Source organism: Hypomesus transpacificus, chromosome 14 (assembly GCF_021917145.1).
Source record: "Hypomesus transpacificus isolate Combined female chromosome 14, fHypTra1, whole genome shotgun sequence".
Lineage (NCBI taxonomy): Eukaryota > Metazoa > Chordata > Actinopteri > Osmeriformes > Osmeridae > Hypomesus > Hypomesus transpacificus.
The window spans coordinates 11,737,226-11,809,314 of record NC_061073.1 but is presented as its reverse complement, the minus strand read 5'-3'; the positions used below and the strand labels follow the sequence as shown (position 1 = coordinate 11,809,314).

General features: G+C 42.7%; 2 protein-coding genes across 8 annotated transcripts; both read left to right on the top strand.

Moving 5' to 3' along the window:
- The first annotated feature begins 16,119 nt into the window (after positions 1-16,119).
- On the top strand, positions 16,120-20,247 carry pim3 (Pim-3 proto-oncogene, serine/threonine kinase). Its single transcript, XM_047033245.1, has 6 exons — positions 16,120-16,493; positions 16,803-16,912; positions 17,023-17,073; positions 17,177-17,540; positions 18,455-18,631; positions 18,749-20,247. The coding sequence occupies exons 1-6, from the start codon at positions 16,409-16,411 to the stop codon at positions 18,937-18,939; spliced, it is 978 nt and encodes a 325-aa protein (XP_046889201.1). The 5' UTR covers positions 16,120-16,408; the 3' UTR covers positions 18,940-20,247.
- Positions 20,248-29,639: 9,392 nt separating this feature from the next.
- On the top strand, positions 29,640-39,752 carry LOC124476262 (bromodomain-containing protein 1-like). 7 transcript variants are annotated; one of them, XM_047033243.1, is made up of 13 exons: positions 29,640-29,959; positions 31,317-32,699; positions 32,865-33,021; positions 33,458-33,589; positions 33,806-33,934; positions 34,122-34,434; positions 34,560-34,841; positions 35,034-35,576; positions 35,707-35,833; positions 36,345-36,475; positions 37,538-37,647; positions 37,996-38,150; positions 38,355-39,752. In XM_047033243.1, the coding sequence occupies exons 2-13, from the start codon at positions 31,333-31,335 to the stop codon at positions 38,572-38,574; spliced, it is 3,666 nt and encodes a 1,221-aa protein (XP_046889199.1). In that variant the 5' UTR covers positions 29,640-29,959; positions 31,317-31,332; the 3' UTR covers positions 38,575-39,752. The 7 variants fall into 7 exon arrangements, with proteins under 7 accessions (XP_046889199.1, XP_046889195.1, XP_046889196.1 ...); XM_047033239.1 differs by having other exon boundaries at positions 35,034-35,647; positions 35,736-35,833; XM_047033240.1 differs by having other exon boundaries at positions 32,865-33,033.
- Positions 39,753-72,089: the final 32,337 nt, after the last annotated feature.

Below are 72,089 nucleotides of genomic sequence, written 5' to 3'. Positions count from 1 at the left end.
GGTTTTGACTGCGCGGCGCGCGCTCACGCAACACATCAAACAATAGTTGAAGTAAAGATACAGACAGACACACTTTTGTTTTGTGTTTGACAGGTTCCTCTGCCCTCCCTCTTCCTGAACCTCCCTCCCTCTCCACTTCTCCACCCTGCAGCAGTGTGTCTGCTCTGACTCGGAGAAATGCCTCTGTGGCATTTCGAAGCCAGCCAATCCATCGATCGGAGTGCAAAGCCTGCCGTGAAAAAGGGACATTACCCAGGATGGCGATGAGTAGGCTTCTGCCGGAGGCAACGTTGTGTGAGTGGCCGGAGGGGAGAAAGAAAGGAAGGAGATAGGGAGGGTGAGAAAGGAGGGAGGGAGGAGGGGGGCAGTGTGACCTAGATTCAGCGATGCACCCAGACATGATATGGCACCGTCACGTGACCAAGGGGCCCTCCTTCAACAGTCAAAACAATAACACTGTGGATGGATGGAGAGAGAGAAAGACAGAGAGAGAGAGGGAGCGGGAGGAGGGAGGGTGGGAGAGAGATAGAGAGGGAGAGAAAGAGAGAGACACAATAAGAGAGAGGCCACAGGAGGGGGCGAAATCGGGATTCTGCGGGATGCCTGAAGTCTTTGATCTGCTAACTGGTTGCAGGTGCTGCTGGGAAGGCCCACTCACCGGCAGAGGGAGAACCCCGCCATGGGCCCTCAACAGAACCCTTCCTCGACACAACTGGTTCTGATTGCGAAGACAAGGGGCAATGCGGCTAACCACAGGAATCCCAACTCTGTCCCGATAAGTCTGTATTTTCCCCTGATTCACCACATTGTTTTCCCCCTGTGTTCACCTCCCGTCGGCGCTGCAGAGTGAGCGCTTCTCCCACTCTGCAGAAAAAGAAGACAGATCTGGACCCCTCCGTCTCCGAGGCTGCTCCCAGACGCTCTCGGATGAGGGCGATGATAGGTTCGCTCATGGGAATGTGTGTTTCCCCGAGCGAAATGAAAACCCACAACAAGGGCGGAATGGATGTCATAACCTCTGTGAAAAGGGACGAGCTGCCACATCTGGGTGGAGGGAGGGTGGCCAAAATCATTTTTTCTCGGGGTTGGACCCAAACCACATCCCAGTTGTTGAATTATCAGATGGTTTTCACTAACCCTGCTCAAGGTTGCTAGGCCCCAGATACAGCAGACAATTTTAAGGATTTTTCAATATATATAGATCCAGAATAGGGCCATCGCCAGCCATGGCAAAAAGCTATTAAAGTTCACCTTGTGATTCACATTGGTTAGTTAAGGGAGATTGGATATGAATGAAAAGTTGGTTTGGGGCTGAAATGGAATAGAAATGTATATGGATATAAGGAATTCCATTGAAGGAAAATGGATTTCAACTTGGATTAATTCCAAAGGGATTATGCAAATACTGTCAGACACCCCTGTCCTATTGAAGGTATTTCAATAGAATTGAGCATTTGCATTTAAATATAGTTTCTTTTCCGACATTTAGAACTATTCTGAGAGCAGAGGTGGAATGTGATTTTCTCATGATGGTGATATGGAGATAAATCAATTAACCAAAATTTGACAGATCGAGAGTGAGAATCTGTACATCAGAATCAATTGACTTCACCACCTGATACAGTAACAAATACCCATGCTGAGATGCCTATATCGGTCAGCAGCACAACCCAAACAAATAAAATGTAATAAAAATAAAAATACGATTTTTGTAAGCATGTTTTATTACATTTTTATCAGAGTTCGTGCTGACAAAGGTGCTTCGGATGTTTGCTTGAGAAGTATGGACAAAAACAAAAGAGACATATCCCCCTACGCGATCTTTATATACAATAAAAATATTAAAGAAGAATCAAACCGGGAATCTATCATCTTTCCAAACGTCTTGTCAGATTCCAGGGCTAATAGCTGTGCTCCATCAAACTGTGATGTTGGGAGTCTTCCACCCCCCTCTTCTCCCAGGACTGTTCCTCCCAAAGCCTGCAGTGGGACTGGTTCTGACATGCACATGTTACATCAGACTCACACTTCACTGCAGGAGGGAATGTGACAACTCCCCATCCCCCCTCCCCCTTCATCTCCCCCTGCACAGCTTGGAATGATACGCACAATGAGGTTAATGACCAGAGGCGGATACTTGGAATGTGTGGGAGAAGGCGTGTTTCTATGTGGGTCTGCGTTCGTGTGTGTATTGTATGTTGATTAGGAGAAAGCCTGCATTTGCTTATGTCTTAGGATTTGTGGGAAGTGCCTATAGGCTATGCTTGTAAGCCTGTGCTGTCCCTGCATATTGGATGGGGTGTATATCATATTAATTGTGGGTCTGTCAGACTCCCTCTTTGTGTCCACACAACATACAAAAAAATAAAATAAACAAACACAAAAAGTTTCTCAGTATCTCACCTTCACTGCCAGTCTTACCAGTCTGTAGGGGTTGAACAGAGATCACATGATAATACCCCACTATAAACAAGTGGAGGAAGCTACTGTCTTTTCACTGTGTTTTCTTTTGACCAGAATAAGCCTGGGGTAAATGATCATTCAGATGCTACTGGATGTACTAATTAGACGGTTTCCTGTGTCTGGTCCTCCCTGCCACATCAGCAACCTCTTCATTGTGGGAAACAGAACAACAGAAAGAAGAGACCCAATGACAGCATGCAAGCACAATAGTAGGCCAAGGAAGGCACGGACACAGACGCAAATACCAGCAAGAGACAGTGAAAAAACAGAGAGCAAGGGAGAGAGAGAGAAATAAACAGTGCGTTGTCCTTCTTTCTCAGAATTTCTCTTAGACATGGTCTCCCTCAGTCCTCTCTCTCCCTCTATCTCACTTCCTCCTACACTCTCTCTCTCACACACACACACCACAATCCGTGAGAGGTTCAAAAAGCACACTGGTCGATAAAGCCGCACAGTCCTCTCCACCCCAGGGATAGACGTACATTGGAGGAGACAGTTAGGATGGGAACAAGGGATTAGAGAGATTATCACAGAGGTTAAAGAGGAGGAAGAGAGAAAGACAGGGAGAGTCAGCAAAATGGAGAGAGAGAGAGCAAGACAATAAACAACATGGAGAGAGGGAGAGAGAGAGAGAGAGAGAGAGAGAGAGAGAGAGAGAGAGAGAGAGAGAGAGAGAGAGAGCGAGAGCGAGAGCGAGAGCGAGAGAGATAGAGAGAGAGAGAGAGAGAGAGAGAGAGAGAGAGAGAGAGAGAGAGAGAGAGATGGACATGGAACAAAAAGAGGAAAGGCTGATTGACAGATCAGGGAACAGGCAGCCGACCTCCATCCTCCTGACATCCTCTGGGTCCTGTGCGCTGCCCTTCGAGTCTCCAGTCTTCCTCATCTGGCCCTTTCAACAGCTGGGCATCCTTTCCAAACATTCCACTTGGGACCTCACTGCAATGTGGACACACGAGCACATGCAAACACACACACACACACACCCATACACATGCACACACACACACACCCATACACACGCAAGCATGCACGCACACACGCACACACACACACACACACATGCCCACAAGCACTTAGCATCTCTGGAGTGTGTGTGCACGTGCGTTTGTTTATCTCACACCAGCTGCTTCGGGCGAAGGATAACTTTCTCATAAGACGGCGGATGAGGATGAGGGGAAGGAAATGGGAGGAGAGGGGAGAAGAAGGGAAGAGAAGGAAAAAGAGGGGATGAGAGGGGGAAGGGAGGAAATACAAACCAAATACACCACGGTGACCTTCCTCCCCTTCCGGCTCACCTCGCTGCCCTTGTTGTCATGGCCTCTCCCCAGCTTATCCCAACCTTATGTTCCGATGAGCACAGTGCATTATCTACACAGACGTCCTACCTTCACCATCCCCTCCAATCTGTCTGTTGGAAATTCTGCAGCAACCGTGGATTGTTCCGGTTACAAGCGATCATTGGGCCTTAACAGTGAACTCTTGAGTCCTTTAATGACGGAGGTTGGGTTCAGGTTAAGACCCAAATCCCCCATCCATGCTCTCGCTGAATGTTAAGAAGTGTAACACAAAAGAGGATTTTATACCCTATATACCGTTGGGTCACCATAAGCTGGGGATAAAGAGAGGGGCAACAGTAAGGGTCTTTGTTGTAATTCAGATTAGCACGACTGACCAAAATCTCTTTAATGCTCCCTACGGTATGATTACGTTATTCCCCGACATTGCACATGTCATGTGGAGGTCGAGGTGTCAGCGTACATGTCTCGCCTGATCCAGAGGATATGGCCCCTTCTGTAAAAGCTACATACATTATTTTTAAGAAACATATTGCAAAGTTTGACTGGTAAAAATGCATTTTCACTTAGTTGAATGAGTGCTGAGGTGTGCTGGAGATGAAATTGTGTCTCGCGGAGATATGCTGGGCAAAAGGGGGGAGGGGGGGGGTTGAGAATAATGATCATTATTCATTCATTTTCTAAGTGCTTATACATTCTTTTAGCCCCACAGTAATTACTGCCCCACTATAATTACTACAGTGAAATCAATAAGCAAATGTGTTTGAGAGACAGACATGTGTCAGACGGCTATACTTTGAGATGATTGTCTGAGATTTGTGTTCATCGTGTGATTGTAGACTGGCACTGGGAGGATGTTTAAAGATTAAGGCTATATAAGTCTACTGGGGCTATCTGGGGCTTTCTTGTAGCAAAACCACCAAAACGGAGCCCCTTGAAGGGATGGAAGAGGGGTACACTGGACAGCGTATTAACCATTCTTCACCTCGCTGGAATTTTGATAACTTGATTCAACGGGTTCAATTAGAGCAATAAATGTGATGTTAATTGAGAATTTTATTTCATAACATTGCTAATTAATCAAATTAAATTAAAAGGCAACCGTGCAAGAAAAAGAAGGCTTGACTCTTAACTCTTGACCAGTAGCAAGGCCGGATTGGTACCCCAAAGGGCCCCTGGGCACTGAAGCTCATGAAGCTCAAATCAATTCCACTGTTTTAATCTAAATTCTTTCTCAGAATCTCTATCTACAGTGCCTTGCGACCTGTTCCTAATCATTGCCTGTCCAGTTATCAAACTGACACATACAACAGACAATCATGATGCCCCTCTATACCCCAAGAGCCCCTGGGCACATACCCAGATTTCCCATATGGTAGATTCGGCCTTGACCAGTAGTACTGAAAATTAGAGAGAGAAAGAGAATGAGAGAGAAATAGAGAGAAGGGAAAGATAGAAAGTAGCCAATGAGGAGAGCCAGAAGAAAAAGAAGAGCAAAGAAGAAGAGCACTCAACCATCAGTTGTGAGAAACAACCAATCAGACCACACGTTGACCCTAGCCCATCAGCATCCATGCCTGACTGCCAGTTCAACAGTAGGTCACACAATGAGGTGTGAAGGAAAACATTTACATTTAGTCATTTTTTAGCAGACGCTCTTATCCAGAGCGACTTACAGTAAGTACAGGGACATTCCCCTTGAGGCAAGTAGGGTGAAGTGCCGGGAATCAAACCAACGACCTTCTGATTACTAGCCCGATTCCTTAACCGCTCAGCCACCTGACTCCTAAACATCCACTAATAACTCCAGTATAGGAAGACACTAAAGACACAATAAGGCGAGAGTGGGGTTTCTCCCAGCATGCAGACGGTGCCGAGAGTGAGTCCTGACGTGTCTATCTGTGAAGATACTCCAGCAAATAAGCAAACACAACCACTACTTTTACTTTCATGTCGAAGCATCGGGTGACACTATCACTCGCATCCTTTTTGTCCCTCTCTCTGGGTCTCTCTCATAATCTTCCTTCTTTCTCCCACTCTCTCTCTTCTTTTTTCACTTTCACTCTCTCCCTCTCTCTCTCTTTTCTTTCACTTAATACCACCTCTCTCTCTCACTCTCTCTCTCTCTCTCTCTCTCTCTCTCTCTCTCTCTCTCTCGCTCTCTCTCTCTCTCTCTCTCTCTCACTTACTCCCTCTTCTCTCTCACTCTCTCTCTCTCACTCACGCTCCCCCCTCTCATTCTCTTTCTCCCAACTTTCTTTCGCGTCTACAGATATCAGATCCCACACACTGTCTGACTGTTTTTTTCTTTCTGAAACAGCTGCGTTTTATTTTGAAAACTTCCCCACAGTTCCGTCATTGCTCTCTTTCATGCCCTGTCATGTGACACACACCAAAGGACCTTTTAAAATCCTTGTGATCACACAGGCACTTCAGCAGACGCCCTGCTAGGGAGTGTGCTGGGGAGTGCAAAGGGGTCCTCTGGGTGGACAGTAAATACTGGCCATATTTAGCAACTGGTCTTCAAGGGCTCTCTTTTTTCAAAGCATGGGCTAGACACATCAACGTGCCCACACACACACACACTCACACAAGAATGTACACACACACACACTAACACACAGAGCCCCTGTCTCTAAACTGATGTTTACTGTAAAGCCAAGCTGCATTGACGGTGACCCTAAGCCAACACATACAACATCATGGCTAACTGGTCTCACTCAGCCAGTGTTATACTTACCCCATTCTTGGTTGAATATGCTAAAGGTGTCAACCACACAATGTTTGTCCATTTATTCAATGTCTATTCTTTATACATTCATTGGTTCAACAAATGCTGACCCATGACTCTATGTGGCATACTCATGACAGCTAAAAGGGAATCAGTAAGGCCCAGACTGGCTTAGCATCCTGTTTATTACATCATTCAATACATACTTAATGTACTTATGTCCCTATGGGTGTACAAAAACCCTCCCCTTTAAACCATAACTTAAAAACAACATGAATATTTAAACTGCATTTTGTATTTCCTTTTAGTGTGCTTTTCGGTTTGGCTCAGTGTGCTCGTTATAGGGTTCAGATCTTCATTTGCATCTTCTGTTTGCTGAAACTAAAACAGGTTGCATTCCTGAGAATGCTTGCAGTGCTGCTCTGTGAGTCTGAGGTTTGTTTGAAGTCGGGAATAAGTGGTTCGGTGACCCTCTCCTTAAAAGTCGAAAGGCTTCTTTAAAACCTCACTGACGCCAAACACCAAAAACTTTGCTACTCTCTTTTTCATCCCCCACCACACACACGCACACATAAACCCAAACACACCCTTACTACAGTGTTGACACCCTGGCAGACAGCCCACTACAGTACGCCCATATTTGGCCCTGCTACTTTTATCCTCCTCTCACCCTTGCCAGTGCAAGTGTACTTGCGTGTCCCTTTCCCGTACACACCCTCAAACACACACAAGCACACACACGCACACTCTCCAGCGGAATGCTATGTTGCAGGAGTAGTATTTGTTTAAACTGCTAGTTGCTTATGTAAATGTCAGGCAGCAGCAGCCAGATGAGAGAGTGGTTCTTGTGTAAAAGGGTTGTCGAAGGAGATGCAAGATGAAGGACAGACTAAAACAACTGCTTGAAAACAGCAGTGTGCTTAGGTGTCTGTACCGTATTTTTGGCATGTGGAAGTAACCTAAACCAACCTGACCCAACACAATCTTACTCTAACCCTAATCCAACTCTAACTAAACCTAGCCCACTTAACCTCACTTTAACAAATCTGATGTAACCTCCCAGACCGTAACATATCATGAGACAACCACACTCAACCTAGACTAACCTAACCTAACCTATCCAATCCTATCCTAACACGAACATGGTATGGGTCTCTCTCTCTCTCTCTCTCTCTCTCTCTCTCTCTCTCTCTCTCTCTCTCTCTCTCTCTCTCTGTGTCTGGCTTTAATCAACACTTGGCCTACTTCCACTCCTCTGACCTGGAAAAGGGGTTTAATGTGCAGTTAATTATATCAAAAGAGATCTACCTGTGTAGAAGCTGCTGTGTATGTAGGTCACACACACACTCTCTCTCTCACACACACACACAAATACAATACAAATGGTCACATGAGGCATGCACATACACACACATAATAGGCTACATGCAGGCACACACAAACAATAATCATGCGTTAACACACACACACACACACACACACGGATCACAATAGGCCCTTAGTAGGGACAGTGGACTCGGTGCTCCCAGGAAGATAATCATATCTGAGCCATTCAACTCAGCAGAACAAAGATAACTAAGCTACCCTACTCAAGGTACCTCTTGTATTTGTATATATTTCAAAAAAGATGGCTGGAAGAAAGCCTTCAGGTCTAAGAACGAGAAGAAGAAAATCTGAAACTCTTCCTTCCTTGTCCTTATTTTGTACACTTCATATTTGCCCCTCCATCAGCTTCCCACGGTCAGTACATACATATCGGTATCAGAGCCTTTATCTCTGACTGTACAGTAACGCTGTCTTGCATAAGGGCAGCGTGCGGTTTGAGGTGAGTTTGGACATTAGAAACACTGTTTTGGAGGTACAATATTAAGAGAGTAAACAACCTTGCTGCCGAGACATCTCAGCTCTCTCCCCAACACACACAGAGACACACAAAACCTCCCCATTCCCCCCAGCGGAAAATATCATGCCATGCTCCTTCCAATGTGTTCAAACTACAGGAGAGAAAACAAACAGAAAGTCAGGTAACTCCCATCGTTCAGTGTTCACCCTAAGTAACCCCCTGGAGGCAGCTTAGGCCTACTCTGGCTCAAGATGCAAAGCAGACCTACACACACATTCTTTTCGCTCGAAATTCCTTCCCATAACATGCAAACACGGCGTCACATGAGCAGAATTAAGCTCTGCGGGTACAAATAGGTCGGCTGTAAATGCAGGTACCGTGGAGCTGCAGCTTGACAGAGCACATACTTTGTGGCGAATCAGGCCTGTTAAAAGAGGATCACGTATGAAGTTTAATATTCGACAGTGCTATGCACCTAGCTCTCAGTGAGGAACTTAATTCCTCCTTATGTTGTTCTCGTCGGCCTTGTCTTGTTGACACTGTTCAGTCATTTTCACTAGTGTGTTCATTCTCATTCAGCCTTCAATCCTTCAATGAGGTTAATTTCAAGGCCCTTATGTTCAGTTATTAGGTTTTAATGCCAGACATTATAAAACCATATGGTTTAAGTTGAGACAGTCCTGCTGGGATAAGACTATGTTGAGACTACACTACAACAAAATCACATGATAAATGCTTGCACTGAGATGGAGTGGGAAAATACATAGGATGGTCACCCCCCCCCCCCTCACCCACACTGTGATTCCAGTGATCACACATATAGTTCACACACAACCGACTTTGTAACAGCATAATATGCAAATATCTTCTCTGACATATAACATTGCTCTAGGGTGGATGGGGGGGATGGGAAGACTGACAAGCTTGGGAGCAATGGCAGGATGATGCATGTTAATGTCACTGGTTAATGTCACTGTTAGGAAAAACAATCCCACACACTTACACTCAAGAATTCTCAAGGAAAATGAGATCATCTCAGAAACTAAATTAAGGATTTCTTTGATCAAAAAGTGAAAAGACATGTTTTTGTGAAATATTGTTCAACGATTATAAAACATTTGCTTAGTCACTGACGTGTCATTGCTTGGTTTAACCTGTTGCATACATTCCTTCTGTGACATTGAGTATGCCAGATCCCTCAAGTCAAATTTGCAAGTTGCATGGAAGCATTTGAATGACTAATAGCATGAGAACAGGGTTGTTTCAAGGTTCACATACCATAGTGTCACTCAACATACTGAATCACTTTGGTGTGCAGAATAACATGAAGCCTTAGTGAGTGAATAATCAAAACATACAAGACAGTATACAAAGCACAGTTTTTGAAATATTCAAACACAATATTGTCTTTGGTAGGATTTTCTGCCTCCTCCAGAAATAGTCAATTATTCCATCTAGTTTCACCTTTACATTTAGTCATTTAACAGACGCCCTTATCCAGAGCGACTTACAATAAGTACAGGGACATTACCCCCAAGGCAAGTAAGGTGAAGTGCCTTGCCCAAGGACACAACGTCATTTAGCATGTCCATGAATCAAACCGGCAACCTTCTGATTGCTAGCCCGATTCCCTAACCGCTCAGCCACCTGACTCCCTCTCAGCTGGGTTTCCCTATACTTGAAAGGACGTATATTCCAACTCTATGTCCAACCACACATGACTAAACCATCTCTTTGTTCCTCCTTTGTCCATGTTTGTCTGTTCCCGCATATCCCCACGATGGTGAAAAAAGTGATAGATGCACACAACTTCACTTTGATATCTTGGACGTCAATCAAGACCACAAGTAGACCACCTCCATTAAAACTGCAAACTCACCTCCTCCACCAATACCATTTTACAGATGTAAAAAATACACATAGTCATGTTAAGACCAGGCTACACGGTCAACTAAACTTGACAACCCAGTTCATGCAAGAAATGTATGATTTGCAGGCATCAAATCATGGATTTGATGGGAACTGCTGATGGTTTGGATGGAGGAGTTACAGAAATAACTTTGCATGATATGCTAACACGTCTCCTACAAAAGGCACCAGTCTGAAGAATGCCCTGAAGAAAGAAGAGAACAAAGAGAAGCCAGAGGTGTCTTTGATGTAGACTTGAGTCAAATACAAGAACAGAAGAACTTCAGGCTCCAAACAAGAGCAGCTCAACTTTGCAGGTGGCAGGTGTCGCTTGACAGGCTGACGCTGTGTTTTTGTGGATTCGGAGAGGGTTGGCTTCGTGTGGAAACCAACCATCTTCGCCCCCTAAACTTTACCTGAATGTCTTTAACTAATGACATGCTGGAGACTTCAGCCGGTCCTTACCAAAACCATGACTGGAACGTGCATCAATAAAAACCCTGGGGGTGAAACGTTTGGGAAATTATTTCCCAAACATTTGGACGGAACAGTACTGTTGACTTGAAGAGGGGAGGAGGGACTGGAATCCTGGGTGGGTGGAGGGAGTGGTGGGCTTGGTGGCAGCAGGGGTCGACCGTGGTTGGAGGAGGTAGTGGGCGGGGCCTCATACCCACATGTTATGGCTCCCAGGGGATTTTGAGTAAAAGAGTAAAAAATAGAGCCGGCGCTAAAGGTCACGCTGATTGCGATAACCTTTTCCTGTATTCAGTGCGCAGGGGGTTATTGCAAACATAGCGCTATCCTATAATAAGTCTGACTGGAACAGTTGTTGAGACAGCGATAGGGAGGCACTGGGGCTGTCCTTTAGAGACGTACAATCATCTGATTAAGCCTGATGAGCTACAGCCACAAAATACGGCTCCCATCAATGTTTTCTTTGGATGCGTATGCAAGTCTCAGCGATGCCATCTTTTCAATATGCCAATCAGATAACTGAAATTATCTCCAGGGACCCTATGTGACAAAAGTGATGGAAATGGTTGCAAATGGCAATGCACATCAGTTTTTTTGTCTCTATAAAGGGTTTGTAGTTTAAAGGAAATATTTACTTTGAGATTTTTTGGGACATTTGTGTTTTACTGTGCAAAGTGTTTTACTTAAAAAACGTATACAGGTGATTGGCTCCATGTTTTCTGTTATTAATTCTTAGAAACGATGGTTGAGATAAAGTCATCGCATATTCTTTCTGCATACAGACCTAGTGACCTTCCAACTAGATCCTGTTCTAATTAATGTTGTATGAGAGGGGAGAAACCATGGGAAAGGATTCCTGGTCTGAGCTGGAAAGGACGACCAATGATCAAAAATGTTGCCAAGAGAGTATACAGTCCTAAATGTCAAGATGCTCTCTCCTTGCAGAAACATTAAACCGGAAATATCCAATTACACCAATCACTGTTCCTAAATCTGCCTTAAGAGGGACACAAAGAGTTCTAATGCAGGGTCTTGTGGCTGATTGTTTTTAAATAGTTGGACCAATGAGTACTGGGCTATGTTTAAATTGGGCCAATCACAACTCACAACAAAAAAAGGAAGTATGTGTAGTCCAGTAACAATGTGGTTCATGCTGGCAGCAGGTGGTAGGAAGGTTATTGACACAAAGAAAATGTAAGTTCCCAAAATGTGAAATTGGTTCCAAAACACTGAATTATATATTGTGGTGCTGTTTGCTCAGCGCAGCTTAACTTGAATATATCTGTCTGTCTAAGCAGTCATCTCCTGTCTAAGTAGGAGATTACTATTTGCTCTGCCTCGCTGTCCCAGGGACTTCCTGTGTGTGTGGCGGGCCGGTCATGACCCCTCCCCCACCTCACACACACACATCCAAACCTCCCAGAGAGGGGAGAGAATGGATGAATAGTAATGAGAGGGAATGAGAGAAAAAATAGGGACTGGGGAGTGAATGAGGGAGAGACAACACAAAAAAGGGATCGACACGTGAGAACGATGGACAGGAAGAGTGAAGTACACAATACTCATCCATCGTTAAGCACTCTTCCAATATTATGGTGAAGCCAGCCCACAACTGTTGTGTCCTTGGCACTTAGTATTAACTAAAAATAACCAACATTGGTATTTAAGTGAGGGGCTCCCACACCTTTTCGCATGTTATTCCATGACAAAAACAATCTTAGTTAGGGAAAAACTTTCCAAGAAGCAATTTCTTAGGACCCAAAAGTAATTGGCTCCAGAATTCGACTTGTGTTTAGGTGTTCAATAATGGTACAGACAGTGGCAGGATCTTTCATGCATTTACAAGCCATTTGGTGTACGCATTGAAAGTTTTCTTTTATGTACAAATTACTTCAGACATTGTCTTTGAGATACATTATTGTGAACAATTCACAACCTTCAAATGGATTAAATCTTTTATTTGATACAAACCAACTAACCTAACCGTAGGAGGAATCATCACTTTACAAAAGTTGCATATTCTTGGGTGCAAAAAAGACCAGCAGTCTAAATTACCTTAAAATACATCAAACCTGTTTCACATTTCAAAATCTCCCACTGTTTTGAGCGCCTTTCACATTGCAGCAGTTTAACAGTGCCAAGTCGGAGCGGGAGAGGGGCCCATTTCGCAACGTGGGCACCAGCAAAATTGTCTTGGGTGCGAATCTAATGCTATAAATCTCCCTTAACAACAGTGGATCAAACAAGGTTTAACTTTTACAAAGTTCTCTGCTTCAGGCCTCTGGGTGTTTCTGTGCCTTCCTGCCGCTCTTAATGGAAAGGACACCGCATTCAGAACAGCTTGTTACGTGTGAACAGTTGAAGCCTCAGAAACTTGATGGGGGAAATCAAGACTCTCTGGTATATATAAAATAATGACCGCTAAGAAGAAATGACCGGTTAGGCAATGTTCACCTCGCAGTTGGAGCCAATTCTGGGCTGGCTGCCAAACTTCCATGCATATTCAAAATGATTTACCAGGTAATGCATATCTAAAACACAGAGAAGTGAAGCGAGCACACTGTAACACTGATGCACTAGTGCTTTCTTAAATGTTATATTTTCATCTCAAGTCAGATGTGTCGCACCACCCTTCTGGATTTCAAACTTCAGACATTTCTCTGCAATTTGGCTCCTCATTGGAAGAAAATTTGGCATCTTGGCACTGTAAAGTAGAACAACGTTTGGTCATTACAGGCAGGGTAGGTATGTTTTGCAAACCTAACAATTTTAGATAAGAGTTTGAAAGGAATCATACCAAAATATCCCACCCCGCCCTTCAAAGCCACTTCAGTAGCCCATCCAATCATTGCATTTGGCCCAAATGCCATCCAATTGTTAGTGCCAGTCAGACCTTAATGTTTTACCTCTAATTAGATGTTGATTCAGTTAACACACCAAGACAGATAAATATGTATATATTTACAAGCAGTTCCAGTGACAAACATACAAAAACATATGCACTGAGAAAGTGCTGTGTTATGATGAACAGTTGTAAGTCTCAAGTGTTATGATAATGCTTGGGCTGATTATTTCATTATGTAACATTATTTCAGACATCCTGTTCCACAGAGGAAGCACCACAGGCACATGACATTCAGAAACCCCCCACTAACAACGCCTTTGGATATGTGTGTGTGTGTGTGTGCGTGTGTGTGTGTGTGACATAAAATCCCAAGCTGATCCTAATCAACTTAATATCAACCACAACTCTTATAAATTGACCAATGTCTCTAAAATACACAAATAACAATGGGTCATGGGTTTTACATAAAGTTACTAGTGTAATACAGTATAATGAACTACATCAAATGTAATGCCCTTGGGTTGATGAGTGTACATTGGGACTCAATAAAGTACACAAAGTAAAATTTGCACTGTGGAGGCGGCCAACAACTGTGGGTAGTTTACAAATCATTGTGTGTATTGTAGTGTATGAAAATTAATGTATAGTATACATGGTCTACTGTGGACATGTTTACAATTTCATTTCAAACAACCCATGGACAGCTAAGAGTGGGGGCTGGTCTCAAAGTTCAAACTCACATCATGAGACCAGCACCTTTTCACACCATAGGAAACAGAAATCAACGTCAAGCTTTTATGACACACGGAGTTGATAGCACACCGGAAACCTAAGGCAATGCGTTTGTGAGATATTAAGAGGGAGATCAAAGCGTGCTAATCTTTTAACAGCGTCCATATCAGTAAGGACTTTTATATAATAGAGATAAAGTTATAAAAGAGAGGTGTGTTGTTGTAGTTCTCTCTGATCTTATACTTTTACAATCATTTGCCCTTGGTAGCAATAATTGGTTATCTCAGTTTAGAGAAAGCAGGTACATGGTAAACACTGTGTTCAATGTCAGAACCTGGACAACAAAAGGACTTAAAACGTGTTATTTTTGAGGAACAATAGTGGTGTAACTATGTCAAATAATTTGGCCTCAACTCAAAATCCACTTTTGTCAAATTTAAGGCTCCCTTTAAAAATGTGTGAGGTTTGGCTCCCTCACACTTGAGCCTTAAACAGTAGCAATTTACTCTACGTGATGACTAAAACACACCGATTAATTAGTCCATAGAGGATAGACAGATAGAACATTTCCCTCACAATTATCCACTTTGGCGTTCATTGTGATGTGTAGAGGTTTTACCATTCATTAAGACAGAAACCTCCAAGCCCCTATCCCCCACCGCTTCCCTCCACACAGATACTCACATAGTTTCTAATGATGAATAATACATGGTGCTAAGCACCATAGACCTTGACTTATCTTTGACTCGTCCCCCAGGAACTAAACCATAGTAGAGCCTATAGAGAGATGATAAAAACAGGGAGAGTGGGCCAGAGAAAGCCACTATACATCGAGAACATTATCCATTGGTACTATCTTAAAGGCTCAGTCCCGCCTTCCATTCTGGAGGAAGTCTTTCATGAGAATTTCATAGAACATCAGAAGTAGCTATAGAACTTCAAAGGCATTGTGAGGTGTCTACTTTGATGTAAATCTCATTGCCCAGATTAACAATCTGAGTGAAACTGCTCCGGTTTTTTGGATATGTGTTATTGGACCATTATCCATTTACGTTGTACACTCTGTATTTTTAATTGTACATGGGGTCAGAAAATGCTATTACTGAGTTCATCACATGTGAAATTGCTAAAATGTCTAAAACACAACTGGACGATTTTTGGAACGGAGTAGGAGTACACAAACTTTAAGACATTTGTAACCTGTGTGGCCAAATGATAATGAGACTGCCCAATAATCATTATAGCACCCTCTATGGATAGAAATGAGTTTAGGCAGGTGCATTCAACGTTCATGTACTAAATATTTGGGAATGAAACAAGATACATTTGATGAAATAATCGCATCAATATTATTCAGTCTTGCACTTTTTTGAGAAATACAATCAACCTAGTCCATTGTTATATCTACATTGCAGTGGTTACATTAAAAGTGTAAAAAGGTAAAAAGGTCTCATCAATATTAATTGAATTGGTCAACAATATATTATACATTAAACGATAACACTGTAGAATAATATAGATTGGCTGGATACAAATTAGCCCTGATGAAAACGAAACACTACTCGGTGGGTGACTCAGTCAATATCCCTGGGCTTGTGGTACTACCTAAAAGTAGACCCTATCTTTAGGATAAATATCTCAGATACGTTTTGGACAACAATTATACCTTTCAAGATTTCTAAATTGGAGTTGACTAACAGCCATGTGTGGTTTTTAAAACCAAGTGAAAGGGGGGGAAATATGAAGAAGGGGCGGCGGAGGGATCTACACCCTTTACAAGGCATAACATTCGCTTTAAAGAGTAGCCTCGACCTCGTTATATCCAGAGATTACAGAGTTCGCGGGAGACGGCAGTGGATCAACTGGAAAGAGACTGACCGTGGTACTTTACGCCCATGTAACATGTGCGAAAAGGAACTAGATTTCTGGATTTTCATTTGAATTCATCAACAACCTATTAATAATATTTTTTATTACTGGACTATAACTTTTCAACGTCGATCTTGTGAAATTTGCGACGAATTTGTCTTTTAACCTTGATATTTCAAGGCGTCTTCGTGCGTAATTGGATAATTTTCTGAGCTTAGGGTCTCGTTTTGGACAAGAGACAAGCAAATATGTTGCTTTCCAAATTTGGGTCATTTTCTCATATTTGCAGCACGTCTAGCATGGATTTACCGGTGAAAATACAGCTTCAACAAGGTAAGGGATTTCCCCACAATTTTTCAATTAATATGGTCAGTTATGATTAACGTTTCCACGGTATATTGCTGTATAAATGAGCAATATACAACTTGTTAAAAATGCAATTAGAGATTTTTTTTTTTTACTGGTTTAAATGGCAGTGTGTTAGGTTACTTATTTCTCAAATCGTGCCATGCCAGTCAGCGGAGGGGCTACCGCTAGCAGCAAGGCTGACCTTAAAAAATCTGGAGCCATTTTGAAAGCCGCGTGCCGGTTATGCATTTAAAAGGCTCATATTCCAATGCTTGTTTTGTTCTCATTTTACAGTGAAAGCAGAGAAGGAACCATTCGATAAGGTTTACCATGTAGGATCTGTGCTTGGAAGCGGTGGATTTGGCACTGTATACGCCGGCAATCGAGTCTCCGATGGTTTGCCGGTATGAGAATACTACTCAATGCTTTGTTTTGGTCGTACCACATGGCCGCATTTCGCGCGGCACAGACTGATTCGCCAGCATTCTCACGATGCCCTCTTTTTATATCATAGGTTGCTGTAAAACACGTTGCCAAAGAAAGAGTCACGGAATGGGGCTCTCTGGTAAGTTTATGACACATGTGACCAGTTAAATGTGTAGAAAAGCTTAATTTTTGAAATGTGCAGGATTAACCCATTTATTTATGTACACTTGCTTCCATCACAGAACGGTGCGGTGGTACCTCTTGAGATCGTGTTATTGAAAAAAGTGGGCACGACATTCCGAGGTGTTATCAAGCTTATTGATTGGTATGAGCGACCCGATGGCTATTTAATAATCATGGAACGACCTGAGATGGTGAAGGATTTGTTCGATTATATCACCGAAAAGGGAGCCCTGGACGAAGACTCTGCGCGGGGATTTTTCCGTCAGGTCTTGGAGGCAGTGCGGCATTGCTATAATTGTGGAGTCGTACACAGAGACATTAAAGATGAAAACCTGCTCGTGGATCTACGAAGCGGAGATCTGAAGCTCATAGACTTTGGTTCCGGGGCAATTCTCAAGGACACCGTCTACACAGACTTTGACGGTAGGATTTTGTTTTATTGAACGAGATTGATGGTTTGAGCAAAATTGTCAACTGATACATTTCCACACTGATCGTATGATGCGTTCATCGAAGACGCCCTCAATGGCGCACGCAGTAGTTTGTCCGTCTTGGGGTATCCCCTCAACACCAAAGGGCTTTTAAATACATTTCGTGTCAAGCGCAGCAGCGAAACGGTAAAAAATAATGCGATTTAATTGGTTTGTTAGTATTTTATATTATTAGAATCACCAGTAGTGCTTAAGCTTGACGCATAACACTCGGTCGTGCTATCACGGGACTAGAGCAGTGAGACAGTGTTGCCTTTGATGTGATTGACTAGGTTACTATGTAACTGCTGTGCCACGTAACATTGTTAGCTACGTTTGTTGTGAAACCCGAGTCTTGGGACGCACGTGATGGCCCCCATCACGCATTCCTGTTTTTGTTTGGTATCCAAGTTACTCGTGTCCTTGGGAAGGGGAGGTGGCTGGGGTTAAGCTTTTATGCTAGGAAAACGCGCTTTGTTATGGGAAGGAAGTTTCAAGGCTATTTACAGAAATGTCGTCGTGGCCCATAATTATCAAGTAGATGCGCTCGGGTGCAGTATGGGTCAACCCTCCCTCTGTGTTTTGTTCTAGGATGTATTTTTGGTTTGCTGTCAGGCTGAGTGCAATGTAGCCATAGTGGAGGGAGGGGCGCCAGACTGGTGGGGTTTCTCTAGTCTAAGTGGTCACCTGACTTGAATAGCATACCTTGGGTGTCGCAGTCCACACCACTATTCGCGATTAGGCTACAGATTCCAAACTCGGTTATCCTATAGCCTACCCATTTCCATCATTTCTTTTTTGTTTAATTTAAATAATTCCATGATCCAAGGTCTTCATAGATTATTTTTTTTCTTTGGTTATTGACAGGCACCAGAGTGTACAGTCCCCCTGAGTGGATCCGGTTCCACAGGTACCACGGGCGTTCCGCGACTGTGTGGTCCCTCGGTGTGCTCCTGTACGACATGGTCTGTGGCGACATCCCCTTCGAGCAGGATGAGGAGATCCTCAGGGGCCGTCTGCTCTTCAGGAGGAAAATCTCCACTGGTGAGTCTCTCTTTCTCTCTCTGACAGCCTCCTCTGTTCTATAGGAAAAATGTCATGTACCTGTGTTATGTCTCATGCATAACCCCCCCCCCTCTCTCTCTTTCTCGCCCTGTACAGAGTGTCAGCAGTTGATCAAGTGGTGCCTTTGCCTGAGGCCCTCTGACAGACCTACACTGGAGCAGATCTTCGACCACCCGTGGATGCGAGTTACAGCTCAAGACTCCAAAACGGACGACGGCGAAATCACACTGCACACCATTGGGCCTGACTCCTCATCGAGCACAAACTCTAGCAAGGAGAGTCTCTGATTGGTTGACGGTGGTGAACACCGGCATGGTTATGGACATATGGACCCCCTCAGTGTCACTGTAGGTGTGGGTTGAAAATGACTTTTTTTGTTTGTTTTTTGGAGGGAAGGGAGAGACTATAATTTATGATTTTTTTTTTTTCTTCTCCTAACTCTATAGTAATTATTTTGAGGAGGTATTTTCTCATTGGGAACTTTATTTGGGTGGTCTGGCTGGTGTTTTTATTTTATTTTAAAGAATTTTTGGGCTGGTTCATGTTTTCTGTGACCCCCTTCTGTTCAATCCTCCTGGCAGCTCTTATAGAGCTCTAACACTTCTATTTCTGTCTTTATTCATTTGTTTGGAGTGCCTTGTTGAAAGCTGCTTTGGTGAGGCCCTAGTCCTATTAACCTATCCTGTTGTTAGATGCTTGACAAAGGGGCTAACCAATCAGGGGGAGCCCCCTTATCACAGAGCCAATCCCAAGGCAGCATCAGGATCATGTGACACAGGATCCCGCCCACTGATGTGGTGGAATACTTGAAACGCACATTCAGCTCACACTACATTCTCTCTCTGCTGCTCTCACTCGAAATGCCTGCACAACTGTGTGGAAAATGGGTCCCTCATTTGTTTCTCTGAATGTGTACTGAAAGCTTAGGAACCCTCTCCCTCTGAATGGCTTACAAAAGGGTTATGACATCCTTGCGTTTCTGAACTCAGAATTTTTTTTTTCTGCTGACATCAGAGCCCCAGTACACAAGCTGGGACTTGGGGGTGAAATGCACAATCAATGCAATACTCATGGTCTCATTTGTATTTTTACTATTCATTTTTGAATGTGTATATTTATGTACATTCTCCCATGTATATTTATTTGTACAAGACATTCCACACTCTGTGGCTATTTATTTATTTATTTTATATAAACCGAAAGGAAATCCCAAAATTAGGATTCTACCATGGTGTCCCCCCCCCCCCCCCCCCCCCCTCCCTCCCCTTTTTTTGTTGCATTCCTGCCATTCTCATTTGGAAAAAAAGTTAACACTAAACTGGTTCTTGTCAATATGAACAAATTAATGTGTGCTTTAATTTGAAATCAGACTTACTGTTGCTAGTGGTTCAACTTACAGGCTGAGTACAATAGATATGATGTAGAGAATTGTACATTCAAAAGCTGAACTTATCAATTCGTATCAGTTATTTATCTTCCTAATGTGGCTTAAATGTGAGTGCTTACCTTTCTTTTACAAATTTAAGTGTGAAATCATGATGGGGAGACTATTTTTCATACCAAAATTTCAAATAAACCTTTTTGTATATAAATGACCTCCCTTGTGATGTCTCTGTGATAGACACGGCTCCAGTTAACGTATCCAACCCTGACACACAATGTCAACAATAACCTGTAATCCAACTCGTGGACAACATTTAAACTCGACTCGTCCTTATGAAAAACACAAGCTAGTCACAACAGAACCCACTCTTTCCTGCTAATGCATGTAGCTACTGCAGTCATGGTCCTCAGTATCGTGACTTATGAGTAATTCCTTGCCAGGGAGCTCCGCCTGCAACGGTGACTAAAACATCTGAGTCACAAGATTCCAGGAATAGCGTGGATGGTAAGTTTTCCCGACCTTCCAGTGAGGTTGTGCTGCCCCCTATGGAAAAACAAATGGCATGCAGGTTCTATTTTCAGGATATGACTGCATCCGAGGATACTAAGGGGGTTTGTTTATTTACTGTGTTATGAGTTCAGAGAGAGTGTGCTGGAAATTGATGTTGCAGTTATCTGACAGACCATCTCTACTCTCTACAACACATGGCTTTAAGACATTCAAAACCACAACAAAATCAGATAAGCCATCATGTAGGATCATAAGATGAACATCAGTTTTACTAGTCTTGTTTCTTTTATTTTAATATTTTTTAAATAACAGTTGTCCACATGATGTTCATGTCAGTTATTCAGAGGAAAATCTAGAGAATCCTACAAGAATCCTTGGAGGGGAATACTGACATACATGCAATGGCTGACATTGTGACATCGCCCACTGAACTCAAGATGTCATATAACCTGCCTCACGTGATGTAATTACCCATTTGTCAGGTTTATGGTTTTGGCATCTGTCTTTGAAAAGCACGGGCATTGTCTATATTTGCCTTCAAGGCTTTGACGTTCTAAATGGCTGATTCAGCACCATCATCTGGCCCTTCTGTCTGTGTACTCCAGGCAAGCATCAACACACTCCTAACACAAAACCCCCATTTACCCTTGAGTCCCAAAACAATGCCCTACCTGTCTTTTTCAGCTTGTGGTCTATAAACAAAACACATAAAAAATGCAGGAGGCTTCCTCACTTTAGAATGGTTGGAGGAACCATAGACTATTGCCCCCCCCCCCCCCCCCCCCATTCCATGTCTCTGCTTCAGGACCTGTGAGATGTGATTAACACCTCATTAAACCATCTGCATTTAAAGCTTACTGTATTTCACGCCACAGTACGCTGGATGACAGATGTCAGCATCTGTTAAAACACAGAGCTCATTGATGCGCTCAATGACGGGAGTCAGTTGGGATTCAGTGAAGGAGAAACTATTTCATCCCTTCCCCTGTTCCTCTTGCTGCATGTGATGGTATTCGCCTCAGGATGTGATGAATCCCACCTAAGTTCAGGACTGAGAGAGCTATTCACAGCTAATCAAACATTAGTTCCCATTAGATGCCGATGGCTGCCCTGAGGGCAATTAACACAATTCATATCAATATATATATTTTTTTCAAATGGTACATAAACAGAATGCAAACACAAGGCCAAGATCAGATGATTAACCCACCAATGAAGGTCCATGTTCGGCTTGGCTGTCCTCAAACCGTCCAAAAGAGTTGGGACTGGGTGTGTAGCTGTGACTCAGAAGATGCTTGTAGGAACTGGGTGGAGAACAGCTAAGAGTTAGCATTAGCCTCATCTCTTCTGGTAATCATATTAAACTGAGGAAAATCTATTACATTAGGGAGAATTTTATGTTGAAGAACAGATCCAGTTACAAATGGCTGGTGAGGACATACTGTACATGAGTCATTTTTGTTGATTCAGATCGCCGACTGTGTCATCAATTAGAGATTTAAGCCAAGTGTTTTGAAAGAAGTGATGCCCGGGATGTAGCTGAAGTGCTACCCAAAGTGCATACATACTCTGTCTATATATACAATTATATACAACTATGAAGAACAAATGGCCTAACTAGCCAATAGACAATCCACAAAGACATGCAGCCATGTGTGAGTTCTGCAGTCCCTCTGTCAATAAATAGCACTGGGACTTGTGGTGTCAGTGATATGTTTGCTCCCTGTCTCTGGAAGTGTCTTGTTCAAAGCCTTCGAGTACTTACACCTTCAAGCTGCGTTGTCATTGGAGGGAAATGCAAACATTCAACATTCACAGGTGCTGTCTGGGTTTGTGGTGTGTGATAGGAAGGTACTGAAGTGCTGGATGTGTTGATTTATATTCTGGCTACATACAGATTAGCCAAGACGAACACAGACTGTGTCAGAGTCTGTGAGATTATTTTTTATGGATACTGTAGAACTGTATAAATATCCTACTTTTATACAATCTTTTGTTTGTGGGCAATTGACGTCATGCAAGAAAAGATGCAGGAAAAGCCTACTTTATAATGTATAAATTCATGTGTTTTGTTTCTAAGAACAGGGTACAGTTGTGTCAGTTCAATGTAACTGCTCCTATTAGACAACTGTTCTCCATGTAATTATTTAGTTTAGTCTCTTACTCAAGCAATGATATAGAATTTTGGAAGGCCAATCTCCCTTTTAGCTGGCTCTCTACTTTTTGACTTTCTGATCTGGAACTGTCAAGCAACTCAATGATGCACACAATGATGCACACAATGTTCCTGTCACTCTCCAGAATATATATCACCCCAAAGAAAATAACCTGAAATATGTATACAATGTTCTGACCAGTAATCTCTTAGACATTTTCTCAATTTGATCAAAATGTCTGATTTTCTTTTTGATTGGACCTTTTCTCAAAGTCCAAGTCCTTTTCTCAGAATTACATTATTGTTATGGCCTAAATCCCATTTCCATCTCACTATAAAAGGAAGGAACCTCTGTGTCTGTCTGTGGCTTGATTATCTCAAGAACCAGGCCCACTCAATTTCAATGAGGTTGAGATTCAGCAGGTGTATTGCTCGGGACCCAAAGAAGTGCAGAGTTGAGCGTGAACCCGAGAGTCGGTTTGGAAGAAATAAATATAAACAAATTTGCCGCCATATTGAACTGCACTGAGCGATGGAGCTGTGAATCCCTTTCTGCGTGTCAGGATACACTGAGACCCAGCCCGTTTGTCAGATCACAAAAGTATCACATATATGACTCTGCACAATTCCCTTTCATGTCAATCATCTCTCTCTCTCTCCCTCTTCTTTTAAGCGCTCAGTCTGATTTTCTGACGGATTTAAGTCTGGGCCGAAGGAGGCCATGGCATCAACTCCTTGTTGGTATAGAAACTGCTACATCTCCAGTGTTTGATGCTGCAATCTTCCCCAGGCCTCGTGTACTGAGCCTGCGCACTCCATAACACCTTGTGCAAGCTGTGTCACTGCTCAGCAGGTGCTGGTGTGCCAATAATGAGTCAGGCAGCCAGCTCAGTCAGCCATGCACAACAGTGTGTGTGGGGGGGTGTACAAGAGTATTTGGGACACGTCTGTGCACGTGTGTTTTACAGCATGCGAGTCTCAATTTAGGGTTTAAATGGCACAAACATCCATGACAGAAAATACATTTTATTATATGTTATTAATATATCTGAATGAGGCTACTAATGACTATATTTGTAAGTGCCTTTCTTTATATATGTAATTTTTACATATATAATTGTTTTAAGGATGCTGAAGTTACCATTTACACAAGGTACAGAAAGACAAATAGTGTCCCTATACTTCATCAAATGTAAGCACAGGTACATGCTTTTGTTTTGGGGATAAAGTAGGTCGGAAATAGTGAGTCACGATTGTCCTGTACTGCATTGATGCATCTCCTGCGAATCCCGGCTCTTGTTTCTGTTTCCAGGTTCAATAAATACTAGTCAGCAGGTTCATCATCCTCCCTTCAGTCTGTGTCATTTTAACCAAGCCTGTCATCTTGAAAGGAAAAGGCCTTGATTTATTCTCAGAAATTGCTCATTTTTGCAAACATACATCATATGCACTGAGGTAGAAATGAACATACTTATTTTACTTTAACTGAAACTCTATAACAGCCATGTTGTCAACGGATACAACTTAAACATATAAAACACATCTTTTGCAGTGTTTTCCTTACCTCAATAGACTTGCAGGTGAGCGCTTGTGTTCTCTTTGAATATATTCTTTAATTTAAATTCACTCGGCAGGGTTTCATCTCAGCTTGGGCAAAACGCTACTCTCTGTGACCCTGGCACGCACAATAACAGGATGTGCAAATGTGTGCTCCTCTGCCTCAGTGGCTCTATCCTTCCATCTTCACATCCTATTCCATGGCCAATCATACACATATTCAACTATATTTAGGCCAGAACAGCAGGGGAAAAAGAGGTGGGTCACATTGATGGGGATATTTGTTTTTCAAAAGTGGTTCCTCTATCCACAATTTATTTCAGTCAGCTTTGCCTATGTCTGTTGAAGGAGGGTAACAGGGAATAATAGCATTCAGTTCATTCTATTCACTAACTGGCAATGATTGAGGCAGTGATTCTTTTTAACAAAATTATGAAATAGTTTAACACATTTTTGTTTTACCAGGTCTATTGTTTTCATTTATGTATCTGTTGTTCTTATCCCGTATGTATATACAATTGTATCTTTTCATGTAAATCTTTGTAACTATGTTTTGAAAAGTACTGTGCAAATAGTTTATTCTTACAATTTTTTGTATCCTTCGAGGATGAAGTAACATCATTTGTTTAATTAAGAACAATCAGTTGTAATGTAATTTCAGAACAACTCTAATGCCCTCTGCTGCCTATACTACATTCCAATGACATTCAGTTATATGTGAATAGTTGCATAACATAAAAGAAGGCCACTTCCTTTCATTTCCTCCCTTTGGCTATTCGTTTCCTGTCAGTGAGAGTGTGTGTGTGTGTGGGGGCATAGAGAACAGTGTGTGGGCACAAGGTGCCAAATACTTCCGCTGATTGAGATATGAGTCAAGACACACACTGCCAAGAACAAGACATCGGAAAGTAAATATCTGCCACAATCATCTTCACAAATATGGACAAAACTGGAGGCCCTTCTGTCATGAATGACTACATGTAGTCATTTAGCAGACGCTCTTATCCAGAGCGACTTACAGTAAGTACAGGGACATTCCCCCTGAGGCAAGTAGGGTGAAGTGCCTTGCCCAAGGACACAACTTCATTTGGCACGGCGGGAAATTGATCCGGCAACCTTCTGATTACTAGCCCGACTCTCTCACCGCTCAGCCATCTGACTACACAAGACAGAATATGCTGTGTATGGCTTTAAATACTTTGTTGTCTATTAGCATCAGCAACAGGGGGTTAGGTCCATCAGTTGAATTATTGTTTGGTTTGCCAATGATGCTACAGATAAAGATGTGCAAAGCGTGGGTAATAAAAAAAGAAGCACAGTTTCCCCCCCAGGCTAAGCATAATGTGGGCAGGAGATACTGCAGCAACATGTCCTTAAAAAGAATCACCGGGAGGTGCTTGTGTGATTCAAGGCCAGGTGTGTTTGCATGGCTAACCTATCACAGATCTCTCTGAATCAATTCAGACATTCCACATTATGCAGTGGTGTCAACTACAGGGGTTTAAGCAATACATGTGATTGATATGGCTAAGCATACTACAACACCCCTCATTTTCCGCAAAATGTCAAAACTGACTCCACCTGTGAACATTATTCTTCAAAGTTTTACTAGGGTATATTTAACAATAGTTTTGATTAAAGAAACTCCCAAACACAAGAAAGAATATATTTTGATGGTAGCTCATTGTAAATTAATTCCTGTTCCAATGTACTCCCAATTTTAGGTATTGCCAGTTACTGAATCTGTTGCCAGTTACTGAAAAATATACTACTTTCTTTTGTGAGTTGCAGAATTAGAACTTTTAACGACCCAACCTGTGTATTTTTGGTTGCCATTCTCGCCGTTTAATCCTGATCTTATTGCAACAGCAGTGCTGACCAAGGGTAATACTTCTGCAATTTTAAGCAGAAGAAAAAGCCTACCACTGAATGGAAAGCAGGGTATTTCACTCCCTCACCGGTCTAAATAAAGACAAAAGTGGTTAGAATCTAAAAATGAAAACAGTAAAATCTTAGTGCTAAGCTGATCACCCACTCGGAGGTCATGTTGACGTGGGAGTGTGTGCCGAATTTTGCTGCTGAGCCCACTCGTATGTTCAGATGTGAAAAGATCTCAGATCTCACATCCAGATGAAACAAAGCCAGATGAATCAATATTAGCCCAGTAATTGAGTTGCTCAGATCCTATGGGGGTGGAGGGGAATGAGTGCTGTTGAAAGGAGTTCTGCTTTCCTGCAGCTTTTGTTTTTAAAGGAAATGCCATGAAGCTGTGCTTTTGTGGTTGTGTTTCTCTGTGTTGTGGGTACAAGGGTTTAATGTGACCAGATCCGGTTTCAAGCTTGTGGCACCTGACTACATTGATGAAGTTGAAGGACAATTTTTTAAAGCTGCTATATGTGACATTTTAAATAAATTCAAATATGAGAAACAGATCCCCCAATTCTTGTCTAAACACCCGTACTTTTCTCCAGTTCAAATTTGATTGACAGAGGTTTCATAAAACAAGCTAAGATGGAAAGCAGCCTCGCCGAAGACAATAGGCTGGAACAGGAATGCTGGAACATAGTTGGCTGGAAATTAGCGGGCCGCTCCCAAAATTTGACATTGACATTCCAGTGGCACAAAGTTGTATGTGTTGCTAAACAACTCTCGGAGGGCCTTTTTGGCCCCCACAACATGGGGGACAAAAAGAAAACATTTCGTTATTTTAAATAGGAGAATGAATGTATAGCCGAAATGTGTGTATTGGTCCTTTTTGATATTAGGCCAACAGTTTATTGACCATGAAGTCACTAAAACATAAATATTTTGCAATTTCATGGGATAAAAACTAGTAGCCTAATACCAACTCCCCCTCCGCCGTCCCTCCACACAAACACCGGCGGACACACCCGTGGATCAGGATTTGCTCTTCTAATTGCTCACTCATGGAATCAAAACAACATCGGTTCCCATTACACCCGTTGGTCAAAGATTTCAACATTTCAAAGAGAAGATGAAAGTCAACTGAGCAAACAACTTGTTAGATCTTACACCAATGCAAACATAAACTGGTTTCATGTTCTGCAAGATTTAGACGATTGAGTGTAGGAATTACCTGCAAAGACTAAAAGCAAACTCCGTTCAATGGATGTTTTCTTTCAACCTTTGGATGGCCTTGTACAGCAGCTGTCCAAAACATTTGACCAAAGTTATTTCATATTTCAGAAACTTCACAGACAAACAAACAAAGGTCTTACAAGTCAAGCTTGAATAAACCTTGTCTGTTCCTTGTTTTCCTTAACTGAAACTGATAGAGACCCATTTATTGGTAGCAGTGATTTTAATGGGATCCAAAAGGCAGGAGAAAGGGAGGAGGAAGAAAAATAAAGAATACAAAATCGTGACCACATCATAGGACTAGTAGACTAAGTGGAAGCACATGGAAAATGCTGTTCTCTTGGCTTCTGTCCCAGCAAATTCATGAAATCTCATGCTAGGGCTAAAATGAGGATTCGGGAAGTTCACCTCAGGTTGCCCCAGCCTTAACCCGTGCCTCCAAAATCTCTTCTATGGATGATGTTCATTCAGGTCAAGTTCTTATGAAACGCATTGAGGCTCTAATCACTCCCAGTTCCCGCCAAAGCCAGGAGGGAAAAAAGAAGCTTGGCATGACAGCCTCAACCCTACCCCCTTCCAACCATACACATAAATAGAACAATGGCGTGATTTTCTATTTAAAATGTTTGGTTCTGAGGATGTTTAGTTACATGAATGCAATTCTAATTAAAGCGACAATCTTGATTGATTAAAACCAATAAACACTTGAGTCTCCATAGCAATGAACATTCTTCGCTTTCAATGGTTTTTCTATTTAGAGATTAGTACACCATTGGAAAGGTTTCATTAAAGAGCTAGATTTATTGGAAGGGGAAGGAATGCCAGATTTATGTGTAACTGGCTATGTTGCTGGTACCGTTGTTTCCATGCCATTCCAGCCCAGAATGGTAAACTGAGCTGTTGCACCACACAAGAAGACATGGCAGAGGCATTCTACAACACAAACATACAACTCTGACGTCTGGCCTGACATCAGAACTCACAATCTGAGGCCTTATTTGCATGTCTTGTCTTGTTGGAAGCATAACTTAAATGTATTTTATGAAGCAGGTGGCGGTGAAACCGTATTGTTGTTGATTTTTTCCTCTCTGCAAAAGACTGCTTAATGGCTAATGATGTAATGAATTGAATTCCATGCCAGACTGTGCAGAGATTCTTGTTGTAACATGAGTGAATACCATCTCTGTTGATGATTCAGGCATGTTATTTACTTTTTGGCTTTTTCTTCAAAGATGTGTCATGGACCTGACTTCAGCATTCTATATTAAGTATAATATAACGTTCTGACAGGGAGTGAGTAATCCATGTTTTAAGAAGACTACCCATTTTTTTAATGTTCCTTAACTCAAATCCCTCCTCCATATGCTTGTTTATGTAAGCACCACATTCAACTTTTTTCGAAATACTGATTTTCCCCTATGATTATAGTGCCACTATGTGGCCAATCTTGGAAACTATGCAATTTTAGTAATTTAAATGAATTGCACGTGTTTTCAAACTCAGTTCCTTCCTTGAGAACTACATTCCTCTAGTTTCTACTCTAACCCTAGTCTAGTACACCCGATTCTAACAATTAGCTGATTTAGCCTATGTGTTGAATCAGGTTAGTTTAAATTGAAAAGCACCAACCCATAGCATTAAAGGAACAGGGCTGGAGACTACTGGGGTTTTCACCCTGAAATGTGCTTGTTTATGTATATATTATATAGAAAATGTATATATCATATAGAAAATATTAATCTAAATTGTATTCAATCTAGAAAGTAAACTTCCTGTATTTCAAGTATTTTAAACATACTGCGACGAAAGGCAAATGTGTGCCCCCTGGCTGCCAAGAAGGATGGATGTTCGGTAGCCTATTTTTCTAAACGACTGTGCAGGTTATGTTCAAAGCTCAATGCGTATAAAGGGGAGGAGATAAAAAAAATGTTTTGTGTAAAAATACGTATGACACATGCTTAAGAGACGCAGTAACGCTGAATATTAAACGAAGCAGAATTGATAGCCCTTTATTAGAAACATTGATACAAAGAAGCTCAATTACCCGTCGCAAAATAATTTCGAAGTTTACCACGACTCCAACCTGGTTTATTCTGCTCACTTGCTTGGACTGCTGAATTCAATACCCAGCCCGTCACACACAATAACTCACCGTTGCCGAGCACAGTTCCTTGGATCTTGCATATTTGAGCAAAGGCTTGGCTGTTCCATAACAGTTCCTTACGCTTTCACCAGTTCCTGGTTTTCACTTTGGACGTAATCACGTCATGCCGTAACTGGTAGAGTCGCACAACCGCATTGTTGTTGGGGGAAAGAAACCAGGCAGGGGCAGTCAATGATCATTATAGCAAATCTTTAAAGGACATTAGAACTTAGTAGTGTTTGCAAATTATTTATGCTTGAAACTGAATCGAATTTGGAATCCATAAAATATTTGTGGATACCACTTGGTATCGTTCAAATTGATGATATAAAGCTCGAGCGGCGCCCGTTGGATGAGAGGATTGTGTGTGGATTTAGCTGTAGCTTGTGCTCTGCAGGCCAGATCGCCATTGCATGCAAGCGCTGCCGTTTTCAAAAGCGGATTTCCTGAAAACATAAGGTAGCTATTACCCAATTCTTTACAGATATGCACGATCGTTCTTTTCGCAACCACCTACCGTATTTGGTTCAACAGAATATACATTAAGAGGGGAAAAAATATAACTTTTTTGAACCGACTCCGCTTCTTGTTTTGTCGGTCGCCATGTTTCTTCCTCCCCCTACAGTAGCTCGGCTGATCATGGACGGGCTGTCCTCAGCAAGCTAATAGTACAAGACGAGGCCGCTGTTGTTTTATGGTTTTCAGCCGCACCAGTTAAGAATTCCCAATCTACCTAGCTATCGTGTGGTTCTAATCATATCGTATTCTCCCAAATAACGACAAATTAGCGTTGGCTAGCTAGGTTGGTTGTAGCTAGCAAGCTAATTCATTTATAGCTTTCGTTACAGCAATTGAATAGGCTTAATGTTAGCTGGTAGGTGGCTAACAGTATAATACTGCATTAGCTTTCTAACTATTTAGTCTAGTGCATAATGCAAATGCTAATACATTCTTAGTAAATGACCCAGTAAAGAAGGGCAGGTCCGTTTCAGGTTTAGCAGGCATGTTGTCAGTATAAACGGTAGCAACAATGTTACAAGGGTGGAGGGACTGCGCGTTTGTTTCATTCATCATCCGTTGGTTACAATGTAGCTTTGTTGCCACGGCCAGATGGATAGCTACATTTGTTGTCATAGGGCAGTATGTGCGCGACTGTTTGCTATTGTTGTCATGTGCACTTGGTGTCACACATCAGCTACATTTGGCACTAGTGCTGACATTTTTAGCCTACACGCATGCCAAGCAGTTGATTAACGGAGTGTCTGTGTATTTGACGCTACGTGTAGGGCTGCTAACGAATTGATTCACTCACAATTTTTTTTTTTTTTTTTACTTGGACATAGGTTTACCTCCTATTTCATGTCTCATTCAAATGCTCATTTGTATTTTCATGTGTAGTGGCAGGGGCTTTCTCCTTCACGCACGCACAAACAAGTTACTCAGGGCTGTGAAGGTTGTTTATTATTAATGACTGTTTAAAGTGTTCATGTAAGCAACAAACCCAGATCATGTGGATATTGTGTATTCAACACAAGAAGCTTTACTTGCAAAAAAAGAGTGTTTAGTTTCTTTAACGTTCTCTACTCAGCCGTAAGCATTGAGGTCTGCTGATGTAATGACTCATTGATATTCCAGTCATGCTCTGAATTGTCAGTGGATTTGAAACGCTTCTGCCCTAGGCAGTTTTTTTGTCAAAAGCTAGCTTAACACACCAACCCAAGGTCAGCGCTAAGGAAAAGAGGTTGTGATCAGTGATGATCTGTCATGGTGATACCGATCTCTGCATCAGTTGGTTTGATTTATCATTGTCTTACAGGTAATTTAGCATCTTAATGATGAGAAAGAAAGCACGGCACCATCATCGTCGCATGGCGATGCCGCAGCGGGCTCCCTCGCCCATCAAACCCTCGCCCAACCGGGAGACCCTGACCTATGCCCAAGCCCAGCGCATAGTGGAGCTGGAGATTGACGGGCGCCTGCACCGCCTCAGCATCTACGACAAGCTGGACGTCATCGCCGACGACGACCCCACCGCACAGGAAATCATTGAGTGCAACAGCAACAAGGAGAACAACGAGAAGCCCCAGCAGGTCCTGGTGCGTTCAGTGCGCCTCAAAAACAATCAGCAGAAGAAGAATGCATCCCTGACAGGACCCATGCACGCCACTGGGCCCCAAGGAACCCCGCTCCTCGACCCCAAGTTCCGCACTGTAGAGTACAACCTCCCGGCCGTACCGAGGAGGCCCTCTTCCTACTACAAGTACTCTGAGAAAACCGCTGAGGAACTGGACGAGGAGGTGGAGTACGACATGGACGAGGAGGACTACGCCTGGCTGGATCTGATCAATGACAAGAGGAAGAGTGAAGGCGTCAGCCAGGTCTCCCACAACCTCTTTGAGTTCCTCATGGACCGCTTCGAGAAGGAGTCCTTCTTCGCCACGCGGGGTCGCGGCGACCTGCAGGCCATGGTGGACGAGGACGCCGTCTGCTGCATCTGCATGGACGGCGACGGCGCCGACAGCAACGTCATCCTCTTCTGCGACCTGTGCAACATCGCCGTCCACCAGGAGTGCTACGGGGTGCCCTACATCCCGGAGGGGCAGTGGCTGTGTCGCCACTGTCTGCAATGCCCCTCGCGGCCCTCCGAGTGCGTCTTCTGCCCCAACAAGGGAGGCGCCCTCAAGAAGACTGACGACGACCGCTGGGGCCACGTGGCGTGCGCCCTCTGGGTGCCCGAGGTCGGCTTCTCCGACACGATGTTCATCGAGCCCATCGACGGCGTCAGTAACATCCCACCAGCTCGCTGGAAGCTCACCTGCTACCTTTGCAAAGAGAAAGGGGCGGGGGCCTGCATCCAGTGCCACAAAATCAACTGCTACACGGCCTTCCACGTCAGCTGCGCCCAAAAGGCTGGTCTCTACATGAAGATGGAGCCCGTCAAGGAGGTCACGGAGGCGGGCTCTCCCACGTTTTCGGTAAAGAAGACCGCCTACTGCAGCGCTCACACCCCGAAAGGGTGTGTCCGGAGACCCCTTGCCATCTATGAGGAGACCCACCCGACAAACGGCCTGTGTGACAAGCGGGGGGATAAACGGGGGAGGACCAGGTTAAAAGGATGGCAGAAAAGGAGTAAGAGAGCAGAGCCAGAACCTGAAGAAGAAACACCCGCCACCTCAGGGCCCAGCATAACCTCCTCAAGGTAAGCAGCCGTTTCACTCTGCATTCGTGCTACAGACACCCCAGTCATCAAAAATCACTTTATTACATTGAATAGCCTTCCATAAGATAAAAAATGGCCTCTGTCATAAGGTTCCGCAGACAACACAGAAAATAACCACACCTCTCTCTCTCCCCCCTCTCTCAGTTTTGACACCATCCTCAACCAGGTGTCTGTCCAGAAGAAGAGGGTGTTTGTGGAGCGAGTCCTGAGCTACTGGGTGCTGAAGAGGCAGGCCAGGAATGGGGTCCCGCTGATCAGAAGGCTCCAGACCAACCCCCAGGCTCCGAAGATGGAGCGGCCGGTCAGTCCAGAGGTGAAACAGGAACAGCTTAGATCTACAAGGCTCTGTAGCGGCCATCAGAATCTCCATACAAAGAACTAGGCCTATCTACTGTGCCTCTGGTGAATTAATTATTTCCTCAGAGATATTATTTCTGAGGTACATCGGAATGTTGTATTCAACATTGGAATTGTGTTGAAGTTGGGGTTAGAGTTGGATTCCTACAGTTTATCACTGCATGTTTTGTGGGGGATCTTTCTGTTTGGAAACAACCATCCACATGTGTCTCTTAGAGTATTGCAGACTGTTTGGTAGAGTGTATGGAACAGAACTGTGTCATACAGAGGAAGCTCACAAGATCACTGTCAGACAAAACATGACCATCCATCGCAGTCGCGATTTCATTTCATCATGTCACATTTATACTGAAACGCTTGTTCAATCACTGATTTTACAGGACCGTCGATTGGAGGAAAACAGAGCACTAAAGGAGCAGCTGAAGGAATGGCATCGTCTACGCCATGACCTGGAGCGAGCTCGCTTACTGCTGGAGCTGATCAGGAAGAGGGAGAAGCTAAAGAGGGAGGAGGTTTGTGTGACTAGCCACAAATCACCGGTCTCTTCATAAACTGAATTTAAATCCACGAGACCATTCAAATTAATTGCTCTGTGACAACTTGACGGGTTTCATTGCTTGAATGATGAGTTTATGTTTTTGAGAAGTTGCAGAGGTCCACTTAAACGGATTTGGGGATTGGTAGGAAGCCAAAAACGATTGTGGCCGTGACTTTTGTTTGTCCCTCAGATGAAGCTCCAACAGTCTGTTCTGGAGGTTCAGCTTACACCATTCAACATTCTACTAAGAGCCGTTCTGGACCAGCTGCAGGAGAAGGACCAAGCCAGGGTCTTCGCCCACCCTGTCAGCGTCAAAGAGGTAAGCACATATAAAAAATTTTTTTACAGGATGACAAATTTCTGCAGTTGGATATATATCTCATCTCAATATTCAAGCTTATGTATCTTAATCTGTGATATTTAAAAAAATAAACAATTAAACAGATAAGGACATCTTACACTAGCTCAGCAGGATACTCTGTTACTGTTTTCTTTCCATTCCTCAGGTGCCTGATTACCTGGACCACATCAAGAACCCCATGGACTTCTCAACCATGAGGAAGCGCATCGATGCCCATTGCTACAAGGACCTGGACGAGTTTGAGGCCGACTTTAACCTCATCATCTTTAACTGTATGAAGTACAATGCCAAGGAGACGTTCTTCCACAAGGCTGCTCTGAGGCTGCAGGACCAGGGCGGGGCCATCCTCCGGAAAACCCGACGGGATGCGGAGAGGATCGGCTTTGACTTTGCCAGCGGACTGCACCTCCCGGAGCCGCCTAAACTAGAGGCTCCTCCTCCTTTCTCCTGGGATGACGGTAAGAAAAGCCACCTTAAGTGGGCCGTCTAGTCTGTGATGTGCAACGGCAAGGTAACATTGTGTACCTCATCATCTATTAAGTTCAGCAACTCATTATACCTGTATATGTGCATGTCTTAACAGTGGACCGGATACTGAACCCAGCCAACCGGGTTAACATGCCCTTAGCAGAGCAGCTGAGAGCGCTGCTGGAGAAGTTGGATCTTAGCACGGCCATGAAATCCAGCCCGTCACGCAGCAAGCGACTGAAGCTGCTCAAGAAAACCATCATGGAGGTGAGGAGCGAGATGAGCCTGAAGAAGCCCCGCCCAACGCCCTCTGAGCCCCCACAACCGGAGACGGAGGAGAAACCACTCCCTCCGCTGACTGGAGATAAAACGCACAAGGACGGTTTGTGTCAATCAGGTAAACTTGAGCTTGGTTGGTTCCTGACAGAAATGCACCGATATTTGTGGTCAATCGAGTCATGTATAGAATTGGTGAGGAACTTTCATCATGTTTACGAGGAACCTATACGATGGCAATCAAATGATTCTTGCTGCGTTAGACAATTTTTTCCTTTTATTTCCCTTAATATGATTTAATTTGACTTCTCAGGAGTCACAGAAGTGACAGGAGAAATGTTGTTGCCTCCACCGAAACTTGAGCCCTTGAACTGTCCTCTGCCCCAACCCGTGGACCCGGCCAGTCCACCAGATCCTCGACCTCACCCTCCCACCCTCAAACCCATCAAACCCATCAAACCCAACACGGACAAGAACCAGAAGAGCTCGAAAGGTGACAGCAACAGCACCGCTACCACTACCTCAGTACCCCATGAAACCCCAAACGGGCACATTTCCAACCCGCTGCTCCCTGACAAAAGCCTCAGTGTTGTGGCCACTTCAATGCTCGCCCGGCCGTCCGCCACGAGCAACCGGCGGACCAACATCCTGTTTCGCAAGTCCAAAAGCACGAGTCCTCAGAAGCCCTCGAAGACGGCGGAGACGCCGCCCGGTTCCCCGACACTGGGGGCCAAAACGTTTCTCTCTGTGGTGATCCCTCGCCTGGAGACCCTTCTGCTGCCCAGGAAGAGAACCCGAAGTGTCAGTGGTGACTGCGAGGAAGAGGACGAGTCTCCCATCAAGCGCCTTGACACGGGTAAAAGCCTGGGCCGTGCTTCAGAAGCTGAGCACATCAGTGGCGAGTTGCTTAGAAGAACCGAGCTAAATGTACGTTTTGAAATGTTTTGATAATGTTCATGAAATTACCTTTTTTTTGTCACCTCCAGGCTTAGTCAATGGTTTTGTTGTCGAGCAGGAGAGTGAGCCCAGCCCCAACAGGCCGCTGGAGCCCAGGCGACGTTGTGCCTCCGAGTCCAGTATCTCTTCCAGTGGCAGTGTGCTCTGCAGCACCAGGTACTCCAATGTTAGCATTAGCATACACGCCTCTGTCCAAGAGAAGTGTGCCCTGAAGCACCAGCCACACTAATGTTAGCATTAGCATACACGCCTCTGTCCAATAGAAGTGTACCTTGCAGTACCAGCCACACTAATGTTAGCATTAGCATACACGCCTCTGTCCAAGAGAAGTGTACACTGCAGTATCAGCCACACTAATTTTAGCATTAGCATACACGCCCCTGTCCAAGAGAAGTGTGCTCTGCAGTACCAGGTACACTAATGTTAGCATTAGCATACACACACCTCCTTCCAAGATAAGTGTTCTTTGTAACATCAGAGACACTGACATTAGCCTGATCACAGCTGCTGCTAGCAGGTGTTAGCATGGCAGCTTGATTATTATGACAAAGGCCTACCGATGTGGCAAGATAGCACGTAGCATCTTCTCAGGCAGACAAATGGCATCATTCCACTGAAAGCTGAATTTCTTTTGCAGTTGTCTCATAGTTGCTCGCTTGTCTTGTAGCACCATCACCCTGCCCAAAAACGGGAAAGGGAAACCAGCCGCGGCACGTAGAAACACTGTGGACGACAAAAACACTCTCATCACCTGCATTGAGAACGGAGAGTTCACTAAAGCAGCCAAAATTGCAGCAGGTAAGAAGTTTTATCCCTGATTCTTTTTCCTCTTAACAATCTCACTCACACAACTCCAGTAGACCCAAGACAAGAAGTTAATCAATGGGAACATTTGGAAGCGTGCATTATAAAATGACAAATTATTACAACAGTAATTTAAAACCCTAATTAAAAACCCCTGCGTTTCTGCTAACCATAACCATCGATCATCAATATTATGCTCCCAAGTGCTTAAGTTTTAAAAATTGGTAAATTAGTCTGCTGGAAAAAGACAAGACAAGGTTTATTCCCAACTCATTAAACCTGCTTTGAAAATACTCTGCTGACCTGAATGCAAAGGGGCAGAACTTGATTCTCTAATTATACTTCACTGAGGACAGGAGGTTCATCTGTTCAAGGTCCATCTGTAGTCCATCATTAAATAGTCTAAAGGCCTCCTGAACCTAAGGCATTGCCTTAAGGTGGATGCTAGACATGTCAATGTGTTCATGGTGTGTTCACCAGCATGCGTGTTCCTCAGTATAATTGTGTCTTGAGGGCAGTGTGACAAGGGACCTTGACCTGTCCAACAAGTGATGTTAGAAACTGCATTCCATTGCCATGTGTACAGTTATCGGTCCTTATCTTGACAGTGCTGGTCTTTAAGGCCCGAGCTGACAAGCCCCAAAGACATCTGTTGTCACCCCGTCACGGTCTAGACTAATAAATTAAATTCCCTATACATAATTCATCATTATTCCTCCCACTCTGTTGCTGATATCAGAATAGTTACCCTTATAGGTTGACCCTAACACTTTTCATTTTTCATTGAGAAAATCTTTATACTTCAATTTGATAATACATATTTTGCGGATGCAGTCCTAAACACTCGTATAACAAAAATCCATATTAGTAGCACACTGCCATTTTGGTCTACTAAATGTTGTACATTCATGTTTTTGTGTGCTAAATGTTCCCCTGTATGTGAGTGCTGTTTTCCCCTTCCCCTGTGTGCGAGCATGGCTTTTAGACTAGTTTTACTCTGTCTGTTTGCAGTGTGACTCCCCCATAACTTGCTTGTCGTTATTCCTGCTTCCGTAGAAGTTGGCAACGGAAATATGTGGATGCCCACTAGTGCCTCAACATTTGTACTGGAACCTCTTAAACTAGTTTGGGCAAAATGTAGTGGATATCCCTCCTATCCTGCCTTGGTGAGTGAGAGTGAGTGCATGCGTGTTCCGAGACCTGCCATCTCCATGTCTCATTACCCATAAATTCCTCTCATCGTAAGTGGTGTAGCTCGTGTTTTGTCCACACCCATGCAGGTGCTCGATGTTACTAGCGAGTTGGTCGACTGCTTGAGAGCGCGAACGGTCATCAGGACGGCTTAGAGTCCTCCCGATGATTTGATTGTGAGTGTGTGTGTGTGAGAGTGTATTGAATGTCAGCTCCAAGTCACCAGAGCCAAGCTTTGTTGCACTGCCACCAGGACCTCCCTGCTACAACCTTAATAAAAAAATTATTAAAGCCCACCTCGAGCCAATCTCCTCTCCACACAGATCATAGATCCCAAGACGCCGAGGACGGGGTGTCACCACAGCGGGGCGTCCCTGCCCCTGCCCCCTCTGGACGTCCTCCGGGTCGGAGAGCAGATGCAGTACCGGTCCGACGAGAAGCTCTACCTCGTCCACTTCTTCGACAACAAGCGCAGCTGGTAAGAGATTTTTTCTTGTCGTTGTTGGTTGCCTGATGAGATACATTTTGAGAAACTGGCATTACAAGTGTATATATATATTTTTTTATTTTTTGCATTTACTAACGATCTTTCAATCCCTGGGTTAACGGAGTGATCATAATTTGAGAATTACAGTTGTGCTAATGCTAACACTCTCCCCGATGCGTTGCTCCCTCACAAAAGGCAATGGCTTCCTAAATCCAAGATGGTTCCTTTTGGTGTTCACAAGACTGTTGACAAGTTCAAGCTGGCGGAGGGGCGTTCCTCTGGCGTTCGAAAAGCCGTACAGACCGCCTTCAACCGCGCCATGAGCCACCTGATCCAGGCCCAGGACAGGCCCGGCGTGAACCACGGCCTCACGGACCCAACCCACCCAGTCATACCCTCCCTGCCCCACCCCTAGGAGGCACACTTCACTCCTTGTTTTACTTGATATTCCATAGAGAGGTCCTAGTATTTCTGCCTCAACCCCCCCCCCCCCCTCCCCCCCTCCCAAAAAAATTACCTGCCCTCTCTTCTTCTGTCGTTTTGTTTACTTTTATCCCCGCACATGTGGGGCTTCACTCACCAAGCTTTCAAGCTAGTAAAAGAGTCCGACCGATGATCTGTCTTGATCCAGGTTTTTTTTCATAGATTCCTACAATCTATCCATCTGAGCTGCTCGTCGATAAAAGAAAGAACCTGTGTGTGACTGACTACCAGCATGCTTCAACCCCCCCCCCCCCATTCCTCCTTTCTGAATCGATGACCTTAGAAATATTGTAGCTTGCAACATGTCACCCATGTTTTCGTCAATGAGCTATGCAAATTAACTTGGGTGAGCGACCACGGTTGGCTGGGGGAGTGGGGCGGAGCACAAAACAAACATTCACATCCTTGGGATCTGAGTACGGACTTTGAAAGAAGAAGAAAAAAAAACGGAAAAAAATATGCTGGTTTAACCGGATGAATGTGCCAGAGCTGGATCTCAGTCCAGTAATGTGCTGCAAGACTGCTACAACTTCCACTGCCATCATGACCTCCTTCCCCTCACTCCCATCTCTTCACAGCAGCAGCCCTGTATTTTTACCCCCTGTAAATACCCTGTACAAGGCCTGACACTAATTTATTCAGTTTCTCTGTTATTATCGGTACTGCGTGTTCACTTTCTGAATATTTATACTATAGGAGTGATTCACGTCAGCGCTATGGTGCGTATTTTGCTGGTGCTATGACCTGTGCAAGTCTGCTACAATGGCGACTTAAAACAGGCAAAAAACATACTGTATTGAAACATGTTTTTTTTTCTTCTCTCTCTCTCATTTCAGCTACTTTTTTTATGGTTTCGTAAGTTATTGAATTATATTGGGAAGCTTCTGCTCTTTGCATTAACGTGATGTGTGTGTTGTTCTTCTTTTTTTTTTTACCAGAATGTTTTTACGGGACATTTCATGTTTTGTTTGTACATATTTATATCGAATCTATATAATTGTATACTTAAGATGCTCTCAATTGTTGAAAAAGCCGAAAGTGCATCATTCACACAAAACCAAAAATTTGCTGCCCAGAAGTTTCCAGTTTCTTTTTTTTTTTTTTTTTTTTTTTTACACAATAACACTTACGTTTTTGTTTGCCTTGTGTGGTGTGTGTGATTGGTGAATAGCCTGTAAATGTCTTCTGACACAATGATTTCAACTGTGTTACAGTGACCTATAATGAGATGACTGTAGAAGAATGTGCCTGTACTAATTTATTGTAAAGGAGAAATGTATATGCATTACTTTATATAGAGAGAGAATTGTAAGATGATACTATTGGCACACTAGGAGACAGATGTAGAGGACCCTTTTTTTGAATACTATCGTTGGTTTTTATTCAGAGGCATTAATCTTAACAGTTGGGATGATAGAATCTGACATTTTGTTCTGTTAGGAGAATCTGGGGTAGCAATGGGTAGATTTGTTTTCTTATGGATGTTATTGTAAATAGACTTGGTACTAGTCTTATTCTCTGGGAAAACACATTATAGCCAATGGGAGTGGATACTGGCTAAGACCAGTATTTTTTTATATATAAAAACACTGAAAATAAAAAAAAATCTATTGAATCACAGGTTCCCTGCCTGTCGTTTTCATGTTCTGATAAAATAAAGCCGCGCATATAGGTTAACACATGATGGCGCTGTGACCCTGTATTACCACCCGACCAATAGAAGAACTGAGCCCCAGTCAGTCACTCAGTGGCGTCCTATTTAAGATTGCATTGGATTTTTTCGTTTCTCTTTCTAATTCTGTTCAAACTCTATCAGAAGGCCCATACCTCTTGGCATGTTTGACTTTAGTCTGCATGTTGTGGACATACCCGACCGCTCGTTTTCTGGAAAGTTTACCATAACTACCTCTGTGGTAGCTTGTGTTTCCATGGGGCTCCAAGGTAAAACACCGATTACTTGTAGAAATTCAGTTAAGGTCCTGGTTCAACAATGACTTAATAGTCTGTAAAGTACCTGTATGGGCAGAATGGTTGACCAAGTCTAGAAAACAAAACCCCCAAAATGTTCTGTATTGTGTGTAAGTATATTGGCGTTCGGTAGGGTAGCCTATATTATGCCCACCTTTTATCTAAGTCAACAAACGTTGTGGTCCATCCAGAACACAGTGGGCTTCTTCTAACCACCTTCCTTTCTCCTCGATCAGATGGTAATTGTTTGGGGAGGAAGGTTGCGGCAGTAAGAGCTAGAGGGAGCCAACCAACCGTGAAGATCAATCTTTCAGTTTCGGTCTCATCAGAGAACTTTTTACTGAGCCCCGTTAGCTAATTATCCGTCAGTGCTGAGCGGCAGACCCTGGTCCCTTGTGCTCGCAGATGCACAGCAGGGGGTTGTGAAATTACCTGATAAAAACCCCAGCAGGTGAGTCTCTGAGTCTCGACTTTCTGTGACAACCAGGTCTTTGAGAAAACATCTTCGGCATCCTAACTTATAACCCCATTAGGAGAGGACTGCCACACCTGCTGAAGCAAACTCCGTATAGTCAAACTGACTGCTAAAGAAACAAGGTAATTTAATGTGTGGAACTACCCTGCTACCAACGGTCAAGTGCAAGACATTGAGGCCAAATGACATGTAGGCTTATATTTAACGATTTAAAGATGTTTAAATGACATTCATATGAACATGACCTTATGGTCTGTCAACACGAGGCTAGATCACCTACCGTTGCGTCTAAACGGCCTGCAGGCTATCACGTCTATTCAGGCAAAAGACAATCCCAGACGAGGTGGGTGTTAAAACGATTTTTAAGCAAGACACCGTGGTGAAGTGCCTAAGGCGAATAGAGGCTAGCTAGGAGGATATGATCCTGCTTAAACCACGGCAACTGTTAGGCTACATGTCTGAAATAAAACAATAGTACTATCCCCCACAATCGTCAATTTGCCCTGCTAGTAGGTTCAATATGGATATCTCTGTCACTGGTATATTTTCTAGGACGGGCCGAGTACTTGCTGGTATGTCCATGCGCGGCAACTAAATAAGGTAGCCGTTTAAGTGATCACATAAACGGGGATTAGGCTCCTGAAAGCGCCTGAGGAGATCCATCATTTTATGCTTGTGCGTATTCTTATAGTCACGCATAAACTGCAGCTGCAGAAACACGTTTTCAATTATGTTTAGCTTTCAAAGAAAACTTCTTGCTAGTTCAATGATGTCAATATGAATCTGTTATGCAATTCAGTGTGCTTTCTGGATAAATCCTGACTAGGCACGCCGATTACCAGAAAGATACACAGAGGTATAGTTATACTAAACAACACTTCTTACGGTAGGAACAAACCTTTTTCTAGTGGCACCGTCACCTCACTGAATGAAGGTACAATTCCTGCTTCGGAAAATGTTAGGTGCTCAGGTGGGCATTCTCTCAGGCCTTTCTGTGTGAAGTTTGTCTGTTCACCTTGGTTTAGGGAAGAGTTTTCCAACACTGAACTTCTTTTTCATTGCCTATGTTCCTGGCTAGGTAAGTGAGCACTTGGACTTGGCTCCTGGTCACCTTGATGGGGCTGGTCACTGTTCTGCCATCGAAGGATAGACAAATGGGAAAATGCAGACAACAAAGTTCTACAGTGGACACTCACTACAGTGTGTGTATGTGTGTTCTAAGCGTTGCCTCTCCCTGCACGTGTGTCATGCTCTTAGGAACGTTCTTCAAATTCAAGCTTTAGACAGCAGCCATATGATCAAGTCAAAACTTGCCAAAATATTAACAAAAAGACAAGAATTCTATGATTTTAAATCTATTGGATGACCTATAAACATTAAGCACAGTTACCAAATCGATCAGAGTTCATACACCTGAAGCATTATTCAAGACCCTCGGCTGGATAGAAGGTGTAGGTTTTATATTGACCACCAAGGGTCATTGTTACCCGCAAAAAGTTGGGTCTTTAGTGTTAGATGTCCATGAACTACACAAATCTTAACATTCATAAAAATAAACTCCGAAATACCCAAGAAGTATGATAAAAAAAAAAAACTTTCCTACCAAGTTAATATTGATCTAAAATGAAAGTTCCATGCTACACACAAAGTTACAAGCTGAAGTTATTTGATTATAAAGAAAATGCACATCTGCCTAATATCTGACTTTTAGAACTGAACAGCTGTTCAATTGCTAATTGCTAAGGCTAGTTGGTACGGAAAGTGTCTGTAATGTAGGTCCCAATGCATCCTTTTTCAATGTCCCTTGAGGGAGAGTAAATTCCTCAAAAGTAGTCTGACATTTACGACAACAAATTATTCTAGTATGTAAATATGCAACAGGATATTGATACTAAAGGGTTAAATACAAAGTTTGTCTTTGAAATTTGGAGGAGGACCCCCCAAATGTTTCACATCCAGGATCATGTAGGACCCAGTAGTCTTTGATGGTCAGTTAGTACCCTACCCCACAGTGTAGACAAAGTGTAAATGCAGAGTAATGGCTGAACTGGCACATCTATATAGAAACCACATGAATATGCAACTTTATATTTATCTGATCTTATTTTTTGTTGCAAACCCCTCCCAAACGGAGCCTCGTTATCTCCTAATTAGTCATAAATATCTTCAGAGTCATGAGTCAGTTCGCCTGAGCGACCGATACTGTCTCACTGGGGAAATGCCTTTGAAGTGAGAAATAATTAGTTATGCAATGTAGATAATTAGCAATGTCCAGCACATAAATAAACACTACTTTCATTGCACACAATTATGCCTGAGACAACTCTGGAATAGACTTATCCCCTGAGTGGCAAGGCCCTGCACAACTCATGAGCTCCTGGCAAAATACAGAGAACTCTTAATGCCATCCGATCGTATATTCCACATTCGTTTTTGCTGAGTGATTTTAATCCTTCAGATGTGTTTTAGGGTGTGTGTGTTTGGGGATGTGTGTGATAATACTGAGTACAGTCTATATAAACTGACAGTTTATCAATATTTGTGAATGTTGTCTACTCTAAACAGACCCATACGCAAGTGTATGCACACATGTGCTGTGAACTCCGGTTGTCAATTGTACACCAATTGTAACCTTGACTATGGATGACTTGTCTCTCTGTATTTACTAGCAGTACACATGAAGTCAACAATGTATTTTTGCACTGCTCTCAGCCTTGTGTGTGCTTTGCCACGAGCTGTGTGTCATTCATTTCCCAAAATGTGTTCCGTAAAACCAGTTAGCATAATTAGCCTGTTGTGGGAGAGGCGGTGGAGGAAAGAATGAAAGGGGGGGTAGCTATGGTGGTCCTGAGTGATTTGGTAGACAAGCCTTCATCCCTTGTCCTCGGAGACCCTTTGCTCTCATCACCATTCCTCTCCTTCAAGGGCAGCCAGAGTTGAGTGACAAGGCTTAATGCGTATCTCCCCTGAATTAGATTTGATCCTCCGGGCTCTATAACGTGGGCCCGCCTTGCTTGAGAAGAGTAGCTGGAATTACACTTTGTTTTTTTCCTCCTCCCCACCCCTCTGTCGCTCTCTCCTCTTATTCCCTTTCTCTGTCACAAATAAACAGGAGTCGCCTCGCAGAGTACCGCATTATTTGCTGCATTGTGAGGGGATATGAGTCACAAGGAAAGGTGACAAATGTCCATGGTGAAGATAAGGGATGTTTTTTGGGGAAGGGGATAAGGGTAGGTAGGGATTAAGGTGAGAGGACATTGGGGTGGTGGATTTAGGGGGTAAGATTAAGTCTGTAACACCCTCTGTCGTGAACAACTCATTTTGTAAGGATTATGGAGTAATAAGGCCCCAGCTTCAAATTGTTCTCGCTGTGACTTTTTCGCTCAGCCTCAACCACCCATGTTTTTTTGAGCAAAATCTGCGAGTAGATGGAGATAGGAGATTTCTGACAAGAAACCCTGGAGCTTAGCCGTAAGTGGAAAAGAATGAGAACAGAGACTCCTCCTCTCATTCTGTTTCACGTAGTTCAGTGCGCTATCCAAGACGCATGGATATCGAATCACATGGCTCAGCTATTTCAACACATTAGCCATTTTTCAATTGTCTACACGAGCTACAATCACACGTTCTGTCACAGGGGTTGAACTTGGAAATCGGGCTACCCTGCCGCGTAACAGAAACGGGTGATAGATGTAACCAAGTTTAATTGGTCAAGCTCACTCCTCCATAAGACTCCCACCCTTGCTATTGAAGCTTTTTGGTGCCGTACAGTTGTCAGAGGATAGAAGAAGCAATTTCGAACAAGCAATACAATGACCGCTGTGACAGTCGCCTGCCCTATGTGCTCAATGGGTTCAGCAAGGATGACATGCATCTACATGAACTTGGAAATTGCCAAAAGGCTCACAAAGATACTGACCGGCTCTTTGTTCAAACCATAAAACAGAAGGTGCAGTACAGTGGTCACCCATCCAGACAAATTGGTCTTCCGTGGGGGTCAGATACCTATTCAAAGCCTCAGATAACTCGAGACATCCGCTTATGATGATAGATCCCCCCAAAAAAGCACTATTTGATGTTTGTAAAGAAACCATTGAGGTAGAGCATCAGCAGCCATCTTGATGTGTAGTAAATACCTAACAACATACTTTAAGATTGTAATAAAAGGCAACAGGCACCAACAGGGCAGCCATATCTATTACAAAACCAACATGATCCAGGCTAGAATCACCTCCAGAGAGGAGTGCACCAATCTTTAGCTCCGGACCGATTTCCATGCAAGGTGGGATATTATTCTCATTGGCTGACTGAGCATTTTATCATGATGATATCACTTATCCGCAGCGGCGTGTTTTGAGTGCAAGTTTATTCAGGTGAATTCAGGCGCTTCTGCCTCTTCCTAATCTCTGCCACTCCATTGCTAATGGCAGGGACATGTACTGACAGTAGACTGTGTCACACCAGAGGACAAGTTTTTAAGGCATAAATCTGTCAAATTAGTTAAATATGGGAACTTTTTACATTTGGATTAGTGATGAGAGATTTGGAAATCACTGTGTGCCATTTGAAATGGCTGTCTACATGTGTCATAATTCATCTAAGTTTGACAGTTCTCTTACTATTCTAGAGGCAGTCAAATTATAGTTTTTCTCAATTGCTTTTGCTCATTTTTGGAAACAGTCTTACCGTTCTCTAAACTATAAGTGCAATTGTCACAACTGTTTAATGGGACATCACAGCTTTTTTGTATGTCTGCAAAAGGTAGTTTCTCACCCAAAACAATTAATTCATACATCAAAACCTACCTATTGCGTCATTGAACTAGCAAAAACGTCTTGTCATTGTGTGAGCCGTACTGGTCAAAATGGTTAGATGTTTTTTCACCATGACAGGAAATGTTTGTTGTATTCAAATTTCATTTTTGTGAAACATTTTTTGTTCAAACTGACTGCTCATTGTACTATTCAATAATGTCAGGTTTGTCTAGCTGAATGCTATTGTGTATCACAGTGAGCTTTTTAGATACCAATTTCAACTGTTGCTACAAGGTTACTGGGAAAAGTCCAATACTGTATAATACCGTAGGCTAGTACACAGAAAAATATATGTATACAGTACATTTGTTTTTGGAGCAATGTGTTACATACAAACAGAAAATTCACATTCGCATTTTTACACGTCTCACATTTTAAAGTCATATGCCTATACAGTAAACCGAAAACTGCCACAAAATTACATCCATGCAACAAGATAAAAAATACAAATGTTGTGATTGGTAAGATTGCGGTTGCTTTTCCACCTATGGCCACGTCTCAGCTTCCTGGCAGAGTCAACCAGGTTTTTGGCCTGGTTAAAATGTCCTGGTACTTGGTAGAATGTATTAAGCCGTTGATCAACAAGAGCCCTTGGCCCACTCCCAGCAAAACAGCCCCAAAGCCTCAATGATCCACCACCAGATTTGATGTTTGGTATGAGATGCTTTTCCTTGTATTCATCCCTCATTTTGACACCAAACACGCCAATGGTGCACACAGCCAACATTCAATTTTGTCTCATCTGACCATAGAACCCTGTTCCAGTCATAGTTCCAATTACGTTTGGCAAACTCTAGACGCTTGAATTTGATATTTGCTCTCAGTAAGGATGGCAATAATTTTGGGCCTGACTGTAATTCCACACGAACATGGAAAACTATTAGTATATTTTACGGATAATTATTTTGTTAATAGGTAAGAGCAAAGAGCTGAGGCAAAAGATGCTGTTTCACACGTTGATGGCTCCTGAATTAAGACATTTCACACTGAAAGGAAAATGTCACCAGGCTGCCATACATAACATGAACAGACAACCAGCTCTGGGTGGATGTCAGCTAAATGTAGCTTGAAATAGACTACTCTTTATAAAACATGTAATTTTCCTTTCTAAAAATGTTCCATTTCAAAACGACCTGACGTAGCTTGCTCAATTAAACTGCTTCAAACATGTTTTATTGAGTACTCACAAGGTAAATCAAGAAGAAAAAAAATCATCCTTTGATGTGCCATTTTACGGAAACTGCCTTTTTCTGAAATAAATGCATGAAATGACAGGCTAATGGTTTTAGTTTGTCTTCGTGATTTATCCATCATCATCTTTAAACGGCCTTCCTAGAGTGCAGGATGGACTACCATCAACTTCCCTAGTTCAGCTGCTACCTTTTACTCTGAACAACTGCGGAAAGATGCCTTTGGAATCCTTAGAGTCATGTTTATTAAAGAGCCTGAAGATGGCCTTCACAATTTCCTTGTAACATACAGAGACACTGTATAAGCAAAGTATATTTTTCTGGATATATTGACCCACTATCCTCTGCACAGGGGAAGATTAGTACGACATACATGAAGTAGCAATGGTAAAGCTTTGCTGGCTGGTAGGAAATCAACCATTGTTTTCCACAATATTCAAATTTTGCACTTCAGAGTCCAAGTTCAAGGTAAAATGTTGTGACTAAGTAATATGTTGAATTGTATGCATACTACATATGCAACCGTACATATTTTGTAAGTGCAACAGTAGTATGTACTGAAAGTAAAAAGCGATTTGGGGCGCAGCATGAATATCTAATTTAACTTTATCAAACAAAAGGAAAACATGCTCCTTCACACTGCTGTTACCAATCCAGTCATATCAAAGCAGGGATGTCATAAGTCATGGAATGAGTTTGTACGGTTGTTTCCGTATGTTAACGCCATTCCCCCGACGTTCTTCCTCCTTGTCTACTCTCCGCAACTCTGGGTGGTAGAAACGGACCGTAGCAGACCACCTGGCACACCACCCATTTCTTATTCTCCCCCGTTTCCGCCCTCCTTACCCAGGAGGCTGTGTAGCACTCCCTATCGGCTGCACACAGACTGGGGGCATCAATCACTGCTCCATCAACGCCTGGCGCTAGAGCAAGGCTCCTAACGGCCGATAAGCAGCCTCCGCACCGGAGAATGGAGAGAGAGAGACAACGTGGAAGGGAAGGAGGGAGGGAAGAGGGATGTAGCTGGGCATTTTCAGAGAGAACAGAAGGAGGGCATCAGTTCCCTTGGGTGGACGGGTGGGTGCATGGAGCAGGGTGGAAGGCGAGGGAGGGGATGGGGGGGTTCAAACTATTCTCTGCAGCCAAATCGTCTGGGTTGACAGGTGTGGATTGATTAGCAGGTGTTTGACTGAGTTAAATATGGAGGCGGATCCCCAAAACAAAGGAAATGTGCTACATCTGTCCAAGTTTTAGTCATAAAATAATTGTGCTGGTACCCGCTTAGGTGCATGAGGGTACCATTGCTGTTTCTTTATCTTGTGTTTCACCCTGATAACCTTCCCAGTTTCACATAGACCCAGGTACATGTGCATGGGTTCCTTCTAAAAAATAAATAAATCTGATGCTTGTTTTGCTACTTAAAGGTAGGAAAGGCCTTTGTAAGTTTAGCGAACATAGCCAATTTTGACAGAGTTTGACAGAATTCAAACTAAAATAGCCCACCCCCTCCATTCAAAGACACTCCTCCAAAACATGTGAAAGTGCTGCCTGACTGCCGGGAGGTAGGCAGACAAGTACCCCGTCCAATAATTGCATTCGGTCCAAATGCCGTCCAATCATTAGTGCCAGTCCAACCTTAATGATTGGTCATGTTTTTTACAGTCCTACAACGCCGACAAATACTTCATTTACTCACTTCATTTTATTGTCACACCTTTAGATTTATTGGTTGCTATCAGGATATGAAGTGTATTTCAGCAAATATGTCAAAAAGTGCATCTCCACATCATTACCTATCCAGCATTTAATTGTTCTGTGTTAACCTATAACTTCTGAGTTGTTTTCATGTGTTTTACATGGCTTCTGAGGAGAATTACTTGTCAATGAATGGAATGAATCAACATGAGTTTGCATGCATCATTTAAATTGCAACCAGCATCCATTAATGCTATGTTGATATAAATGTTTCAAGGTCATCATTGATTGCAGACAACTTAATTAAACTGAGTCACTCGGACACTAGAATTGATTACATTTGTCTGACATGCCGGAAATGAAAGAAGTGGAAATCAAAGCAACTTGTCTATGACAGGGATGTGTGCTTAGTATAATATTTGTATTATCTAGTTAGTATAATTTTCAAATGGATAGCATTAATCTGTACATTACACAGTACAAGGGGCAATTCTGATGCAAGGAACAAGGGGCAATTCTGATGCAAGAAACAAGGTATATTCCAGCATACATTCATTATAAATTTATGGTCTAGACTCTGGTACATCACAAAACACTTTTTAGCTTTCCACAAATCACAAAACACTTTTTTGCTATGTTGTACTGTATACATGCATTATTTGTATGTCACTTTGGATAAATCTTCTATATTAATAGAATAGAATAAACATATATATTTAGCTTATATGTGGACAAGCAAACTTACATTCACCACAACCCACACTTAATCTACCTTCCAACAATATTTTAACACAGTTAATCCAAGTTTTCAAAAGTTGTTTGGTTCGACAGGCAGGAAAATGGTACATAAACGCAAACACAAACGTGCTATGCCGGAGAGCATCTGTGTGAATAGGAAATTACTATTTTTATTGAAACCTTGCGATTTCTCATCAGTGGTATGTGAAGTGTTGAGGGCACGTCACCACAATTCCTCAGGTCTGATCACAGGGAATGTTTTGCGTTCTGGCTTGACATGTTCCTGTCATGTCAAATCTTCTCTGTCACAACACAACTTGTATGTTATTAATCATTTTTGGCATGGTGTGAAAAACATCTACACAACTTGTTTCAATGCAATGGAAAATCCTATAGGACTGTCTTCGATATAGGGAACCAAAAATAAATGAGTGTAATGATACCGTTTGTCCCAGGTTGGCTACGGTATTTAATGTAAAAACATAGAATTAAAAAGAAACATTCAGGTGTATGTGTATATCACAATTACGATAGAAGGGGTGTATAATCTTGAAACAGCCATTTCTACACACAGAATCCATGGAATCAGGATCCAATTTGCATAATGTTCCATCTCTTTTCTACTAACTAACACCACGACTAGTGAGCATGCTCCCAGCAGTGGTGTTCGTGCATGTCCTACACAGGATTCCAACAAGCCAGCCCTGGTCCGATTATTTCTTAATTTTGCAATGAGAAAGTTAATCTAATGAGCATTATCGGACTCTAATGAGAAATATAATTAGTCAGATGGGAAGATTATCTCTGTGTAATTACAGTAGCTGTTTCCGTCCGCTTCAATTAAAATGATGGGAGGGAGAAGCTTATGGGGCCTTGATAGACAAATGGAGGGATGAGAAAGAGTGTGGTAGGGGAGGGGGGAGGCATGGACCCAGCATGACAAGAAAATGTCATATTTTGAGTGTTTACACGTCAAGGCAGAACGTTGTGAATACACAAGAGAAAGCAGGGCTCACAGTGCACACAAGCTCAAGGATTTACAGCCAATGATATTTAATAATTGAATCCTCTTTTTTCTCACTGTGACAAATGGACAAATGGATTTCAAACCGTCTTCTTCAGTTCTGGTCAGTGTGTTTGTGTGATGATGACACACATGGCCCATCACACAGAAGTGACCAGACAACCCACCTCCACCATTCCCTTTCTCCAGCTCAAAGTGTTTACTTTTCTAGTTAACAACGGAAAGGGCCTTTGGTCAAAGAACAGTTGATTCACTTAAGCCTTTCTTTACACATGCTGTGAGAGGGCTCGGATCTCTACTGAAAAGACAGAAGTATGTGTAGTTCTTAAGCAATTTATTCTAATTGAATGGCTCTTTATTGCCACTTGAGTTGCAATTCTTTTGTCCTATTGAGTTGTTCACCCTTCATTTGTTTGACCAAGGGGTCAATTAAATTAACCATCAGCCTTTTCTAATTGTGTACTACAGGATTAGTAGGTACTCCTTGCTACATGGTTAACAAGCTTAGAAATGTGATTTGTTCGCCAGTAGGGGGTTGTGTGTGTCCATTGCATAACTGCTTGAGTCAAAAGTGTTTTTGATGAGCAAATTGAAAAGCTTGAGTCACTGAGAAGAGTCAAGACTTGCCATCACTAATCCGTCAGTTAAAGGGAAGGATGTGTGTAGCCTAAGGCAGCATCAGGTTGTCCTCAGACCAGTGCTAAAAGGTTCTGAAGGTCTTCCGCGTATTTAGGCTCCTCTAACGTGAGTCTCCAGGGTGATGATGATGCTGGTGGTGAAGATGATGACATGGATGTTAGGTGAAAGACACACACACGCACAAATTCCAGTGTTAGCAGGACTTGCTGATGTGCAGCATACAAAATATCCCTGGATCATTAGCATGCTGGTTTGGCTCGTGGATACAAACCTCTCACAAGAGGCGATATGAATATTAATACAACTCCCCATCTCCTCATCCTCGTTGTGGCTTTGAAGTTTAATGTTATTAGCGCCATCGCTGTTCGCAATGAAAGACCACAATGGCGGAGTAATTACACAGCAATTATCGGTTTGTAATGGAAACGAAAACATTGTTTTCAAGCTGAGCCCGCCTACTTAATTGGTTCTGAGTACAAAGGTAGAGCTGAAAAGCAGGTATACACGCTGACCGTCTCGGAGGACAACATGTTGCGGGGACACCGCTGTTTATTGTTGGTTTTTTGGTTTCGTAATATTGCCTCAAAGCGACATTTTGTGAATCCGTATGCGCGTTTTGAAGGTGGTGGCACAATGAGTGTTTTTTGATCAGCCATCTTTTTGGCATGATAGTTTACACGGCTCAGTTTGCAGAGACATCTCATGTAGGCTAGGATTTAGAAACAGCATAAACAATACTTTTTAAGTCCTATTGCTAATCTATTTTGAAAATGTACGCTTAATATAGTTAAACAACTTCCAAGAAGTAGACAAACTGTAACTGAAGGACAGAAACCAACCAGCTAGATAAGCAGCTAATCTTATGTGCGGATTTCGTTTTCTGATCTTTAAACCATTAGAGGACAAACGGTCAATATGCTGATTAATCATAATGGGAGAGGGTCTGTGATATAATCTCTTTATCTCAACACAATTGACTCAGGTAGAGGAGAGACACGGACTAGCCTTGAGCCATCAAAGGGTGAGTTTTGGATCCATAATAACATATTAACAGGGTTCACCCTAACCATTAGCTGATACACTCTCACACACGTGCAGGCACAATCCCACCTGTCAATAATGATGATGCTGTTAATTTAATGGGTTGGGGCTATTCTGGTGCCACTTACCTCTACTTACTAGCACTATGAAGACTGATGGACACATGAATGCGTGACAGATTCTCAAACGCATACACACACACCCACAGAATCAACCGCACTCATACATACTCAACAAAGCCAGCCTTCAATGAACTGCCCCCTCCCTTCTCCCCTCCACCACTACCATGCATGCACTCACACTCATTCTCCCATCAGCCTGTTCACCTCAGCGGCCTGTTAGCCCGGTTGACCCTGGCAGTCATCCACCTGTCATCTAGCACTTCCCTCATACACCCCAAACCTGTTTATTCCACTCATTAGGCCACACAAAGTGGCCCGGGCTCTGACTGATCCCTGGCTTGACGGCACAGCGATCGATGGAGCTCCAGGGTTACGGCCAGAATGGTAATGTTTGGACTAGCGCACTGACGGACGCATCCATCGGCCTGGACGGGGAGAGGGGGAGGAATCGATGGCAGCTTTGCTGAGCATAGATAAGAGGTCTGACTCCTCACCTACCCTCGGACCCCCCTCTGATCACTGTCCTCCCACCTCCCATTGACATGGATGTGCTCGTTGGAGTGTGAAGCTGGTTTGGGGCTGACCAAGTTTGTTGGTAACCGTGTTGGTTCTTGCTCATTTAAGCCACCTCTGCTTCTGAAGCACCAAACAAGTGGAATGTATAAAGAATAAACTGTTATTACATAATTTACATAACATGTCAGACATTTAGTAGCCGCTACATTTTAGCGGGGTGCTTTTATCTAAAGTGACAATCAAATGGCACATATAAATCAGATCCTCAAAGACCAGAAGTGCACACTAAGAGCATTTCAGTGATTTAATGCATAAAATCACTGAACAAGTGCAACATTGTCAAAGATTGCAAAAGTAGTCAGGTTATAGACAGTGCCACAACAGTATCTCAAATACAATATGCAGAAATAAAACGTTTTTTTTCAGGTACCACAGAAAGTAATGTAAGGCTAAATGTACCTTGCATCAAATTAAAGTTTGACAAATGCCTCAATACCACATTCCTAGAATAACCCTTGAAAGTTGAACATTTTAAACTGTTTTATTTAAACGGCAGTACAATCTGACCAGTCATGCAGAGTCAGTGGGCGAAAAAAAGTTTCAGGACTCATTAGTATCGTTCGGCCACCTTTTAACTACTTTTCATCTGCCTGGAAACACCGATGGGGGTTGATTGACAAAGCGTTAATTAGCCAATCAGGCAGTAAGGGGGACCTGGCACCTGTGTGGTCAGAGGCAGTGCAATTATCCTCCTCCTGGCTCCCAAGCTCCCCATTAGAACCAATCTGTTAGCGATGGAGAGCCTAATAGCCCAGTAATAGGACAAGCGCTCTAGAGTCTATCTTAATGAAAATCACTGGACCTTCCTCTGTGGGTGTCCCTCCTGTGGCTTGGCCATGGGCTGAGATGGCCTCTGTCTTTGCTGGTGTTTGGTTGTGTTGCTCAAGTTGGATGGATACAGTGCATGTGTGTGGCTTCTCTGATTGCAAAACTATTGTCAGATGCTACTGGAGACAGTTAGGTAGTCAGACAGTCCAAATGACCCCATTCCTTTTTTGGACGTTATGACAGGTTTGATTGACATTTAGTTTTGTTGCTTTGACTTCCTGGTAGTCCTGTTAGAGGAAATACATTAGCATGGATGCCTCATAGAACACCTCTCCCTGCCTCTTCTACTTAAACAGACTGCTACAGATGTTTTGACAGTGAGCACTGCCCTTTCCTCCTCAAACCCAGACCACACTCACACACACACACACACACACAAACAACTGATAAGCAGTCATTCTAAAGCTGTTGTGCTTGATTTGCTGAGAGGGGATTGAAATGACACCACCAAATCCTATGTCCCACCCCCCCACTCCCTTCTCCCCTCCTTCCCCTGCCTCGGCAGCTATGACATGCTCAATCCCATTCACTGTCGGCTGGAGTAGACGTGCAATGTCCAGTGAATATTTATACGAGTATGATAGCAGGGCACAATCAGTTCATGTCCTTGTCCCTCACAACCTTTCCCTTTCTGACGCGTCACGGCCTGCATTGGATGTTTGAAGCTACTTACGTTAACATCAACATGACAGCAAAATAAAACGTAATTGTCATCAATGTTCTGAATTATTTTATTACAGTTTCATTTATTGTATATGGACCATTTAGTCAACTTCAAATTGTTCAACTTGCAAATTTTAACAATTTCAAAAAGGCTGTTAACAAGCTTTACCAAAGAAATGTACTACAAAATGACTCAAGATTTGACAGCACTGTACATGCTGTTATTGTGGTATAAGCGTAGACCTCAGATTGGACTTTATAATTGCAAATTCTCCAGTGGCCATTTGACCTGTAAACTTTAGAGATGAGTTAATAATTTGATCAAGAAAACCAATTTCAATGACACACTTTCTGTTTTGTCTCCGACTTACAAATGACAAATTCTGTAATGGACATGTACAGTATGCTATTACATATGTTGCTTTGCTTGAGAACAATATTTAAAAAACAGTTTCAATGCGGAGCAAATGTTATGGATTTTTAATCATCTGTTCAGTGAGGAAAAACATGACAATTAGTATGCATATCCATCCAAATTAGTATAATTTACATTTTCTTTGTAATACTTGCCACGCGAGAATGCAACACATTTTTCGGTGCACGTGTTAGAATGTTAACATATGGGATGGGATTCGTAACACAACTCAAATAACTCAATAACATTACAGATAATATATAAAGAGAGGGGCTTATTGATGTGAAAAATCATGTTGACAGAGAAATTGTTTAATTATCTTTTGATTATCCACCTATCCTTCTTTGACTTATGTCTGTATTCAGTGCACAGCAGGTCAGGCAGTGCTCAAGGATCAGTCTTGTTTCCTCATAACATCATACAGTGGCAGTATCAAATGCTGAATGTTAATTTTCCATCTGTGTTTTTATGCAGCACACTATTTTGCTGTGGTAAAAACATCAAATTGACTTCAATTTTTCTTTATATTTCCATGCATAAGCTGTCTGTTTGGGGATACCGCACTCTAAGGAACGGGAATTACGGAAACAGTTGATGTTCATCTGAAATTGTCACCTTCAGTGACCAAATGGCAAAAGATCAGGTTGCCCTTGCTGTGTGCCATCATGTCTCCGGCTTCTTTCCCTGAGGAATTGGTTTTAGCCTGTCCCTGTGCTTCCGTATGCAGTGTTTCACTCGTGCACCAGCCCGCCAGATGGGCAGCACTCTTTAATTCATGAGGGAACAGAAACTTTGATCTTAGTAGAGTCCAAGCTTGTCAAGCGCTACAGTATATGGATACAATTCTCAAATGTGCATCTGTGGAGGGTTCCATGGGGCCATTTCCAGCTCCTCTTTAGAAACTAAATTAAATAACTTTTATTACTTGTTATTAATTCCCCCATTGTGTATAGATTGGATTTAGCATCTTTAGCAAGAAAGTGAGAAGCAGCATTTCTGAGTTGTTTTTCCGAGTTGTTTTCCAACTGCTTTGTCATTCACCTTAAAAGGGTCTCAAACTCTTTTGACAAGTTTAATTCTACAAGCTCCAGTCGGTCAAAAACTACTTTTGGTAACCTTCCCCCTCCACTGAAGAAACTAATATCCACAGTTCACACTCGGGGTTATTACAGTTGTCTTCTAAGACAGCCAAGGTCAGATGACCTCCTCGACCATTTCCTCAGTTGTGTTTATTAGGTGTTTTCTGGTTTTGTCGTCTAACCAACCGTCTCTCTCTTCACTTCCTGGGTGCTCTCGGTAAACCCAGGTGTCCGCAAGTCGAAAATGTTGACAGACAGGTTCCATTACTTTATCTGTGAGAGAATTCAGCCAGTGGAGGAGCAGTGGAGAACTAAAGGTGTGGTTGAGGGAATCATCAATCTCACTTGGGTTGTTAGCAGTTGACAGGAACAGGTGGCATTTCCCTGACACGTGGCACTCGCTCCTGATAATCCCTCATCTTTGCTGGGCTGACAGTGAGAAAATGAACATTCTCAAAAGAGCCTACATTGAAGGCCCTTCCCTGCCTACCAAAACAACGGCTTCTTGTATGTGCGGTTTGATGATGAGATGTTCTGTGTTTGTATGGGCCAACTGTACCGACTGTACTTTCACAAAGGGTTAGGATGACTTAAATTGTCCAACCAATCCAAGCACAGGGACCTATACCAAAAACAATGACTTGAGGAAATGTATTTTGGAAAAACAATGACTACTACGCCATCTGTGATTCTGGCACAATCTGCGTAGTACGAGCAAAGAATATCAAACGAGAAAAAATAATGAAATACTTGAGCATGTGTAGACATAAATTAATGGAGCGTGTTATTGTTTTTTTCCCCTTTATTTCTCATACGCCGGAAGAAAAGATGCTGAAGATGCCATGGAAAAGTGACAGATTGGAACGCCCAAGGGGTGCAGCAGTGCTGTTGTGATGCAATGACTTCTGGTGATTGTCTGACAAAGAACTCTTTCAAATTGTCATTGTTATGCTCCTATTTACTATTCATTTTGTATATATTTGAGCCTGATCAGTTTGGAGTGAATAGTTGAAGTCATTATTTAGGGGTTGGATGAACAGGCTTAACCATTTGAACCAAAGTTTACCATGCAACACGGAATCACTGATAGCAAAGGCAGGAAACTGGCTGAGTCTGAGGAAACAAATAATTATTTATTGTTTCAGTTTTCCAGACTCCCAGGCTGCATTACTGACCGTATCTTGGATTAACAATTATCTATAGGCCTATTTGCCATTTCTAAAAACACAGGCCATGACCTGCCATTACACAGGTTGCGGCTCTCTAAAACAAAATGGCTAATGGATTTGCTTTGTTTCTCTTCCTTTTTGATGAGGATCTCTGCTGATCTGCAGAATCTTTTCCAATGGATTAAAGTTTGAAACGTGAAATATGCTGAAACGCATTAACAGGACGGAATAATTTCATTGAATTTAAATCATTTCACCTACCACTGCATGTAGGATTTATGCTTTGTAGAGGCTTAGCCTCGCCAAAAGTAATGTTGGCTTATGTGGTAAGCGGATTCAGTCAGATGTCTGAAAACAAATGTTTGTAATACCTGGTGCTTCTCTGTAGCTCATTGAAAATGTGTTCTGTGTGCGTTTGTGTGTGTGTGTTTTTTATTTTACCTCCTTAAGAAGGAATCTGAAAGGACCGCACTGTGCTCACACAAAACCACAACATCCCTTTGAAGACTAAAACATCCCAAAAAAAAAATCATCACAATCGACAACAATCACAGTGACGAGGAGAGGCCCTTAAAAACGCTATCTCACTCTCTTGTTTCTCTGATACACTGAAGTACACACCCGACCCACTACCTCTCCCTCCCCTCTCTGCACCCTAGTCTTCCATCACCTCCCCTCCCTCTCTCCCTCCCTCACACCCATCTCCCACTCGTAATAGAATTTGATCCGTGGGGAGCGAACAGGGGCTGATGGTCCATACTGATGTCAGACTTTAGCCCTCTCCGCCAGATTGCTGTCTCCTCCTCTCACTCCTGGGTGGTGGTGGGATGGGGTGGGGGGGAGGGGGGCTGAAGGGATGAGGAGAGGAGGGAGGGTGATGAACTGTATCCCTCATCATCTAACCTCTCCTCCGGCGGCTAAATCACCAGGATTCCAGGCGCGGTGGAGAGGTGAGAGGGGGCGAGCCGTATGCAGGCTCGGGGTTACAAAAGCATTTATTTGTCTGCTCGCCCCAGCCGACTTGTGCCACTGCTGTCACCACGCCACCTAGCCTGTGCAAGAGGGAGTCCACTACATGTGACAGACTGTCTGCATGATCTTTTGGTTGAACTTCTTGATATAACAGAAGGTTAACACCATAACATTCAATACTAACACAACAATGACATACTTTTATTGTAACTTACAGGTAATGTACTGGACATGCAGACTTGTAATTCATTATTACAGTATTTCCAACAACGCTATAGTTTTTTCAACACCAAGTAAAATACCAGTAATAACATACACAATATTCAGGAATTAAATAGTCACATTTATTGATGATGAAATGTTATTTTCTTGTGTATTGGGGCAAGGACAGGAAATAAATGCAGCAGGTGTGCCATCAGTCATAGTGCATGTCTAGCACTGAAGGTGTCACATAAACTTAACAAATACAATAATGTATGCTGCATTAGCCCAATGGAAAGCTTGATGCTTGACATCCTGTGATAGAAGATAAAGGGTAGGTTATGTAAGGAGAAAGTGTGTGTGTGTGTGTGTGTGTGTGTGTGTGTGTGTGTGGAGTTCTGGGGGAGGGGGGGGGTTGAGAGGGATGTAATAGCAGATTGAGGTAGAAGTGAGAAAGAGAGAGAGAGGAGGACAGTTACACAAGGGATAATCAGCAAAGGTCAGTGGCACGCTAGCAGAGTGCTCCAACCTGACAGGGCCCTTTTAAATGATGAAAGAAATGAAAAATTGAAAATGAGCAATTTGATTAACGTATCGTCAGTGGCCTCGCTGATGCATGGAGGACACTGTTTTTTTTCTCTCTTTTTTTGCATGGCCACGCCTTTTTATTTCATTACAGCGGAGAGAAAATAAACGGAAAGATTCCAGCTGAGCTGGGTTGGTCACCACGGAGACATCACAGATGTGAAAGATGAGAGGGTTGCTGATGAAGTGTGAGATGAACCATGCCTTATAAAGCATGATAGCTTGGCCTCAAGGTGGGTTTGAGGATTGACCAGCCTTTGACACTCTATATTATTCAACAGAAACAAAACCTGGAACACACCGTACCCCAAATTTCCCAGAGATGAGATTGGAATAGATAAAGTTAGAAAAGACAAAAGGCAATAGGTGAAAAAACTAGTGGTGGTGGAATTGCTAAGACAGTGAAATACTAGTGGCTGTTTTAAATATTATTACCTGTAAGTTACAGTGTAAGCTACAATGTTAGTTTTCATGAATGTTCACCTGGTGAAACTTGATCCATGTAGTGTTAAAGGGAAAGAGAACTTGGAACATAATGTTCCCCAAAGATGTGAATAAAAGAGACCAAATGCAATTGGTCCACTCAAGACCAAAATGATCCAATTGTATTAAATGAAAAGGCTGAGTCATAATGTCTAGGCAGGAAATTGCTTAAAAACAGCATGTGGTTTAGGGAAGACAATGAAGCTGGTCCCTGACCAAAGTGGGTTTCAGCAGGGAAACATTAGTGAAGGACTGTACACCAAAGTACAGTCACAGGCAAACACAGAGATATTGCAAGGGAATTGACAAAGTTTACATACCATAGTGGGAAGAGTGAGGTAGTGTATATATGCGAGTGAATTATTGAGAGCGAGAGGGCCTTTTTGGACATGGCAGAGGGTTTGTTGGCAGTCAAAGTGGAGATCTCCAACACGCCAAACACCCTGGGAGCTGTGACAATGACAAACAAGCTGATTTAAATAAAAGCTCGCTAACTGTCCAATGTGCTGAAGGCTACCCAAGATCCATTCCCTGAAAATCCCTCAATGTGACACGACTTGAGAGGGAGCGGGAAGGAAAATGGCCGCTTCATCAAGCCTTGTCCTTTTGCACCCTGAGTAATCTTGCCCAAGTGCATGACTCTGAACTAATCCAGTGTTGAAATAGAACACCATATTGAAATATATATAAAGCCTGTATGATTATTCTTCTCGAAAATCCACCTGTTAATAATTGATAGTGATCATTAGCTAGCCAGACAATAGCATGATATTTAAAGCAATCCTCCCACCCAGAGAGATAGGTCAAATATCCTGCGGCATTGTCGAAGATTACAAATTACTTCCCCAACTTTTTCCCACCCATTAACTACCCTTTTCTGTGCCTTCCATACACACAAAAAGTCATTGGTTTCTTTCGGAGCCCAAACTTAATTTAAATGGGATAAATCGTAGATCTGATAAGGAGATTATTCCTAGAGATGAGAGCGAACGATTGAAATGGAAATGAACGCAGGAGATTGACGCTTGCCGCTCTGTCCATCAAAAAGTAGCGTTAACGTGGCGTTTAATAATTTACAACCCTAGGAGATGATGGGGTTCCTCTCGTTAAAAGAATGCTTTTCCATGTCACTAAGGTGTGTACTAATTGGGGTTTCAACAGCATAGCTGCTTGTCACTCTCCTAGGGGAGTCTATGCCTGTTAAGCTTAAAGTTAGCTATGATTTGACTGGTGGTTGGTGACTGACTTTCAACCACCTGTAAATGTATTTGAGCGCGGGTTCAAACCCCCTTTTGCAGCTCTTTGTAAATCTGAATTCACAAGAGGAATCACGGTGAAGTTACTGTTCAAATCAGAGACACGTTTTTATAACTTAAATTCTCTATGGTTCCCAAAATCTCCTCAAAAGGCACATCTCCAATAGCACATTGTCTAACCTGACTTTTTTTTAACCAACTGGCTTTCACTAAGCATTTCATGGGAGCCTAAAAATCATTAATTTTTTGCATCCCTGTTGGCAGTCTGTTGGAATTGTTTGTTTTGCTCTTCAAAGACACACAGCTGGTCCACACAACGGTGCTCCCTCCAAATCTGGTGCAAACCCAGCTGCTGACATGTCCTCTAATGACAAATGAAGTGTCGAGGCCCAAGGCTAGTGGTCTAGTGGTTGACCTGTAACCTCCGTTGTGGCCAGTGTAAAACATGGCTGACCAGATGTTGTCCCAGAGGGAAGTGCTGACCTCAACACCATGCCGTCATTGACTTGTACTCAAGTAGATGGTGCCCAGACTGTGCAATGACACACAAACAATTGGTTGAATGAGAATGTGTAATTACTGGGAGGGTCCCAACGCTATGCTTAACGATGTTCAACAATATATTGACAAACTAATCATTGTATATTAGAGATTGATTGAGCCATTGTCTGTCATGGCCAAAGGTCTGTGGAGACCATTAGTCATTTTATAAGACAGGTCTGAACAATTATGTTTTAATATATTCCCTTTACCATGAAAACACCAGAACATTTTGTACTCAAAATGCCTCCTGGCATTTACCAGTATGATACCATCTCGGCCTTGGGAAAACAGCCTTCGGATCCAACGTACCCTTCCCCGATGTACACATACAGAAACACGCCCCCACCTGTGTAATTTCAACAGCATTTGAGACACATTTTTGCCCAAGCTCAGCCAGCTAGCGCCCAGTGAAGATGCTATTGCAGCTCGTAGCAGCAATCTCCCGTACAGTCATATGTCACAAATGGGTGTCAGCTCGTATTACTGTGGAGGGACGAGGGAAAGGAAAACTCACTTATCAGACAGCTCATAGCCCAGACATCTCCCCTCTGTCGACAGCTCCATTTGTGGACACTGCAAGGTTTTTTTTTTTTTTTTAGATCCTTATATCATAAACTGTCGTCCATCACTGGGGGGAAATGGATGTAATATACCCGGGCCAGGTGTTGTGTAGATTTGTTGACGTGATGCAATGGTAAACACAATATGAGGTAAGATTTATGTAAATGGGTCATTGCCAGTGATGGCAGATTGGCTGATGCTTCATGATGATCCTAGACCGTAGGACATATTGTAAATGTCAAAAGGGTTGTAGACAATAGAAATAGAGATGAGAGAATGGAAATGATAGTTGTGGGAGAAGTATTATGTGTTATTATGGGATATTAAGGCTGTTTATATAAAAACACTGTTTTATACAAACAATGCCTGACTGTTCCACATTTTGTGAAAATCTGTTTTATCATGGACTGCTGTGTTCCATTATGGAAAAAAATTGCCCAAAGGTGAATGGGAGGGAGACTGTGTAGACAGTTTGGCTTTGGCCCATGTACTTTTTCAAACATTTGGTTGTTTTATCAGCAAGCATCAATCTAAAAATGATTCATGTAACACCGGTCATACAACCTTGATAAGGATGCAAAGTATAAACACTATTATTGTAAATCGTAGGCCTACTACACACAAAACCATCCATCGTAGCTCATCCACTAGTTTACTCGCTAACATGCATAAATGCTATTGTCACGCCTATTGCATAACTAAGTGGCATGCCCAGGGTGGCAAAATGAGCATTAGGAGCCTAGTCTTTGGAAGTTTGCCACAGCGCTATCAACCAATGTAGCATATGCCTCTCGTGGAAGACTGGTATCCTTATCCACAGTGGTAAATATCACTGGCCATCTGACACACCATGATCTGTGGGGAGGAACTGGACCGTGTGGAAATGTCAAGGCCCTTATTCCATTGTTCAATGATCTGGTGCCCCAGCTGTCTCTCCAGTAATGGGAAGCCATAGCTGAGGGCGAGCTAGCTAATGGTGGATAGTTAGCATGGCGCTAAAAACAGACGTTTTGAAAAGTCATGCGAGAACAGAAGTCAGCAGATTGTTGTAATTGATGAGATCTAAAAGAAAGAAAGGAAGAAGAAAAGAAAAAGTAAAATAAAGGAAGATAACTGGTAGAGTGAGATATGTACTTGTTTGATTTACAGAATCATTTACTATGATATTACATAGTCAAGACATCAACTTTTTCGCACTTCATATGGCAAAAAGCCCAGTGTGTCATTTAACCTAGTGAAAAGGTTCTTACATGTGAACTTTTATAAAGACCAGATTTACTACTTTGCATGTTGTCTGCTTAGTTTGCAGTTTAGACACACACCATATAACCTTGTGCAAAGATTTATTTTTGCAAACTAAGTAGCTAATCATGTCAAACCCAATTAAATGTGCAAGATATGCTAATTAGATTCTGTTGAGGCTGACAGGTATTCAATGTTCATTCCATCATGCAAATGTGTTATAGGTTAACATTTTCCCTGCTATGTATATGTTTAAACAAATCAATACTTATTAATAGAATGCATTTGATTCAATATCATTATACCAGGAGTATTTTAGTTAGTTTGGGATAAGATCACCATTCATTAAAATGTATAAGGCATGTTCTTCTCACACAGATGCCTGCAAAAACACCATACAGGTCATTTTTTTTAAATTTACATTAAAATCGCATTGGTTACCTACAAGGGAACCTACCAAAGTATAGTTATGTATTGTCCATCAAGCACATTTTGTCAGAAGTAACATTACAGATTCTGTCACGCGTGCGATTTAACAACATTAGAAATTATAATCGTAATGTGTAAAAAATGTCACATTCACACTTTCTCCGGCCCCATTTTGCATGCAATTCTCAGAAATCATTAGTTTTCTGGTGAAACTTCTCCACCTTCTGCATTAAATTTAAATTATATTTAACTCAAACCCAATCAGAATGTCACTCAGGTGGACAACAGCCAACAGGCAGCCAATCACAAGTGTGAACCATAAATAAATAATAATAAAATAATAAATAATAAAAACCAACACAAAGAAGAAAAAATAAATAAAACAGAAATAGGCCGACCTTTACTACCTTGGCACTGGAAGTTAATTAATGTTGGTGGAATGGAGACAGTTCACTCATGCTGTCTCTGTCAGGGAGATTGAAACTGGGGTGTATTAGGCCCATGTTGGGTGTCTGGGGATGACATTTAAACATCGAAAGCTTGAGTCAGTTCATTTTCAATTTTTTTGTACAAAAATTTAATAAAATGAGAACTGTGTGTAATGTAGCCATTTTGTACAATTATCCTATAATGTCCATGATTATCCAGACATAATTTCTCAATTAGATCCACGTTGTAGAACAAACGCGAACAAAAGGCAAACAACTACATTACTTCACATCTGTTCTGTTGTAAACGACTTTGTTTTTCCTCTCAGGTACTCCTGTTCTGGCCGACTGGTTGGGATTGGTACTTTGGCACAGTCACACGGGGATTCTGTTAGATAAAGTGTGTCAACAATCAATCTTCACCGGTACTCTGTCTTCCTACTGTGGTCCTGTAGTGTCAATATGACAATCCAGCTGGGATATCTGTAGGAAGGAAGTGATGACCATTACCTCTCAGCCAGAAAGTAGTATTGGTGACCACTAGACAGAGATAAAGCCCTTCATCAAACTGGCAACTGGGAGCATACTTTATAGTGCCATAGGTGCTGTTTGTGTCTTGCCATTGACTGGACTGGATGGTTTGGCATCGCTTATGCCACATCATATTAACCATTCAAGTCACAGGGTTGTGACACAACAGGTTCATGAGGCTACTACCAAAAATTAGGAGTTAAAAGATGCGGGGAAACACTCAACACAGAACAATACATAGCATCTGTATCATGGTTTAACTTCATGATACACAACTGATTACACAATGCTCCAGGTCAAATGGAGTTTGGTATGAATACATTTTCCCCATTTCCCCCTCCTCAGTTCAGTAACTACAATCTAACCTGCAGATGTTGCTACTGTATATTACTACAATCTAAGAATTGAATGACACAGAGGGTAGAACACTAGACAAACAAACAGCAGCCCAAGCTGACTGCGCTCAAAGGCTCTTAATCCACTCCTGGGAGAGAGGGGAAAGCAGGATTCAGGACAGGTGCATACACACATGGAACGCTTACATATCAGAACGTCTTCCTCTGGCGTTAGCAATCCTGGAGCCTGTTTGAAGCCTCGCACCACAAAGGCGTTTAGCAAAGATTATATGAAAGCAAATCGATTTTTCCATCTACAGAAGCTTTCTAATTAAGTTGAACACTAAGACTAATGACTCTTGAGGCCCAAAGAAACTGACTGAGATGGTAACAATTATCATAAAGCACATAGCCTGCAGGGTTTTCCTTATTTCAACACTGTATTGTAGGAACCAATGCATGTCTTTCACACCATTTGTCCTGGATATCCAGATTCAAACCACAAATGAACTGCATGTAACTGAAATGTGTGCTTAAGCATTCATTCATGTAATTACATCAACATGTATCTCCTTATCAGTGTTAATGCGTATGCATCTTTACCAGTTCAGTTGGTCTAGAGTCTAGACAACTAGTTGTTCTAGACATCATGGCCTGACCAGCAGCAAAAAAACACCCCAATTAAGTTTAACTTTACAATAAAAGTCAATAACATTCACTCATACTTTGTATTGTCTGTGAAAACAAATGTCCTCCAAGACAGTGCTTGTTTACATCGTTGGTTCTTCGCCTAACATCCTTATTTACTCCGTAGTGGTCGTCTGCAAATTTGTTGTGGTTGACCTTTCCAGCCAAGGTTTCCAAAGCTTAGCGAATGGAGAGGAAAATGACATTTAATTACTGTTGGGCAGTCATGCCGTACGCCTAATTATGATCCCCAGAGTTTAGTCATCATAGCTAATTAACTTTCACTTCCCACAAGGCTTTGTGGCTTTATGTAGGAGCTCTGTAAGTATGCACCGGGACAGAATATAGAATTATTGACAGCGTTTGGCCGGTAATCCTACGAAACCATCTGGTTGGAAATGTGTACTTATAGCAATGGCTGAAAAAGTGTGGTTTTGCCTGGGCAGTCAGATAATCAAGAGTTACAGTTTATGAGCACTGTAGAGTTACAGAGTTACAGCTATCATTTATCAGTTTAAACCGGAATGAACTCCTTTCTGTCACTCCTGGTAGGACTGGTAGTCATCTTTAAATGGAATCGATCAATCATTCCAGTGCTCTAAGATTCAGGGAGAAGTCAAATAAATGGGAGATGCACGGTGGTGTCCTGGCAGGACAATACAGCAGGGCCGGACAAGCTGAGAATACAAAAGGCTGCCTTGTACCTCAGATGCTGTGGTTGGCAGCTGGGAGGACGATCGATGCTCCTATCCCACAAGGCCTTGGGGGTTTGGGTGGAATAGACTGGGCTAATTGGTGATTGAAAAGCCCCTTCAGTGAGTGGACTGCTTAAAGGTCATTTTGTCACAAAATTGAGTGTGTGTTTAATGGATATAACAGTGTGCACTGAATGTGAAAAAGAAATGCACGCTCAAATTTGTATTGTTTCCATAAGTTTTATTATCTGTGGATATTTGTAATTCCTTGCTTTCAGTAAAATGTGTTTTGATTGTTTTTGCCCTCCGGGGTCTTCCTGAAGGTAGAGCGTGTTGCTTGCGCTTCAGCAATATTGTGTCCACTTAATTTATTGACATTTCTTCTAAACATCTGTGTAAAAATGTCATCTCGGTTTGTGAATTTAGTTAGCCTAAGAGAGAGTGGTGGCCTGGCTGCACCATGCTAGCTATCTTGGGTCGCGCAGACAGAGTTCACAGCTGATGCTGAATTGGTAGGGATGACGAGGGAGAGGGCAAAAGTTTAATTTATATGAACATACAAAGACAGTAGTTCTGTCTTTCAGCTGAAACATCATTGCTAAGTGTGCTGTTTGGTTGTATAAACACAACAACCAGTAGATTACTGTGATTAAGTATGTGTCACCAACGACTAACCCAGAAGTGCCCAATTTCAAGCGCCAGTCAAGCCTCTAGAGTCTAGACATTTACTTATTATTTTATAAACTGCTGTTTTAGATACAAGCCTCGAGAAAGTCACTATCCATTTTATGATCTGTTCTTATAAATACAAGTTCAAAGTTGCCTCTGTGTTTGTGTTTAGCAGTCAAAGTTAATTCACTGTCTGATATTATCCTCCAACCCTCTAACTCAAGGCCAGGCCTGGGCTGTTTTATCAATCTATTGACAGGTCACCTGCGTCAGGGCCAGGCACCAATCGTTGTCGCCACCGCAGGGGCATATTAATGCCCTATGGGTGGCTTTGTTTTGGCCACCTCAGCACCGATCGACCCCCAAGCACTGTCCAGGGAAAGATAGATGGGGTGTCAAAACTTCAGGAAGGACATTGGATCTATATTAAACTACACCAGGCAGTAACCCATATCATATGAGGCGTGACCGGTAAAACGGCATCGGTGGCATTCAGAATCACATTTACCATAACTAGGGGCCTGGTGAAACAGCTAAAATAACTGGAAAGAACACAAAAGTAACCCTGACGTCCCGTAACATAACATGCCTTTCAGACAGTTTTTTGATTGTTTGTGTTTTACAAAACATTTCATCACACTGTCATTAGAAATGTAATTACCAACCCTTGAGGGCTTCGGTTGGTTTTGGTGCAGTTCTATGGGCATATGGGAAACCCTCTGTGATGTTTCTTGTGAAAAGGGCGATACAAATACGATTTGATTTACAACATTGGAACAGAGTCAAACTTCAATTGTGGACATATTCCGTGCAAACATTTACTATGCAGTAAATTGTACTGTTTCTTATCAGTATACATTGTTATCATGATAATGGCAGCTTGTTTTTGTTTGACCTTATTTTTCAGCAACAGTTTTTCTCAAGGTCTGAAAAGAAACCAAAAGTTTGTAGAATTGAAAGAATGTCAAAGCAACCTTTTTGTCTTTTTTGTCAGTGATTGTGTACAACATTGTGCTACGTTCTTATTCTTTCTACATGGGAAATGCTGTCTAATGTGAGATCGGACCAGTGCCTCTGTGTGTTGCCACTGACAGACTCTCAGGAAGGGTGGAAAAAACAATCCCGCAATTACGAGCATAAATGACAATATGCTCGCTGGCAAAACCGTAGGCCAGCTGAGAGCCTTCGTAAAATGAGAAAAGGCGGAGGAATGCAACATTCTGGGGCAGACACTCGGCTCCCTCTCATAAGGATGGCGAATCAGGACGCCTAAATGAACAATTTACTTCCCTCGCTTTTAATGTTTAATACTTATCACCCACCACTGCTACAAATAGAATGTGATCAGGCTAAGATTCCACCTGTTTGTGGGAATGCAAGAGTTTCAATTACCTCCGACGCGCCACAGGCAATCTTAATAACTTCTTAGTTAATTTGGGTTGAAATTGGCCGCGTGGCATGGCATTGTAATAGACACCTCCAAAACATGCATTTCCCCCATGGCCGGGTCCTTATTGGGAGACTGGCACCACTTAGCTCTGTCAGGCCCCCTTGGCTTGTGTGGAATAAAGGTCAAGTAATCAGGCATCTGGAAGGACAGCTCATTTGTCATCCCTTGATAAATGCGTCAATGGCTAATCTGTCAAGCAGGGACGATTCTGCCGCCCTCGGAAAAAGGTTAACAGATTCAAAGCTGCAGCGGATAGGGCACGACAAGAAAGTAATGATGGTTTCGGTTGCAGAAAATCTTCATTTGGATTAAATTGTTTGGAGGGATATTTGTGGGGTGTTTTGGGCTGGTAATTGTGGAAGGACTGGCAGGCTCTTTAAATGACAACCTGCCAAGATCAACTATAGCTCTGGCAATACATTACCACCAATGATGCCTTTTATGTTCCACTTTAAGTAAAGAGATAGGCTTCTGGTTGTTTCCTTCTCTTTCTTTAACCATCTTTTTTTTCAACCTCTCTCCATTCCGCTCTGTTTCACTTTCTCTCTGTTGTATACTCCCTTTTTCCTCTCCTTTTCATTTCCCCCTGACTCTCTTTTCCAACTTCTTGAAGTGTTGAATAACTACCAGGGATTGCTTCAGGTTCTGATTCCCTTGCTAGCTTTTTTTCCTATTATTCGCCAGCCTCTACACCAGGGGTGTCGAACTCCGGTCCTCGAGGGCCGCTGTCCTGCATGTTTTAGATGTTTCCCTGCTCCAACACACCTGATTCAATTAAAAGGATTGTTATAACGACCATTCATTCGAATCAGGTGAGCTGGATCAGGGAAACATCTAAAACATGCAGGACAGCGGCCCTCGAGGACCGGAGCTCGACACCCCTGCTCTACACAATGACAATGCTGGAGCCTGTCTTGAATAGCCAATACTGGTAAGTCGTCCCGGAAAATAAAACAGATTAGAATCAAAGAGAAAATGCTTTTCACCTGTGAGTGCCTCAGTCTTTCAGAGAGCTCCAGATGCTACAGCTACCCCCCCAGACACACATTAGCTTTATGATACATGAGAATGATCCAGGATTTTGGGGCATTTGTCTGCCAAGGCTTTGTTATCTTTAGCACCGTAGAGCCATTGGGATGACTGTATGTGTGCAAGGATTTTGCTTTATCACAGTTCTACTTTACCTACTGTCAATCAAAAAACTGAGTCTATGGCACCCAGTTTATGGTTGGATGGATTCCCACTCACTGAGAAGGCTACACCTCTCTGTTGAAAACACTGCAGTATCCCTGTTTGCTCTTTGTGGCGTCTTTTTTGCTGCGATTCTTTTAAATTAATTTTTATGCATTTGTGCTGCTGTTTTTCCAGACTTTAAAGAGAACCAAGGGAAGAAGACTCATCAATAAATGGTGTGTGCAACAGTTTCTTTTTGATGTGAGGTCTGGTCTGAGAGAAACTACAAAGTGAATGGATTTACAGTTCCACATATGAGAGGCAAAGAGAAAGAGTGTGAGAGGGGGCGAGGGGGGGAGTGATGTGAACATTGTCACATGTATCCATCGTTTGTCTATTTGCTTATCATTCATCTGGAGAAAGCACGCACGCACACACAAACTTGCACACATTCATACATGCATGCACGCACACACACACACACACACACACACACACACACACACACACACACACACACACTTTACATACCCACAGCAACACACATGAACACAATCCTCAAAAGCATGCACAAATGCACACTGGCTGAAACTGTCAATCTCTTTTTGCCTAGCCTTTTTTCGTTGTAAACTTCATAATGTCAAATTGTACACACTAATGATATATGCCTGCATTTCAGCAGCCACGAGATAGGCACGAGAACCTTTTCCTAAAGAAAGTGCAAGCAGACCATTTTTGCTTATTGCAGTGCCTATTGGCTCATTTGTAATGAAAAAATATGAATATAATTGAATCTAGCTTTATTTCATTTTGAATTAATAAAATAACTTCCTGTGTGAAGACCTAGCGGGATGAATGTACCACTTGAAGAGTTTATGGAAAGGTAAGTGGAGGAAAGTTTTTAAAGGGGTACTAATTTGACTAAAAGCAAGGCAAGCCCGCAAACGAACAGCTGAACATCTCACAGAACTCATACTTGTTGCACCTACTACAGCTAGGGAGAATTGACTTTGAAACTTTTGTTAGCAATTAGCAAGTGGCCAACACACCTCCCAGACCCCTAAATTGACACCCTGTAAGACAGAAGCCAATTTAATAGGGGAAAGGGGAAGGGAGGGTGGGGGGCATTGAAAGGCATATCCATGGAGAGCTGAAGTGAGGTCAGTGCTTCATCAGGGGCTTGCAGACCCTCCGAGCCCTCCAAGACTGGGGAGATGAGGGGATCACCAGGGTGTGAAATGGCCGCCATGATTGCTCTGAGGCCCCAGCCCTACAGCCCATTCTCAGGTCTGTCATGTCCTAATAAAGCCCACCAGAGCTGGAGGAGGCTCAGAGATGACCCATGCCACAAGCTACTTTTGGCCATTAAAGAGTTATTCCGCTCAAAAATAGCCCATTGTCAATTACTATAGACTAGATGGAGGTTGTTGGAGATCACCCACTCCAATATAGCTTGTATTGTTCCAGACGTCCCATGTCCCAGATGTCCGTTGCTTGGTCCCAGGGTCAGTGTTCTGTGTTCTTTTGATCTAGTCAAAATGGTCAAGGAAAATGTTGGTAACCATGAAAACAGTGACAACTGGTCCCCATAAAGATGTTATGTGAGACGGTCAGATGGTGTTTAACAAGCTCTAAATCAGAAGCACATCATGCCACATGCTTACATTATCCATCAGAATTGTATTTCCCCCCCGTAAGTGTTATGGCACTACACTGACCTAACAACACAACCACGCTGACAAAACCAAATGTTCCAATTTAGAAAATGAGTGGAACTGTCCATGTCTCTTTTTTTCACACAAAAAGTTGAACAAGTGTACAAGTTAGGACCTTGGCACTGTCTGCAACTGAGAGTGGCTGGTACATCGGTGAGGTACCTAGACGCTAAAGTGGGCCAAGGAGCATGCCTTTTGATGTTACAAGTAAATATAGCCGGTTTCCTCAACGGCCTCCCTCCAGGCTCTTGCGCGCCTCAGTATCTTGGAGCTGTATGTTTTCATATTGCTGAAATGTATAATTCATCATGCAAATAATCTGGCACGAAACAAACGCCAGCGATCCCTAAAGGGAGTGCTATCTAATGAGTTCAGTAGATAAAATATTCATACCTCTGCAAAATGGTGTCATTTTTTCTCCTGACTGCAACAATGTGCCAATAAAAGCACTTGTCCAATATGCATTAGATACACTGGCAGACGGGCCGTGATAAGATTCATTGATCATTGTCACCAAAACTGCTCTGAGTCTAAATGTGTTTACCTGCCTGTGCAGTCGAAAAGATGACGGGGAGAGATAAATTGACAGCATCTAACTCCATTAGCTAATATTACCATCTTGGGCCAGGCGGACTCAAACGGACAGACATCCCAAGGCTTTTATCAGAAATGTCATGGTGTCTACCCATCAATTGATTCCACTGAATTCTCCTGTCGGGTAATTGCCTTTCTAAAATAAGCAATATGCTTGATTTCTCAGGCTCTTTGCCTCTCTGTTTCTGTCTTACCTGGAGAAATAGTCTAACGAGTGAAGAGCTATGGGTTTTAGATAATTATTTCTATGCTGTCGATGGGCTTTTAAACCGGTGAGAGATGTGCTAGTGAAACAATCTTGATTTGACTTTATCTTGCACATTTAGGCACATCATTTCAACTTTGGGGGCCAATTTTGGTGCAATGATAGGCACAAGTGTGATGTCACAATATTAATACCGCTCATTTTCTCTCAATACTTCTCTCCCCTTCATCTTTGGATACAGAAGATTGAGGAGGGGG

What these genes read in the sequence shown, in the direction of transcription:
- pim3 (XM_047033245.1), top strand. Translation starts at nt 16,409, where the DNA reads ATGTTGCTTTCCAAATTTGGGTCATTTTCTCATATTTGCAGCACGTCT. An exon ending in GAAAATACAGCTTCAACAAG is followed by an intron (nt 16,494 to 16,802) that starts GTAAGGGATTTC and finishes CTCATTTTACAG; the next exon opens with TGAAAGCAGAGAAGGAACCA. An exon ending in GAGTCTCCGATGGTTTGCCG is followed by an intron (nt 16,913 to 17,022) that starts GTATGAGAATAC and finishes TTTATATCATAG; the next exon opens with GTTGCTGTAAAACACGTTGC.
- LOC124476262 (XM_047033238.1), top strand. Translation starts at nt 31,333, where the DNA reads ATGATGAGAAAGAAAGCACGGCACCATCATCGTCGCATGGCGATGCCG. An exon ending in AGCGGCCGGTCAGTCCAGAG is followed by an intron (nt 33,034 to 33,457) that starts GTGAAACAGGAA and finishes CTGATTTTACAG; the next exon opens with GACCGTCGATTGGAGGAAAA. An exon ending in TTAGAAGAACCGAGCTAAAT is followed by an intron (nt 35,648 to 35,735) that starts GTACGTTTTGAA and finishes GTTGTCGAGCAG; the next exon opens with GAGAGTGAGCCCAGCCCCAA.